A 60,948-nucleotide genomic window follows, 5' to 3' on the forward strand; every position below is an offset into this window, starting at 1 on the left:
TTAGAAATGTTACTTTTGAAGCATAAGAATTCCTAAATGAGGCATTTAGCAGCCAAACTCCCAATAAATAACTATGTGATAAAGATGCAATGGTAATGCACATTGTTACTGTTAATAACCATACACAAATCTTATTTTTCAAAAGCAATCGACCTATAATGAACACAATCACACATATTGATGTAAAGAATGAGACAGAATTCGTAATCAAGTAAGCAGTGTAATAGTTTTCTTGGCATGAAGCTAGGTAGGCCATTACTGCAGTTCCTGCCATGAATGTTTTCAAAGTATTGCAGCTGTGAAACGAATGATGAATAGTGCTATTGGAGTTGTAAGGAATATCTTTTTGCCAAACACCGCCAGGAGGGTTGATTGAACCTTGAAAAGCCACTGTTGCAATAACCGTTGCCGCCAACACCATTGTACCTTGCACTTCTTGAAACCAATCACCTTTGTATTCAAGTTTCGTCTTCAACGAACTTTTCGTTAAGCTTTTGGGCAGTGGTGATGTCGATAACCCATCATAACATGGTTCTTCAATTTTGTTTGGCGATCCCTTCTCATTTGATGTAACACAAGTTTTTTTGTAGTGTTTGTTCCCGAGATAGACAATAAATATTGTACCATCTGCACAGTTTGAATTCAATTTGTTTATATCATAATAAAACTTTTTAATACCTAATTTGTAAGCTAATAAATAGACCAGCTCGATCATCTTGACTATTCTTTGTAACAGCTACAAACCACTGCTAGCATATATTGTCCACTTTGGCTCTGAATGCATCCTCGTCAGCCTCATGGTTTTAAAATGTGTCTTGGTCATGTCAAGGAGTTGAAGAGGTTTATTGGATTCTTAGGCCAACTATGTTGCTTAACATGAGCTTTTGGCTCCAGATTACTCTATTCTGACTACTCGACTCTTTCTTTAGTCTTAGAGTAATAGGGTCTAGACCCTCTTAATCTCACCACAATCCTAAGGTGCTTAGTCTAGTGTACGCATCTTGACCTAAGTCATCTGTAATACCCGAATTTTTAGATAAATAAATAAAAAAATAAAAATAACAACATAGGGGCAAAAGGGTCATTTTGCCCCTACTCTTATCCAAGGGGTCTAGTTGTTTGGGCTCCAAGAAGAAAGAGAGAGAAAAGAAAAGAAAAAGAGAGAGAGTATGGAGAAAGGAGAAGAAGTTAGGGTTTGGGAGAGAGGACGAACAGAGATGACAAATCGCCATTGGAGATCGAATCCAAGGCAAGAAACTTCGAAGCAATACTTCTCTCAGTGCTGGAAAAGGAGTTCGGGTGGTGGAATCCACTCATTCCGGCAAGAAAATCCGAGAACGGACAAAGTAAGGTTCCGAACTTCTTATTTCGATTTTATCTAGATGTGAGGAGTTTCATGAGCGTTAGATCTGGAGTTTTTGAGGTATGTGACTAAAATAAGATTCTCACAGGTTTCTTGAAGTTCTTGGACGAGAATCGGACGAAAATCAGAGTTTAGTCTGCCTTCGGGTAGAGCGATCGAAAATAGAAAATGTTAGTTTTTCTGTATATTTGGACGGCCTTAACTCATCCTGTGTTCAAGAACAGAATAAAGGAAAAATATATTGTAGAAGTAGAATATGAGATCTACAATTTGCGTGTAGGAACTTTGTTGATATGGATTACGGATTGAAAGATAAGAAAATCGGAAGAAAATAGATCGAAAACGCCAAAAACTCACGTTTCTGGAAAATTTGGAAAAACGCAGGAGGAGAGAGGGGAGGCCTTGCCACCACGCGTCGGCCAGCGTTTGGAGGAGCGCGGCAGGACCGACGAGTGACACGTGGCGACCGCGGGTTGGGGAGGCGTGCCCCACTGGCTAGTCGACACGCATCAGGGCGCGGATTTGGGTCAACCCGAGTCCGATCCGGCGCTCCGCACGCGACTCGAGAACACTGAACCAAATCGGCTGCTGGCCCGCGACTGTGCGGGAAGCCGTGCGTGGACACGCGCGCGTAGAAAGCCGCACGTAAAACACCCTCCAGGGCGCGTGCAGGCGCGTGTAGGCGCGTGGTTGATCTTTTTCCCTCCGTTCGACCTCCGTTTGCTTGTTTTTCGCACCGATCAACTCTGATCCTATTTTTATGTGAATTAGGACCTATCAAGGAAATTTCAGAATTTTTGGAACCTTTTCCGGCAAATAATTCGAGCTTGGTAAGGCCCGCGTCAACCAAGTAAGTAGCCATTTGGATTTCCACGAGCAGTACTTGTAGGAACCGCTAGGAACAAGCATGCATGCTACCACCTATGAAATTAGCTAGCCCGATTTAGCGTGTTATTATAGAAACTGCGAATATAAGATGATTATCGAAAGCTAGATACAAAATGTGTATTAAATCTGTTTTGATTGAGACTTTGATAATGTATGTATGCATGAGGAGGTTGGGAAACTTGTGAAATCTGCGCTCCGGGTAAAGATGGACGTTATCTTCCCGTTGAGCATGTTTGATAATTTTGCATGAACTGCTGCGTGTAAACTCTATTGTATGATGATTGCTTGTATTATCTTTCTTGATGAATAGGAAGAAATGATGAGCTTAGATTAGGATGCTTATGGCTAAATAAGCTAGACGAGACCCTAGATTGGGGGACCTCTAGAATACCGTGCAATTAGACCCGCGAAATGATTACCGGCGGAACCAGAACCCAGAATTCCAAACCCGATAGGTTTGTGACACCAGGCACGAGAATCCTAGAGAAACATGAATCTAAGTCTAAGGCACCAAGTTCCACCCTAGAAAGAATAATAGGTCACCACGGTAACTGTAGGTAGCCCGCTAGAGTTGAGCAGTGAAGATAGTGTCATCAGAACCTCCACTTCCCTCTCTCCTCCGATACCATACCGTCGAGATAGAGCTCCGGTACGGTGATCGTTGAGCTTTGCAGATCCGGATAGGGAAGTATGACAGGTGCCCAGACCTAGTGGTGATAGCTAAGGGGTCTTCTGAACAGGACTCCTGGGTCGTAGAAACCCGTCCCTGAGCGGGGGACGTGGAGCCACTTAGGATGACTCAGTAGCTGACCGGCATATAGGGGGTCACACCCCGTTTTGTGGGTGTATGGTCCCGTGTGAGGGTCGTCAGTTAACCTCCACCGATGATGTTCAGAGAGAGAGTCACGTATTCAGATCCAGCCATACGATCCCGTTAGATTTGCTTATGAGGTCGCGCCTCACCTTAGGACACTGATAATTTCAGTGCATAAGATGGGCAAGCCTTTTATGATACAGAAAAGAGAGTTGTAGCTTAGATCACTCTCCTTAGAAACCCGAGAAAGACCGTGGTTACCTACCAAGATAAGGATGCGAAAAGAGCCTACAAGTAGGCTGCTTACTGAGTATATTTTTATACTCACCCCTTTCTCCCCTTTTTTTTCAGGTACCATTTGATACGGGGAGGTGTTCGAGAGCTGTGCAGTCACAGAGGGGTGTCGTTCCGGAGCGTCAGTCCCTGGTCGGCTTTTAGAGTCCTTTGTCCGTTTTCACATTTAGAGTCTTTTGTATTTTTCTTCATAATTGTATTTTCCATTTGAAATATTTGATTTTAATTTTGTATTTCATTTTTACATTTGCAATTTCCTTTGTAATATTTTCAAAACAAACCTTCTTTCTCTTTTGTTTTAATTGAATGGTATTTTTATCCTTTTACTTTGCTTTTCTTTTTTTTTTATTTTCTTTTTGTTTGTTTTCGATTTCGTCCTTTTAGTCACGATTTCGATTCTTCGAAGCCTCGAAAATTGGGTCGTGACATCATCGCATAACCAACCTAACTCTTAGACTCTAGTTTTGTGTAGATAAACACGCTAGATAGGGAGAACACACTATCAAACACCTGCAGCTAACACATACTGTATCATGCACAATACATGCAAACAAGCTCAACAGGAAGATAATATCTATAAATAAACCTCGAGAACAGATCACAATAGCTAATCTTGTTTTCTAACAAATTAGAGTGGCGTAGCGGAAGCAGGGTGGGGCCATAACCCATAGGTCCTAGGATCAAAACTTGGCTTTGATTGAGGAGATAGATTTTAAAATTAATTGAAGTGCATACAAATCAATGCTAACATATATTATCTACTTTGGCCCGTTATGCATCGTCGTCAGCCTCAATGTGTCTTGGTCATGTCATGTCTAGGAGTTGAAGAGGTTTATTGGATTGTTGGATCGGGCTCAAATGGAAGATAATATCCATAAATCAACCTTGACCACATATCACAATAGCTCATTCTCTTTTCTAACAAATCAGAGTAGGAAGGGTGGTGGGCCTATCACCCACATGTCCCTAGATCGAAAGACTTCAAAATTTATAAACAAAATAGAAGTTCATTATCAAAATTTTATATTTTAAGAGCATGTAAATATAAATTAATTCATACAAGATTCTTAATCCATCACTCCTAAGCTTTAGTTACGTATGCTAGCCTCACATTTTAAAACGTTGACCATTTTACCTCCCCATTCAATGCCGAGTCTCACTATAAAAAATATCATGTCTATAATGGGATTCGAACCCAAGCCTTTTCGGAACAGTACCTAAAACTGGAAACTTAGACTAGCTTGGTAATCTTGACTATTTTTTTATTTGTAGCATATACGAATTAGTTCTAGCATATATAATCCACTTTGGCCCGTTATGCATCGTCGTCAGCCTCACCGTTTTAAAATGTTTCTTGGTCATGTTTAAGAGTTTGAAGAGGTTTATTGGATTCCTAGGCCATCTACGTTGCTTAACACGAGTTGTTGGCTCCAAGTTACTCTATTCTGAATCCTAGATTCTTTCTTTAGTTTTGGAGTCATAAGGTCAAGACCCTCTTAATGTCACAACGATCCTAAGGTGCTTAGTCTAGTGTAAGCATCTTGACCTAAGTCATCGTATAACCAACCAAACTCTTACACCCCCAGCTTTATGTAGATAAACACGCTTGATAGGGAGAACACACTGTCAAACACCTGGAGCTAATACATACTCTATCATGCACAATACAAGCAAACAAGCTCAACGGGAAGATAATATCCATAAATCACCCTGGAGCCCATATCACAATAGCTCATCCTCCTTTTTAACAAATCTGAATGGTGCAGTGGAAGCGTGATGGGTCCATAACCCATAGGTCCCAAGATTGAAATCTGATTGTGAAAGAGAAAATTATTTTATAATGACATTTAAAATTTGAGAGGAAGAGCGTGTGATATGACTCCTAAGCTTTATAGATTGCCGCCCACCATCGATACATTGCTTATTAAAAATGAGATTCAAACCCATGCCCTTTCAAAAAGCTTTTGGGTCTAGATTACTCTACTCTGACTCCTCGACTCTCTCTTTATTCCTCGAATGTCTAGGAGTTGACGAGGTTCATTGGATTCCTAGGCCAGCTAGGTTGCTTAACACGAGCTTTTGGTTTCAAGTTACTGTATTTTAACTATTCGACTCTTTCTTTAGTCCTCGAGTAATAGGGTCTATTTCCTCTTAACGTAGCCACGATCCTAAGGTGCTTAGTCTAGTGTACGCATCTTGACCTAAGTAATTATATAACCAACCTAACTCTTACATCCTAGCTCTGTGTAGATAAACACGCTAGATAGGGAAGCGAAGCGTGGTGGGCCCATAACTCACAGGTCCCTATTTTGAAACCTAGCTCTGATAGAGAAGAAAGACTAAAAAATGATACAATGACATTTGTTGCAAAACAAGGATCATTAACTCTCAAACAAGTACCTTAGACCTGCTCGGCCTATTTATTAACTTTGGCCCGTTATAGGTTTATTGCATTCATAGCTACACGAGCTTTCGATTCTAGGTTACTCTTTTGACTCCTCAACTCTTTCTTTAGTTCAATCCATTTCGTTATAAATCAACCTGGAGCACAGATCACAACAGCCCATCCTCCTTTCTAACAAATCAGAGTGGCGTAGCGGAAGCGTGGTGGGCCCATAACCCATAGGTCCCAGGATCGAAACCTGGCGCTGATAGAGAAGAAAGACTAAAAAATGATACATATTGACCGTCCTTGCAACACAAGGATCATTAACTCTCAAACAAGTACCTAGACTTGCTTGGCCTATTTATTCGCTTTGCCCCGTTATGGGTTCTATTGCATTCCTAGCTACACGAGCTTTTGATTCCAGGACTCCTCATTGACCGTCCTTGCAACACAAGGATCATTAACTCTCAAACAAGTACCTTAGACTTGCTTGGCCTATTTATTCGCTTTGCCCCGTTATGGGTTCTATTGCATTCCTAGCTACACGAGCTTTTGATTCCAGGACTCCTCAACTCTTTTTTCTTACAAATTAGAGTGGTGCAGAAGATTGGTGGGCCCATAACCCAGGTCTCACGAAAACTTTGCTCACTTTAATATTGATAGATAAAACAGTTTACATACAAAATTAGTTGATACATTCTTAATTCATGACTCATGACTCCTAAGCTTTATAGATCGCCGCCCACCGCTACATTGCTCACTACATATGCAAGCCTCACATTTTAAAATGTTTTGCATTGCTCACTACATATGCAAGCCTCACATTTTAAAATGTTTTGCATTATATCTCTCTAATCTTTGCCGGTTCTTACAGTAAAGAATATCATATCAAGAATGGGATTTGAACCCATGCCCTTTTGGACCAGTACCTAAAACTGGCGCCTTAGACCAACTCGACCATCTTGACTTTTATTTTTTTGTAACAAATACAAATCGCTGCTAGCATATATTATCCACTTTTAGGTACTGATGCATCGTCGTCAGTCTCACGGTTTTAAATGCAACTTGATCATGTCTAGGAGTTGAAGAGGTTTATTGGATTCCTAGGCCAGCTAGGTTGCTTCACACAAGATTTTGGCTCCAGGTCACTCTATTCTGACTACTCGTCTCTTTCTCTAGTTTTGGACTCGTAGGGTCTAGACCCTCTTAATGTCGCCACGATCCTAAGGTGTTTAGTCTAGTGTACGCATCTTGATCTAAGTCATCGTATAACCAACCTAACTCTTACACCCTAGCTCTGTGCAGATAAACAAGCTAGATAGGGAGAACACACTGTCAAACACCAGGAGCTAACACATACTATATCATGCACAATACAAGCAAACAAGCTCAATGGCAAGATAACATCCTTAAATCACCCTGGAGCACAGATCGCAATAGCTCATCCTCCTTTCTAACAAATCAAAGTGTCGCAGCGGAAGCGTGGTGGGCCTATAACCCACATGTCCTCAGATTGAAACCTGGCTAACACCGAAGAAAGACTTCAAAATTGATAGACAAAATTTGACACTTCAAAATTGATAGACAAAATTTGACTACTAACCTTTTCAAAAGACATCTATCTGAAAATATATATTATATTAGATAGGGCGGCGTTCCCAACCCCTTTTATCTAACGAAATAAAAATGTTCCCCACCCCTTCCCCTATTTCTAGTCTAAATTGAAATGCTTCACTTACGGGTAAGATAGTAAGATATTTGTTGTCTATCCCGAGAATTAAAAATCGGAAAAAAAATACTATGAACAATGAAGAACAATGCAATGACATAAGAAGTTTGTGGAGGAAGAACCTTGAATACAAAGGTGATTAGCTTCAAGAAGTGCAAGGTACAATGATGTTGGTAGCAACTGTGATCACAACCGTGGTTTTTCAAGGTGCAATCAACCCTCCTGGCGGTGTTTGGCAACAAGACATTCCTTTCAACTCAAATATCATTATTCATCATTCTTTTCATAGTAGCAATACTTTGAAAACATTCATAGCGGGCATTGCAGTAATGGCCTACCCAACTTCATGCCAAGGAAATTATTACACCGCTTATTTGGTTACAAATTCTATCTCATTCTTTGCATCGGTATGTGTGATTATGTTTATTATAGGTCGATTGCCTTTGAAAAAATAGGATTTGTTCGTGGTTATTAACAGTAACCATGTGTGTTGCTATTGCCTCCTTATCACATAGTTACATACTCGGAGTTTGGCTCGTAAATGCCTCATTTAGGAATTCGTATGCTTTAGAATTAACGTTTACAATAGCATGGTACATTTTGTTAGCAACGGTGGGAGTGGTTTCTCTTCGTTGTATTGTTATTCATTTCCTTCTTTTGGTGGTGAAGCTTCTCGTGTAGGCAGTAAAAAGGTTGTATCTTTGGCTTTGTGGCATTTAGAGAGATCCGATTACTTCAACCACAACTTAAATAAAGATCGATGGCTATACAAAAATTAGGTTAAGTTGTTTGTTTTATCTTATATTTCGGACATGGATTATTTGTCGTGGTGTGTTTATTCACTATGAGGAAACGTATTTTATGTATGTTATCTTATTTAAATGTTTGTGGTGTAAAATAACTCGAATGGGATTTGCGATAAGTAAGAATTTTTTTTGGATCTTTGAGGCGAGCACGACCCAATTTTTTAGGCTTCGAGTAATCAAATCGCGATAAAAAGAAAAAAATGAAAATGAATAAAATAAAACAAACAATTAACTATAAAATTGTGCGCGATTTAATATAAAACATTAGATATTGTTCTAGTTATTACAAATGGAGAATGGGTGCAAGAAAACCAATACAAACGACAACTCGAAAGAAATATAAAATAACATTGACGCCATGGGTCGACACCCCTCTATGATAGTACAACTATCTAGCACCTCTCCACCTTGATTGGTACCTAAAAAAGAAAGGAGAAAATGGGTGAGTATAAAACACTTAGTAAGTAGTCTACCTGTAAGCTCTCATCGGATCCTTAACCTAATATGTATCCACAGGCTTGTCGTAGGGTTCTAAGAAGTTTGCCACTGGTTCAGGTATTCCCTGAATGTTACATCACACCACAGTGGTGTCTAACATGAGCTAATCTATTTGTGTAGTCCCTTGTCTCCTCTTAGAGTAAGTTTCCTCCACACAGAATAGTAGCTCCATAATATACTACTATGTAGTATCTCATCTACTCTCAGGCAGGTTGTTCTACACACAATAATATATCCTCAATCAACTACCTATGTAGTCCCTCATCCACTCTCAAGCTGGGTTATCATACAATCGATAGTGATTTCTCATGTTATCTACTTATATAGTCCCTCGTCCCTCTCTAGGTAGGTTATCGTACATACAATAGCAATTCATAATGTCACCCACTTATGTAGTCCCTTGTCCTCTCTCAGGTGGGTAATCATACATACAGTTGTAGCTCCTTATATCATTTACTCTCGTAGTACCTCGTCCCCTATCAAGGCCGATTATGCTCTACAACTAATAGTGCGTCTTCAGGTTGTTAGGGCATGTTATATTCTACACATAGTGACTCTCCAAATAGTTTCGTTCGCGTTACTATCAATCTTATGTGTTCTCCTTGTTCACCTTGGTGCCCAATGGATATATTAGGTCCTAGGACGTCTAGGTGGATTAGGTCACAACAAACATTTTCAAGTCGCTCGAAGGTAGCATCTCGTGGCTAAGCCAAATCTTAAGGTACACCTAGGTCTCTAATTTCCACTCACGATCCTACGGTGGTCAATGTACTGAAAATGTATTAACCTAAGATGTTGCATAACCACTCTTGTTCTACTGCTCTCCTGACTCTATTCATGCACACCTAGGTTCTACTGCTCTATTGATCACCTAGTGCATAGAAATCATGATCTAAACGTCCATGTCGTTTACTAAGGGGATAATCCTATCGATCAAGTAAGCATAGGTAATTCATACATACATTTACCTGAATCTAGCATTCAATTTAATCCTATAGCTCAAACATGCTCTAACACGTGGAGCACAAATCCCAAAATTTTCGGTCCTTCATTCTGGTGCACCAGAAAGCATTTAATAGACATGCATTCTCATAATGGGCATTTATGTAATTTTTCTTCACAAACATGCACACCTATTCAGATTTTGCTCATTTAAATTCTAAAAATGCATATTCTAACCACCTAAGTTAAGATAAGCTGCATGCTAGAAGGTCTAGCCCTAATGATTCCTACCTGTATTACTTGGCTACAATTCAATTAGGATTAGTATAAAAGTTTGGACAAAAATCAATCGAACAGAGGTTGAACAGATAAAAAAAGACATTGCACAAGCAACTCACGCGCCTCACGCGCGGGTGTCACATGCCTTCAGGGGCTGAGAAGATGTGCCTCAAGGACGCCACGTGTTAGCGGCTGATTGGTAGGCTCGAATTAGACAATCAATCCTGCGGCAAATGAATTTTCCTTGGTTTTTCCTCTGTTGAGACATGGGTCGATCAAGCGAGTAAGGTATGCAGTACAAGTTGGCTTGCTACGCATCACCTCTGCGTCCAGCTGCATTGCTCCACCCGCAATGTACCACGTGTCGACTTGTGTGTTAGCCGGGACTCTCCATGTATTGAGCGACACACGTCCTACCTTGTTTCGCTTGCACAATCACGATTTCAAGATTCTGATGAGTTTTCTAACTTTTTAAATTTTTATATCTTTTCCTAAAAAATCTATCAATATTTGATTTCTTCTCGAAGTTCTAGAGTTATATTCCATTACATGAAGATATTTCTCTTGAAATTTTTAATCAAATATACGCAAAGTTATTCAAGATCAAAGTTGCCTAAAATCAACTCTCTTACCGTTCTTGGAGGCATCCCAAAACTCCTACTTCCAACGTGATTGGACTTCGAATTCCTTCACAATAAGTGTGCGAAATTACTTCAAGATGACATACTAAAATTACAGAGGCAATTTCCTTAATATGCACACGAATTTTGAGAAGAATTTAGACCTAAAAACTCATACAACTCATATTTGTTCTTTCTAGGTTCGTGGCGAAATCGAACAAATCTAGAACCCCAAATGTAGCCCTTTGCCTACTTTGAGTTTATTGTGAAGGACTCTAATCAAGTCAGCCTTCTCTCGCCTAATCGAACAATTTTTTTTTTCCTTTTGTTTTTGCATGTGATTAGTCTAGGGCCTCCTCAAACCCTTAAAAAATAGTATGATTGGCAGCAAATATTGTCCGTTGGCACACCGTCGAGTGTCTGGCTCTGATACCATTTATAGTAGCTCAAACCCACTGCCATCAGATCTAGTCTGCTTTGACACATTACGTATAGCCGTTAGTCTCATGGTTTTAAAATGTGTCTGCTAGGAAGAGGTTTCCACACCTTGTAAAAAATGTTTCATTCCCCTGTTCAATCGACATGAGATCTCACATAAAAATACTATTTATTAGACATTAATACAATACATAGTTAGATTGTATGATCTTCACCCTCACAATTGTTCAAATATATAAGTTTTTTTTTTCTTTGTTAAATGATATTCATTTTAGTTATTAAGAAGTTTAAATTAAATGTTTTTAGCTTATAAAGGATTTAACTAAGAAAAAAAACATAAATCTAAAAAAGCCACTTGCACGCAACCCGTCACAATTGTCTTTTCTTGGCAGCACATTTGGCGATTGTGCGGCACTCACTCTCATCACTGAGTGAATCAAGCCAACTTCGGATCACGTTACCTACAGTTGGGCAACATATATTCAAGCGGGGTTCTGATTTAAAAATAAGATTTTAGAAAACTTAGGAGAGAGGTTTTGGAAAAAGAGTTTTGAAAGCAAGAATGAGAAAGAGAGAGATTGAGAGTAGTATTATATAGCATGTAAGCAAAAGACAACAACAACGGTTTAAACCGTATAGTACATTTTGAAGCATTTCATGTTTACCACGAGTAGCCATGATTTCGCCAAAACGTCATACTCTTAAAGAAACAAGAAAGAAATAATATAACATGAAAGCAGTAAAAGATAGCGGAAAAGTAGTACAAGGCAAGGGTTTCGGCGTGTAACGGGCATGCGGTCATAGGCAACATGCCTCTGACAAGCAAGACCGTGACACAACGCGCAGATTGAAAGTCTAATTTATAACATGACCTCTAATAATAATAATACATAATCAATGTTCTACACAAAATGGATAAAATAATGCTAGGAAACATTCTCTCATTGAATTTCTTATTTTCTTAGACCTTTACAAAGTCTAATCTAGATTTAAATATTCTAAAGTAGAACATATTAATTACAATTCAATTGATTATGCAACGAATATGAACATAATTATAAAAATATACTTGCATGCAAAATGTGATTAATTTATAATATGATATTTAATATTAATTATACATAACCCATATAATACTCAAAATGGATAGAATAATGTTTAGAAAAACTATTTCTCGTTGATTTTTCATTTTCATGATTTTTTCAAAGTCTCTTATATGTATGGAGAGGAAACCTTTAGAATTCAACCATGGTTGAAATTTAGAATTAAAAATAAATATTAAACCATGGTTGTAGTTAGTTAGTTAGTTAATTAATTAAAAAAAAATGGATTTCGTCACAATAATTTGACGTGACATCTTTCTCTTCTTTGATTATATTAATTTCGTTGCAATTACTTAGATTTTAATTAAAAGTTAAACATCAAGATTTTTTCCGAGTTTAGGAATATATGTTTTGGATAAAAAATTAATTGTATAAAAAACATTCTCTATCTGTTTACCCCAATCCATGAAGCTAGTATTTGATGAGTTACGAAAAAAGTAGCTATACGTCAAGGAGAGATGTGACTTTGCAAGAATATGCATCACCTTCCTCGAGCACGTCATCAGGTGTGGAGAAATCAAAATGGATAGTGATAAGATTAATACTATCGAGGATTGAAGAGTCCCCACTTTAGTGACCGAACGATCCTTTTTGGGATTAGCAAACTACTATAGGTACTTCGTTGAAGGGTTTTCACAATAATCCCCCATTAACAGAACTTTTGAACAAGAACCAATCTTGGTTGTGGTCAAACGAGTGTCAAAAGAACTTCAAAGATCTAAAGACAACCATGACGAGGGGTCTTGTCCTTGGTTTGACAAACGTCTCTAAGCCTTTTGAAGTATTGATGGATGCATCTGACTTTGTCCTCCTTTTCGAGGAACGCCACCGTATCGCCTATGAAAGCAAAAAGCTCAATAATGCAGAAAGAAAATACACTTTCTCCGGAAAAGAAATGTTTGTCGTCGTCTATTGTCTTAGAGTCTGGAGGCAATATCTCTTGGGATCCAACTTCGTAGTGAGAACAGACAACAGTGTCATTTGCCACTTCTTCGATCAATGATCAATCGAAGTTGACGTCATAGCAAGCTCGGTAGCAAGAATTATTAAATGAGTTCGACGAATTATTAAATGAGTTCGACTTCAAGTTCGAACATAAAATAGGAAAGAGTAACCAAGCAGCCGACGCGTTGAGTCGAAAGGACGAACATGTGGCCCAGAGAATGCTAACCCACATTCAGCCAAGTAAGATTAGTGGGTTGATGCGCAACATCACAAGGGAACACCTATAACAAAGCTATTGTTGATCCTAGCCAAAAGGGTTAGAAAAGTCAGAAGACTTGTACGGAGCATTCGAGAATTCCAAGTCCAATGGAAAAATATTCCTATAGATGAAATTAGTTGGGAACGCACCAAAGATCTGAACTCTGCCGCGATCCACATTGAAGATTTCAAACATAGACGCTTGATAAGGACGTCAACCATTTAGGTGGGGGAGGATGTCATTGTCATGCTTGTCTAGGACGTGTTGCCATATTATTTTACTATTGTATTTTTGTGTTTGTATTATCCGATGAAATCATGTCAAGTTTTCTAGAACCTATTCTTAGAATGTCAAGTTTTCTAGAACCTATTCTTAGAAAGAAAGGGCTTTCTAGAACCTATTCTTGGAAGGAAAGGGCCTGTATAACATCATGGCCAGAGTATAAATGTTATATGATACAAGTCAAACCATAAATGTCATATACTCACGATCCTAACCTGCTCAGGCTACTAGAGGCATCCTGATCTTGGTAATGGTCTAGCCAACCTAACTCTAACACCCTAGCTCTGTGTAGATAAACATGCTCCACAGGGAGAACACATAGTCAAATACTTGGAGCTAACAAATACTATATCATCCACAATACCTGGAGCTAACAAATATTGTATAAACATGAGTGCATTTGAATTCCATTCCTCGAAGTTGCTCCAAGTATCGCCAGTAGTTGTTTCCTATTAGAAAGTTCATCTCGTTTTGTTAATAACTCAAATTTTTTATTGCCTTAAACAATATAGATTTTAGCTTTGGGATGGTTTGAGACAGTGGAATTTGATGAAATCCCCTGTATCGAGCCAAGAACCCACATTCTGAGCCATTAGAACCGCTGAAGCCGAGCCGAATCAACTTAGTTGCGTAAGTCGAAGGAGACATTGATTGTAGAAGCGACATGTTTCGCTAGTGGGAGGTGACACATGTGCAGGTAGCCATTCTTTTCTCTCTTGCAGGTTGATATGTGAGGAGCGTGTGAAGGTTTTGACGTGTTGTGGGCATCAGGGGAAATCGTGTACAAGGAGGGTGTGAAAATTCCGACGCCTCGCTGGAATTCTCCTACCTTTTCTGGCAACCGAGTATTTTTTTTTTCTGTGATCTTTACCGTAAATAACTAAATAACTATGTAGAGTAAATAACTTCACATATATATAGTAAACTAAACCATATTATTCTTTTTTTTGGTATTCTTCTTAAATTGTAATTATTGAATTTTTTGTACTCCCTCTAAGTGATCATATTAGAAGTCATCAATATAAACTTCTAGCGGTCGTGGAGTTACCATCTCAATTTTGCCACATATATTTCTCTTTTCATTTTTTCTCTTGTTTTTCATGTTATTCATCTAGATCGAGTGTGCAAGTTGTTGATTCTAACCACTAGTATCCATTGAAAAATCAAAGAAACATAATGACAAATTTGAAGATGATAATAATTTTGAGAATTTAGTCGAAGATATTAGGGATACTCTAATCCTTTGTTATGCATTTCATGTTTTAAATTTATTTCATTATCGTTTTCAATTCCACTTCTAAATTACTTTTCGAACACGTAAGACCATAACGGTTTTTCGACTATGAAGTATGTTTATGTTGAAAGTTTATTGTTTAAACAATGATGTTTTAAGAGTTATATTCTGCACATGAGCTTTTAGATTAAGATGATAATAGCGATTTTAGATAGCTGAAAACTACGGTCATTACATAAATTCTTGTGATTTTTCTAAACATTTTGTTCCTTTACCTCATCTTGAACTCCCGTCTCTACGGCTCTCAATAAAATTCCACAATATAAAATTTTAAAAGAAAAGGGGGAGAGTTAATCATAGTTGAGTGTGATACAATGTACAACCCGGAAACACAAAATTATTGGATATTTCATTCACTTTGGTGTATTTTCTCTGTTTTTCCTTCTCTCAAGACTTATGGTTATTTTATAGGACAAACATTTGAATAAGATAACATATACAAGGTATTTTCCCAATTGTAAATACACAAACCACCACAAATAATCCATATCCAAAATATTTACCCTTTTAACCCTTTCAAAATAAAAGATTTAACTTTTCTACTGGTTTAAAAAAGGAAGGGAATTATAATACAACAAACAAAAATCACTCCCACGGTTGCAAGCAAAATGTACCATACTATTGTAAAGGTTAATTTTAAAGTATAAGAATTCCTATATGAAACGTTTACCAGCCAAACTCACCAAGTAGCTTTGTGATAAGGATGCAATGGCAATGCACATAGTTACTGTTAACATCCATGCACAAATCCTATTTTTCAAAGGCAATCGACCTATGATGAACATAATCACACATATTGATGCAAAGAATGAGATAGAATTTGTAATCAAGTAACCAATGTAACAAGTTCTTTGGTCTAAAGTTAGGTAGGCCATTACTGCAGTTCCTGCTATGAATGTTTTCAAAGTATTGATACTATGAAATAAACAATGAATAGTGATATTGGAGTTGAAAGGAATGTCTTGTTAACAAACACCGCCAGGAGGGTTGATTGCACCTTGAAAAGCCACCGTTGCAATCACCGTTGCTACCAACATCATTGTATCTTGCACTTCTTGAAGCCAATCACCTTTGTATTCAAGGTTTTTCGTCTACAAACTTCTTATAAACTTTTTGAGTGTTGGTGATGTCGATAACTTTTTATCGCATTGTTCTTCAATTCTGCTTGGTGATCCCTTCTCATTTGAGGCAACACAGTTGTTCGCAGTGTTTGTTCCTGTTTTTTTTTTCTCGGGATAAACAATAAATATTGTACTATTTGCACAATTTGAATTCAATTTTGTTTATATCATAATAGTGTTGAAGATTGCTAATTTAGGGAATGATCGTGCGTTTATAAGTAAGGAATATATCTCCATTGGTATGAGGCCTTTTGTGGAAGCACAAAGCAAAGTCATTGGAGCTTGACGAATGATGTAGTTTGTTCGAGGACTCTAGAGAAGGAGTCGAGTCTCGATTAAGGGGAGACTGTTCGAGGGCTTCATAGGCCTTAAGGGAAGCTTTATAGTGTACTTCGTTCGATGTGAGAATTTTTAGGAGAAAGACCTATTTGAGCTCCCGATAATAATTTTCAGTTTCATAAATTTTCAGTTTCATAAAATAATCATACAGGAACTTAGTTTTTTTCAACGAACCAATTCAATTATAATAACATACCTCAATTCGTCTTAACATCATAGAAAAAAAATTTCTTCAACCACCCAATTCAATTATAATAGCATACCTCAATTCGTCTTAACATCATAGAAAAATTTAAAATGGTATTTTCATTCTCATCGCCTTTGTTGAGGAATCCATAATCTTGTGGATCTTCAATTGTTGTGATCAACAACTTAAGAGCTTCCAAATGGTTGTGTTTTATGCATAAATGAAGAACATTTTGACCATTGTGAAGCTTCCTCCAAAGAGATTGTGGCCTCCCATTGATTAACAGTTGAATGATATCAATTCGCCTATTAATCACTGCATGGTGGAGAGGAATCAACCCATTCAAATCACGAACCATGCAAGTGCTTGTGTTCTTCTCTAGCAAAGCTTGAACAATCTCGACCGTTCCATTTTCTGAAGCCAAGTGTAGAGGTGTCCTTTACACGACACCAACTTCCCGAGTAAGTTCAGGATTGAGATCTAAAAGAAATCGAGTGAATTCAAGGTGGCAATACAAAACTAAGACATGCAATGGACTCTCAACGTTGGATGAAGAGATTAGAACTCTTTGAACGATATTTGGGTCGACTCGAATTAGTGTCTTACAGCTTTGAATGGACCCAATGTCTAATGCTTCATATAGCTTTCTTTTGTTTCTTCAATTGAGGAAATGGCTAATCTAAGTTTGTTGTTTTCACCATTTGCCTCCATTATTGATTCTCTAACTTACTCCCAAATGGGGTTTTCACATAGAATTTTTAAGATTTTGTTGATTATTTATTTATTTATTTTTGATAGATGGTGAGGCTTCCAACTAAGTTCAAGTTACCTTTTGAATTTTCAAAATAGTCCAATTATTGCCCTCATTTCTTAGAAAACAAAAATTATTATTTGTACTTTTGCTCGAGAGGGACACCAAAGTGTCACCATCCTAGTTTAAGTGGATGGGATGCAAACCGAAGGAAATTTCTTTGTTGAATTATGGATAGATGTATATATCATTATTTATTTCACTTAATTTTGTTGGGAAGCTATTGTTTCTCATCGGTAAGGATAATGCCTCTCGTGTTTGTGATTAAGTTAAATTATACTACACTTGTTAAATTTAGAGATAGATTTTTGTAGAACAGTTTCATTTTTACCTTTAAATTTGTTTCAAAATAGTTCTTCGGTCAACATTTTCGTTATAATTAAAAACAAAAAGTGATGTGATAATGTTGGGTTATAGAGTCGGTTAACTATTTATAATAAAAATATGACAGAGATAAATATTTATATATAATAGGTGGTTATACTGTTAAAGTTATATATTGTAAACTGAAACCATATATAACTCTTCGGTAGTGCTTTCATAAATGTCTGAAGGTGGATCTGTTGCTGATCATATAAATGAGTTCAACATGACTGTAAGTCAATTGAGTTTGGTGGAAATTAATTTCGATGATGAAATTGAAGCACTGATTTTGATGTCATCTTTACCCGAGTCATGGGATACTGTTGTTACCGCGACCAGCAGTTCTTGAGGATCTGAGAAACTGAAGTTCGATGAAATCCGAGATGTAGTTCTCAACGAAAGTATTCGCAAACGAGAAATTGAGGATTCTTCTCGTAGTGCTCTCAGTATTTGACCAAAAGGGAAGAAGTAGATCGAAGGGCCCAAAAAAATATCGATCAAAAACAAAGAACCGTGAAAATTTTCCAAATAGACCAAACGTGGTGTGTTGGAGTTGTGGAGAAAAAGGATCACTTTCGGACAAATTTTACAATACCAGAGAGGAAGCAAAATCACAAATCGAAGGAGGAGAATAATTCTATAAATTCAGCGGAAGATATTGAAAATGCTCTAATCCTTAGCGTGAATAGTCCAATTGAATCCTAGATTTTGGATTCAGACGCATCTTTTAATTCGTCTCCAAATAAATAGCTGTTTTCAAATTTCATGTCTTGAAATTTTGAGAAGGTGTATCTCGTCGACAACAAAGATTTGGTGATTGAAGGAAAATGAGATGAAAGCATACAAACTTCAGCAGGAAATTAGTGGACATTAAGGAATGTCAGATATATTCGTGGTCTGAAGAAGAACATGATCTCTATTGGTCAGTTGGATAGCACAGGTTATGCAACTAAGTTTGGAAACAATTCGTGGAAGATTATGAAGGGTGCCATGGTGGTAGCACGTTACATAAAACATGGAACCCTATACACCATGCAAGGTGTATAAACATGGTTGCTGTTGTTGAGAGTGCTTTCAACTCGAGTCTATGACACAATAGACTTGGACATATGAGCGTCAAAGGAATGAAGATGCTGACTATAAAAGAAGTTTTAGAAGACTTAAAATTTGTTCATACGGGTCTTTATGAGAGATTCGTTATGGACAAATAAAAACGAGTTAGCTTCACAAAGGTTGCTAGAGAACTAAAGAAAGTACGATTGGAAATAGTCTATACAAACGTTTGGGGACCATCTCCAGTTTCATCACTTCGTGAATCAAAGTTCTACGTCACCTTCATCGATGATTTCAGTAGGAAGGTATGAGTTTATTTCCTGAAACACAAGTCAGATGTGTTTGCCACCTTCAAGATGTGGTAAGCTGAAGTTGAAAATCAGACCGGCTTGAATATCAAATGCTTGAGGTCTGTCTTTTTTGTCAAGATATATTATTCGACGTCTAAAAAATCAGGTCGTGACTTCTCATATCATGCGTAATTTCTATGGTTTACCTTTTTTCCAAGCTTTCTAACATATTATGCGTAATTCACGATTATTTACTGTTTAAGGTTCGAACTCTTTTCTTTTTTTAATTTCTTTATTTAACCCTACCAACATGTGGGCAAAAACCAGTTTTGTTAAGAACTTCAGAAAATGAACCGCAAAGGGAACCCAAAACGGTTGTTCGTTCACTTTGGGGTATTTCATTTCTATTTTTACTTGTTCTCCAACACTTCAACAAACATTTAAATAAAATAACATACACAAAATATGTTTTCCTTATTATGAATACACACACCACCACAAATAAAACATATCCAAATACAAGATGAAACACACAATATAACCTAAGTTTTGTGTAGCCCTTGATCTTTATCTGAGTTGTGGTTGAGGCCATTGTGTCTCTCTTAAAGTCAAAGATTTGATTTTTTGTATGGACCAAGCGAGAAGCTTCACCACCAAAGTAACAAAAGGAATAACAATACAACAAAGAAAAACCACTCCTAGCATTGCTAACAAGATGTGCCATGCTGTTACAAATGTTACTCTTGGAGCATAAGAATTCTTAAATGAGGCATTTAGCAGCCAAACTCCGAGTAAATAACTATGTGATAAGGATGCAATGGCAATGCACATGGTTACTGTTAATAACCATGCACAAATCCTATTTTTCAAAGGCAATCGACCTATTATGAACATAATCACACATACTGATGCAAAGAATGAGATAGAATTCGTAATCAAGTAAGCTGTGTAATAATTTCCTTGGCATGAAGCTGGGTAGGCCATTACGGCAGTTCCTGCCATGAAAGTTTTCAAAGTATTGCTACTATGAAATGAACGATGAATAGTGCTATTGGAGTTATAAGGAATATCTTCTTGCCAAACACCGCCGGGAGGGTTGATTGCACCTTGAAAAGCCACTGTTGCAATAACCGTTGCCACCAACATCATTGTACCTTGCACTTCTTGAAACCAATCACCTTTGTATTCAAGTTTCGACTTCAATGAACTTGTCATTAAGTTTTTGGGCGGTGGTGATGTCAATAACCCATCATAACATGGTTCTTCAATTCTGGTTGGCGATCCCTTCTCATTTGATGCAGAATAGTTGTTTGTAGTGTTTGTTCTCATTTTTATTCCCTTGATAGACAATAAATATTGTACAATCTGCACAATTTTAATTCAATTTGTTTATATCATAATAGAACTTTTCGATACCTATGTTGTAAGTTAATAAACCTGAGCTAGTTGAACAAGTTAATAATTTATATAGTAACTTTAGGGGAATTGTTAGTAGAATTAGTACAACAGGCTAGTAACTTATGGAGTAACTTAGGAGAATTGTTTGTAGACTTAGTAGAATAAGAAAGTATCTATAAGAGAATTGGTACTAGTTGCTAAATTGTGGACAAGTTTTGTGGCGGTGGACAAGCTTTGTGCTTTAATTAGTAAGAATTGTTAAGGCTCTTAACTTGAGGAGAAAGTTTATGAAACTCTCCCCTGTAAATAATACTCATGAGAAGTATGTTTTTTTCACAACAACATAAAACAAGAGAGAATTGAAAAGCTAAATGCTTCAGATTACTTTGTTCCAAAAAGATCTCTCACCTCAAGTTTTTCCTTTACCTCTTTTACTTGTTTCAACATATCTCAATCGTGAGTTAAATCCAACATTTGGTATCAAAACAAGAATGCCGAAATTTTTTTTGTCACTATAGAAAGTCACTGGAGAAGAAGTGACAACGATAAAGAGAGAAAAGGAGGGGAATGTAACACTCTAGTACCCGTTACTCACGAAGAGTAACTACGTAGCATGGTCAATCTAGATGCATGTCAACTTACATGCACAAGGCATGTGGAACGTCATCGAGCATGGTGATGTTGAGGAGCGTAAGGACAGGATGACTCTTTTTGCCATCTACCAAGTGGTCCCGTAGGACGTTCTTCTCATGTTGGCATCGAAGAACTCGACAAAGGTAGCGTGGGAGACGTTGCAAACAATGCATGTGGGCTTGGAACGTGTCAAGGAAGCAAAGACGCAAACCTTGAAGAGTGAGTTTGAGGCTAAACACATGAAGGATGGTGAGTCAATAGATGACTTTGCCATGAAGTTGACAACGATCGTCAGCAGCATCCGTTTATTAGGCGACATGGTGGAGGAGATCTCTGTCGTCAAGAAGTTCCTTCGAGCTGTTCCCCCAAGATTCAAGCAAATTTTTACCGCCATTGAGCAGTTCGGCGACCTCAATAACATGTCAATTGAGGAGGTCGTTGGTCGTCTTAAGGTCCATGAGGAGAGATTCGTGACTATGAAGACAAAGAGGAGGAAAAATACCTTTTACTCATACATGAGAAGTGGCTCGCACGGATGAAAAAGAATGATGCGACTGGCTCTTCTTTTTCAAGTACGAGGGGATGTGGCAACTATAACAAGGAAAATAAAGGTCATAGACATGGGCGCGGACATGGTCGTGGACATTGTGGCAAAGGAGTCCGTGACAATACCTCACAAACCCATGACAATGTTGTTGGGAGGGAGTCCCACATTGGCTAATTTAGGGAATGATCATAGGTTTATAAGTAAGGAACACGTCTCCCTTGGTATGAGGCCTTTTGGGGAAGCCTAAAGCAAAACCATGAGAGCTTATGCTCAAAGTGGACAATATCGTAACATTATGGAGAGTCATGGTTCCTAACAGGGTATCAGAGTCATGCCCTAAACTTAGCCATGTCGATAGAATCCTCAAATGTCAAACAAAGAATTGTGAGCCTCGAATGTGTAGTCAAAAGTGACTAAAGTGTCGAACAAAGGGTGTACTTTGTTCGAGGGCTCCAAGAGAAGGAGTCGAGCTTCAATTAAGGGAAGCTGTTCAAGGGCTCCATAAGTCTTAGGGGAGGCTCTATGGTATACTTTGTTCGAGGAGAGGTTTTGGGAGGGAGTCCACATTGGTTAATCTAGGGAATGATCATTGGTTTATAAGTAAAGAATACATCTCCATTGGTACGAGACCTTTTGAGGAAGCCCAAAGCAAAGTCGCGAGAGATTTTGCTCAAAGTGAACAATATCATACCATTGTGGAGAGTCGTGGTTCCTAACAAATGGCAACCTCTAGAAGGACAAGAGTATGATCAAGTGTTACTCTTGTGGAAAATATGCACACTATGCAGTAGAGTGTCGCAAGAAGAAGCAAGATGAGGAGGCAAACCTCACACTCACGCAAGATCAAGAGCCCGCACTAATGTTGGCTATGCCCAACTTGTTGATGCTCAACGAAGAAAAGATTATGGTGAACCTTCTCACAAAAGGAGAAGATTGAGTGGAGACAAACATGTGGTACCTTGACAACCAAGTAAGCAACCACATGAGGGAGATCGAACAAAGTTCAAGGAGTTTGATGAGAAGCTCATTGGAATCGTGAAGTTTGGCGATGGATCAATTGTACCGATACAAGGCAAAAGATCCATCTTTTTCCCGTGCAAGAATGCCGACCAACATTTACATCCAAGGTATACTATATCCCAAACTTGAAGAGTAACATTACCAGTCTTGGTCAGATGATGGAAGAAGAAAGTAGAGTGGAGTTAGCTGACTTGTTCCTCAAAATGATCGACAAAAATGGAACCTTGTTGATGAAGGTAAAACAGTCGCATAACCGACTGTATAAGATACCATTGGAGACCAGTCAACCCACCTCCCTATTGACGACATTTGCAGACCCAACTTGGCTATTGCATGCAAGACATGGGCATGTGAACTTTCAGATGCTTAAAACTACGGGGCTACCAAAATCATACATCTGAACAAGCTATGAGAAAGTTTCCTAGTCTCCAAACAAACAAGATTGTCGTTCCCAGCTCAAACAAGTTTCTGTGCTGAGCGACCCCTACAACTGGTTCATGCAAATTTGTGTGGCCCAATCACTTCATCATCGATTGCTGGTAAGAAGTATTTTCTCTTACTTGTTGACGATTATAGTCGTTGAATGTGGGTTTACATGCTCAAAGAAAAAGGAGAGTGGATGCGGGTGTACATGCTCAAAGAAAAAGGAGAGACATTATGTGTGTTCAAGAAGTTCAAAAGACTCGTTGAAAATGAGACTAATCACAAGTTGAAAACCTTGTGCACCGATCGTGATGCCGAGTTCCCATCTAAGAACATCTCAGAGTTTTGCGAAGAGGAAGGTATCAAGTGTCAACTCATAGCATCGTACATTCTACAACAAAACGTTGTGGTCAAACAAAGAAACTGCACAATACTGAACACTACAAGAAGCTTACTCAAGAGCATGCAAGTCCCGACGATCTTTTGAGGTGAGGCAATACGACATACGGTTTATCTTCTAAACCATTTACCGACAAAGGCGTTGGACACTCACACCCCCTATAAAGCATGGTCGACAAGACACCTCACTTCGAGTAACTAAGAGTCTTCGGTTGTACATCACTTGTTAAGACGGCAAAACCATATATCAAAAAACTTGATGATAGACGCCAAAAGATTGTGCATTTTGACATAGAGGATGGGACCAAGGCACACAGGCTGTATTATCCGCAACATAAGAAAATTCATGAAAGTAGAGATGTCATATTCAAAGAAGATAAGAAGTGGAATTAGTGCAGTGTTGGCGATAACAAGCAGACTATTACAAAGTTCACTAGTCTTGAAGAAGAGGGAGAATCAACGAACCAAGAAAGTGCTCCTATAGCAACACCAACAAGTCCACACATGTCATCACCAGTGACACCGAAAGATGTGATAGACTCTCTAGAGCAAGAGAGCTCAGGCGAGAGTACAAGAGGATCCAAAATAGAGGATGGACCAAAGAATTTTCATTCTCTTGCCGAAATGTATGCGGATACACTTGAAGAAGAATTGGATCCCGATGAGTTAGTGTTGCTATCGGCTGAGGAGCTGACAACCTACTGTGAGGCAGCAACTGAGATAATGTGGCAAGAGGTCATGCAAAAAGAGCTTGAAGCCATTGAGAAGAAGAATATGTGGGCACTAACTAACTAACCGTCCAGACACAAGCCCATCGACTTGAAGTGGGTGTTTTAGTTGAAGAAGAATAGTGAATGAAATGTCATCAAGCATAAAGCAAGACTCGTGGTGAAGGGATACGTGCAACGACAAGGAGTTGATTTTGAGGAGGTTTTCGCGCCTATGACTAGACTGGACACTGTAAGGTTGATTCTTACCCTTGCAGCTCAACACGGGTGAGAGGTCAATCACTTGGATGTTAAATCAGCATTCTTAAATGATGACCTCTAAGAAGACGTGTATGTTGCCCAACCTGAAGGGTGCATCATAAAAGCCGAAGAACAAAAAGTGTACAAGTTGTCAAAGGCCCTCTATGATTTACCGTAAGCATCGAGGGCGTGGAATATACGTCTGGACAAGAGCTTAAATAGTCTAAACTTCACGAAGTTCTCGCAAGAACAAGCAGTGTATACAAGAAACAATAGGACTGAAATACTCATAGTTGGCGTGTATGTTGTTGACCTGATCGTCACTGATACAAGTGTGGAAGAGGTCAAAGAGTTTAAGGAGCAAATGATGAAAGAATTTGAGATGACTGATCTCGGATTACTCACGTACTACCTTGGTATTGAAATGGACCAAAGAAAAGATTGCATCATGCTGCTAAAGCAATTGACCTATGTTATAAAGTTGTTGCAACAATTTAAGATAGCAGAGTGTCACTCGACTAAATATCTCATGGAAGCAAAGTTACAACTCGTGAAAGATGTTGAAGGAAACTTAGTGAATTCCACTGAGTATAGGCGTGTCATCAAAAGTCTAAGGTACTTGACTCATACTCGTCCGGACCTTTCATATGTTGTTGGAATAATGAGTAGATACATGGAAAAGCCCACTATGATGCATCATCAAGCGGTTAAGCACATTCTCCATTATGTGAAGGGAACCACAAACTACAGAATGAAGTATCAAAGAGGGCGAGGTCCTGAAGAACTAGTCAATTTTACCGATAGTGATTTAGCTGGAGACATTGACGATAGAAAAAGCATTGCAGGAATGATGTTTTATCTAAAAGGAAATTTGATCTCTTGGCAATCTCAGAAGCAGCAAACTGTGTCATTATCTTCCTGTGAGGCCAAGTTCATGGCAACAACTGTTGTGTCGTGCCAAGCATTATTGTTGAGAAATTTTTTAAGAGAAGTGACTGGAAGTGAACTAAAGTCAGTAACTCTCTACATCGACAAAAAATCTTCAATTGCACTCATGAAGAATCTGATATTTCACGAACGCAACAAACACATTGACACTCGCTTCCACGTCATCTGTGAGTGTTTTGAGAAGAGACAAATCATTTTGGATTTCGTATCCAATAGAGAGCAAAGTGCAGATATTCTAAATAAAGCCCTAGCAAGGGTTAAGTTTGCAGAGATGCCGGAAATGCTTGGAGTGAAGAACCTCAAACAAAATCAAGTTTACGGAGGAGATTGTGAGCTAATAAATTTGTGCTAGTTGAACAAATTACTAACTTATGGAGTAAACTTAGGAGAATTTTTAGTAGACTTACTAGAATAAGTTACTCAACTTATGGAGGAACTGTAGAATAATTGGGAGTAGTTGCCAAATTGTGGACCAAGTTCCGTGGCTGTGAACCAAGCTTTGTGCTTTAATTAGGAAGAATTGTTAATGGTTCTTAACTTGAGGAGAACGTTTATGAAGCAAGTTAGTGCTTTCTCCACTATAAATACTCGGGAGAAGTACGTTTTTTTTTTCAGAACAACACAATAACAAAAGAGAATTGAAAAGCTAAATGCTTAAGATTACTTTGTTCCAAAAGCTCTCTCTCCTCAAGTTTTTCCTCTGTCTCTCGTATTTGTTTCGACATATCTAAATAGTAGGTCAAATCCAACATATTTAATCTCCTAAATAATAAATTTTTCAGTTTTTTTAAATAATCTAATAATCAAATAAGAACTTAGTTTTTCTTCAACCAACCAATTCAATTATAAGAACATACCTCAATTCGTCTTAACATCATAGACAAATTCAAAATCGTATTTTCATTCTAATCGGCTTCGTTGAGGAATCCATAATGTTGTTGATCTTCAATCATTGTGATCAACAACTTAAGAGCTTCCAAGTGGTTGTGCATTACGCATAAATGAAGAACAGTTTGACCATTGTGAAGCTTCATCCAAAGAGATTGTGGCCTCGCATTGATCAACAGTGGCATGATATCAATTCTTCCATTAATCACTGCATGGTGGAGAGGAATCAACCCATTCAAATCACGAACCATGCAACTGCTTGTGTTCTTCTCCAACAAAGCTTGAACGATCTCGATCGTTCCATTTTCAGAAGCTAAGTGGAGAGGTGTCCTTTGCAGGGCATCAACTTCCCCAGCAATACTGGAAGACGGTATGATTTGTTGATGAGTTTCCTCCATTATTGATTCTCTTACTTCCAAATAGGATTTTCACCTTGAATTTATAAGCCAACGTTGGAAAATATTATGTTTTATTTATATAATTTTGTAGATTATTTATTTATTTTTAATAGAAGGTGGGGCTTCCAATTAAGTTAAAGTTGACCTTTTGAATTTTTAAAATAGCCTAGTTGTTATTTACACTTCAACTCGAGAGTGACACCAAAATGTCACCATCATAGCTTAAAAAAGATGTATATAAATTACTAAATTCAAGAACTAAGGACCACTACAAAAAAAAAAAAAAAAAAAAAAAAAAAGTTAAATGTGATATTGTTCTTCAACATTCAACCGTCTGTCTTTTGTCGTGGAGGTTAGGATCGCACAACAATACACACACTCGATCTAGATGAACATAAAGAACAAGATAGAGAAAATGAAAGGGTCTGTCTTTTGTCGTGGATGTTAGGATCGCACAACAATACACACACTCGATCTAGATGAACATAAAGAACAAGATAGAGAAAATGAAAGGAGAATACTGGTTAAAGGGTTTGTATTGATGACTTCACGTATGTACAATAAGAGAGAATACAGATAACACAGAAAGTACTTCTTTTCAAAGCTATGTTATATATATGGTTCAGCTTACTATATATAACTTTATCAGATATAACCATAACCATCTACTATATATAACCATCTACTATATATAAGTATCTATTATATATCTTTTAGTATAACACACTTTTTACTAGCGACAACTTACTTTATATGTCATTTACTATATATGTCATTTACTATATATTGCTTTACTATGTTTAACCCTATGCTATAAATAAACAAGTTCCATAACCTAATAGTGGTATGAGTCTTGGAGTTGATTGATACCCTTGATGCATGCCAAAGGTGTTACTTGTTAAGTTATAGAACCTTATGTTTACCTATAATTTACTCAATGGCTATATACACTAAATGGTCGTGTATAGTAAATTGTTATGTATAGTAAATAACTATGTATAGCAAATTAAACCATATATATATTCAACCAGGTAGTGCTTTGAAAATGTACCCTTTATATTCTCTATATTCTCTATAACTATAACTGTACATACTATAAGTCATCAACATAAATTTCTAGTAATTTTCTCTCTCTAGTTCTTCATGTTCTTCATCTAGGTCGAGTATGTGAGTTGTGTGATCTTAACAATTGGTACTAGACAAAAAACCAAAGAAGAAGCAGAATCATAAATTCAGGATGATAATGATTTTGTAATTTCAACAAAAGATATTTGGGATGCTCCTAGTCCTTAGTGTGGATAGCTCGGTTGACTAGATTCTGGGGCATCTTTTTCACTCGTCTCCAAGTAAGAAACTATTCCAAAATTTCAAATCTAAAAATTTCGAGAAACTGTATCTTGATGTAAAAAAGTCTTAGATGTTGAAGGGAAAGGAGATGTCTGCATACAACTCTAGCACAAAATTAGTAGACATTGAAGGATGTTAGATATACTTCTAGTCTCATGAATAATTTGGTCTCAATTGATCAATTGGACATCAGGGTTATGCAGCTAAGTTTGAAAAGAATTCATGGAAAATTATGAAGAGTGCTATGGTGGTAGCACGTGACACAAAATCTAGAACCTTAAACACCAATGACAGGTGTATAAGCATGATTGTTGTTGTCGAAAGTGCTTCCAGTTCAAGTTTATGACACAATAAATTTAGACATATAAGTGCTAAAGGAATGAGGATATGAGTGAGAAAGGAGCTTTCGAGGATCTGAAATTTGTTGATATGGGTCCTTATGAGATTTTGTTTATTACTGTAACGTGTATTGTGGATAAGTAGTATTTTTTAAAAATAATTTACGATAGCTAGACAATTCGACCCGAAATTAGAAGGTTGGGGGTTGTGAACTCTATTTGGATTACTTGTCACCAACCCAACCAACTCGAAACTTCAAGTTGTTCAAAATATTTTTTCGATCCATCCTGACCCAGCAGTGTACACCCCTAATGTCATGGTCATGCTTGTCCAAGGCATGTCGCCCATGGTCGTATGCCCATAACACGCCAAAACCCTTGGCTTGTACTACTTTACTGCCTTCTTTTACCGCTTTCATGTTGTATTATTTCTTTCTTGTTTTTTTTTAAGAGTATGATGTTTAGGCGAAGTTATGGCTACGCCTAGTAGACATGAAATGCCTCAAAATGTACTATAGAGGGATGCGACTAGTTGTCAAATTCTCCCTACCCGAAAATTTATACACTGTTTAAGCCGTTGTTGTCGTCTTTTTGCTTGCATGCTATATAACACAAAACTCTTTTTCCAAAACCTCTCTCCCCGCTTTCTAAAATTTTCTCTTGAAATCAGGACTCGAGGTTTGTATACACGTTGCCCAACCGTAGGCAACGTGATCTGAAGTTGGCTTGACTCACTCAGTGCTGAGACTGAGTGCCGCACAATCGTCAAATCCGCTGCCTAGAAACCACAACTGTGACACCTAACCTACCCTAATCCCTAAAAAATGAAACAAAGAATCTGAAAATTCAAAGGGCAAAAGAGTAAAATCCAATGGACAAAAGATTAGGAAGTACGGCGTGTTTGTAGTACATTTAAGGAAACAAAGGCACCAAATTTGAACTGGAAATTGGGCCGTTGGTCGACCCGGCCCAAAGTTTTTATTGGGCCTTGAAGATCCGAACGAGCCCAAATCAGTTCCCGACCTTTCGGTCCTTTCTCCTTCTCCGAACTCCCGTCGTCGTTACGAACCCCAATTCCCAAATTCCCCGAAAACATTTTCTCCTCCAGAGCAAAAATTGTCGAGAAATTAGAAGCAAAAAGCAGAAAGAAATTCTGAATTTCTCTTGGCAGTGCGGGGGGTTTTTCAGATGAAGGACCCGTTGGAGCGGACCAAAGTAGTGATTAGGCACTTGCCCCCTTCTCTTCCTCACTCAGATCTCTTCCACAATATTGATGATCGATTCGCTGGTCGCTACAATTGGTGTTACTATCGTCCTGGAAAGACCAGGTTCGCCCCTTTTCTTCTTCTTCTTCTTCTTCTTTTCCTCTAATTCCAGCTTTCAAACGAAAAATTAGTCCTATAAACTGGGTTTTCAGTTATATGTTGTTATATGTTGTTATATGTCGTCTTGGATTTTCAGAAATCTGGAGGTTGAATGAGTAGGGCCATGCGCGAAGTGGGTATCTCTTGGATTGTGTTCTTATGTGCTTTACGCTCTTTTTCCCCCCTTAGGTGGGCTATTGGGGAGGGTTGGTGATTAGAATAATGTAGGAGACTTTTTTCTCCCCTCCAATTTCATGCCCAAATGTGTATGATTATGATTCTGGAAACGAAATCCAGCAATCGTTCTAGAGTTCGTGTGTTTTTTTTGGTTAGAATCGGCTAAGTTCTTACTTTCTCATGTTGTGTACTTTCTCTTGGTTTCTAAAGCTCACAATACTGAAGGTTTTTTACTCATTCAGAGGTTTCTTCTGAAATAATTTTGCAGTCAGAAGGACCAGAGATATGCTCGAGCTTACATAGATTTTACGAGACCTGAAGATGTTTTTGAGTTTGCGGAGTTTTTTGATGGGCATGTTTTCGTTAATGAGAAGGGTAAAGCCGATAGCTTGTTCTTTTTCCTTTATTGAACTTATGAGTAGCTTCTTGTTTCTTGTGGGTTTGGTGGGTGATTCATTGAAACCTTACCCATTTCTTAGAAGTGGGAGATAACGAATTTATGAATGATTCCATTGCTTAATGTTGATTGATATGCTTACAGATTGCTCCCTTTGAGGTTTTCTGATGTGCATTACCCATTTCTAAGAACTGTTTAATGCTTGGATCATGTTTCCCTCCATATGTTTGAAGTCTCGATTGAAGTTAACTTATTTAGTCAAATAATTACAGGTGCTCAGTTTAAGGCTGTAGTTGAATATGCACCTTCACAGCGTGTTCCCAGATCATCGACCAAAAAGGATGGTCGTGAGGGGACTATATACAAAGGTAATGATCGGTTAGTGAGAAGACGGAGAGTATGTGGTTGATCTTGTTTTATATTGGTTATTATGTAAGTGTAAATTGTCTTTTCTCGATGAAGCAGATCCGGATTATTTGGAGTTTCTCAAACTTATTGCAAAGCCTGCTGAGCATCTTCCAAGTGCTGAAATACAGTTAGAAAGAAAAGAAGCAGAGCAATCTGGTTTGTTATTATGTTCACTGACTGACGTATTGACATTACTCGCATTTGTATATGTTTATAATGTAAAATAGGGTGCCGAAAAGTTGCTGAATACTCATTATGTTACTTTGCTATGAGCTTCCATAGAGATACTATTCACTTTAAATTCAGATAATTCTTGAAGTTTTATATTTCTACTTTTGTTTGCAGGTGCTGCGAAAGAAACTCCGATCGTTACCCCTCTCATGGAGTTTGTTCGCCAGAAACGAGCAGTTGAGAGCGGAACGCAGGTGAGATTGCTGTATTCTTAATACATGGTCCTGTGTGCTATATTTTAATCATTCAGAGAAAATGAAACCACTTTCTTTATTTTTTGTACTTCAGAAGGTGTTGGTTCTGTCCGTGTAGAGATTATTATTTATACATTCACTTTAACATTAAGTTGAGATTCCTTCGTTGGAACTTGTCTGCTACTTGTGTAATGATTTCAGTATCTTTTCCTTTCGTATTGGTTAATACCATGCATTATGTGAATCCAAATGCTCTTACGATGGTTTTCTATGTGAGCTTAAAGATTTGTATTCCTCTTCTAATTTATAATATACCAATTCCTCATTATCTCATGTAAAAATTTTTGGTTCAATAGGGATCTTCAGTACCTCGGAAGGTTAAAAGAGGTGGGGGAGCTTCCTCTAGAAAGCCTGAGTCGAATTCCATGAAGCGAGGAATGGAGAAGAAGAAGGCATGTGCTACTTCTTCCAAGTTTTATTTTTCAAACTTTATAAAATTCATAAGTGTTAGTTTGCTAGTGTCTCCACTATTTTCCCCCTATTGTCTTTGGGAAAATAAGCTTTCTTTCCTCATGTTAGATCCAAGGATGGGAAGCAGAATGTTTTTAACTAACAAAATGAAGAAAAATGCCTAAAAAGGATAATTACAAAAGTCCTTACTTACATTTGCTTGAAGAGACACGTTAAACCTAGCAAAGGACCGAATCTCCTCACGAAACGTTAAAGATTCTCATATTACTCTCCAGCCATCCATAAAATGACAAAATCTAATGAAATATTTTAATATTGCACGCCTTGATCACAGAAGACCACAATCTTTATTACAAACCAAGCAACTCTTAAGGCCTCAACCAAAATTGGAAATCAAGGTAGCAAACTACCATCTCCCAAATGCTCCCCTTCTAAGAATGCGTTGGTACAGCCTCAACACAAAGGAAGTTTGCCTCTGTATTTCATCTATAGTGTTAACTCCCTAATGCAAGTCCTTACTCCTAGTCCTGCAGCTCTAGAAACTTGACCTTCTTGGAAATTTGTACTTTCGACAGTGAGGTGAAGCAGAAACTAATGATATCAATGGTTTTGACTGCAGAAACCAACCTTAAGTTTCTAATGTTGTTGGTGGGGATAGTTTAAATTTTTAATTTTTGCCTAACTGTGGTGTAAACTGTATCATGCTAGACCGCGTCAAGGTTATGATCAGTGAACGTAGAAATTAAGGCTTTAGTTTTTTGCCCCCTACATTTCATACACTTGCTTAAAGGATACCCTTTTTCTGTGAACAACTTGTTTCTATATTTTTTGTCTGAAGACTTTAGTTCTGTTATACATGCAGTATATTTTAAAGGAAAGTGTGAAGAACACAAATCGCAGAGACAAGTCAAATTTCATTTTGGTACCCAGGCGAGAGGATCAGTTAGCTACCTCAGGTGGAATTGGAATTTCTGATGTTGGTACAGGTATTTCTATTTAGACTTCTTTGTGGTCAGCGATATCATTTCTGTCATTTTTTGTTTTGTTCTAAGTAATTGATCCGATATTTATTGTTAGGCTGTTGAAAAATACTATCTTGTTTCACGTCATTGAGGAGCAAGGGAACACGAGACTATTTGATTTAGATCTGAACACTTTATGCACTACTCCGCTGCTAGATTTTTTTTTTCTTCTGTGAAGAGTTCCCATAACCATTTTATATTTTTCCCATTTCAAATTACCCTGAGCCGAGTAGTAATGTTCTTGAAAATTTCATTTTTCACTTGATTAATAATTATTTTCTTGTTTCTTTCTGGGATTTTGTCATATTGTGCTGTTGCAGATTGCAGGATTGTAATATGTGAACATGCATTATTAAGTTACCTTAAACACTTGTAAGTGATATATTTGAGGGATGGTAGGGGGCACCTTTGTGATGTTGTATCAAATTTTGTCCATCAGGAAAAGGAAAAAATAAAACAAGGTCGTCCATTAGATAGTGCACATTGTCTGAAATTTTGAATAATGTTCTTTCCCTGCACTGGACTTCGCTACACATTTATTTCTTTTAATTTATCAATATGCTCTACATGATTATAATGAACTTGCAGTCTAGAATTTGAAGCCTCTGTTTCATATGTATCTGTAACAGCTGACTCTGGAAAGAAAAAAATTCTGCTTCTTAAGGGGAAAGAGCGAGATATATCTCATGTACGTTTCTTTAGTCCTCTCAACTAATTATTCATTTCCAACTTTGTTACTCTCTTTAGAATTATTAACTTCTGTGTATCAATTGTCACTCAAGGTTAATTTTGGAGGGCACTCTCTTGCCTCAAATTTTGACACTTGCTTATCTATTTCTTGGATAATGATACCTTTGCAGGTTTCTGATGGCATGCTACAGTTGCAGAGCGCGACATCTTCTGGGACTTCTCCTGCTAGTGCATCAAAACATAATCAGAGGCGTGAGGCTAGTGGAAGCATGATCAGAAGCATTCTTTTAAATAATGAATCACGTCATGGACAGACTTCATCAGGAGCTCCATCTCATCAAAAAATTCAGATCCTGAACTCAGACAATGGGAAGCGACTACCTCGTTCCATTAATGCTCGATCTGGGTCTAATGATATGTCCAGTAATGAACCAAATCCATCTGGTTTGGAAGGGGATGGAAAAAGGCCTTCAGATGGTAAACCTAGTAAGAAGGAACTTCATGGCCTGGGTAGTCTTAGCGAGAAGCAAGAAAAACGAATAAGAAACAAAGATAGACCTGATCGTGGTGTGTGGGCGCCACGTAGTCGTTCAGATGCTTCAGTCTCACAACTTGAGGAATCCTCTGTTGCACAATCTAGCCATTTGCTTTCTGACTCAGTTGAAGGTAGTACTATTATAATCCTTTGGAGATGAAGAGGCTACTTGCATATACATAACAACCATATTATTGAAGTATCGGACCTTGTTCATTGTGTCAAATCATACTGCTTGATATGAGCTAAATGATTTATACAGACTCTGTTCCACATGAGAAATTATAACCCAATATGTATTTTATGCATTTACAGCATACCGTGGGGAAATGAAAGAAGATATTCATGTAAGCAGGACTGGGGATGTTACAACTACTGTGAGTGGACGTAACAGTTCAGTGGAAAATGGTTGTACTTCCTCACGAACGCTTCTTACGTTCACTTATTTTAGGAAGCTTTAAAAGTACTTTCTGCTTTTCGTTAATCTAAAACGTGTTGTGCTTTCTTTAGGTTCTGTTAGACATGGTGGACGTCGTGGGGCTGGGCATGTCATGAAGGATGATGGGTCATTGAACCCAAATGAAGGGAAGCCGTCCAAAAGAGGCGTTGCCAGTGGTCACGAGGTTCGTTTCTGCATCCATGCTAGTGACTGTATCTCTCGTGTCACATGATCACTTCTTTTTCAGAAACTCATTATTTTTTATGCCTATGCAGAAACAAGTATGGGTTCAGAAGTCATCTTCAGGTTCTTAACATATTTAAATCATGTGAGTCCTTTGCATATTAGCAATTTTTTATCTCCTTTATGATACGAACAAGACTGTTTTAAGAGGTTTTTGTCCCCTGAGATGTCCAACCGAACGACAAAGCAGAGTCTAAATTAACTAAAGATTCTGGTTTAAAGTAACCATAGCACATGTTTGAATCCATCCATCGTGCCAACATTTTGCTAATATAATTAAGAGGTTATTGCTTATATTGCGTAGATTCCTCACATCGCCTTCCTCACTGCTGCCATGCATTCTCCTTGAATTCATCTGATATCTGCATATAATTAACATATTGGCTGGATTTTGTGTGCTGTTTTATTTATTGTTCTCTATTGGATCGTGACGATGTGTATGCTATCGAACAGATAATGGCATCCAGACAGGACTATGGTTCCTCAAACTTCCAGGGGGAATATCTCCATTCTGAGGACTTAATGCACATCCTCAGAAGGCATCATCATGTAAAATGGAGATATGCCCTGGAAGCAGTTGGTAACAGTAATAGGTTTCATGAACTGGATTGCAAGATGCAATTGTTTCGTATACGGGTGGTTACAAAACACAGAAGTGTTCTCTGGTTGAAGACCGAATATGCGTTCTATGGATTTCTGGTTTTACAAAATCGAAGTTTCTTTGGTTGAAGACCAAATATGGTTTGTGGATTTTGGTTTGGTATGATCTGATTTTTTTGCCCAAACATACCAAGTGTGATACTGCTTCACCTGGAGGAACGTGCTGGTATATACATACGTGGCTTGCGTGACACGAGATCAAAGCCAAGAGGGAGATTCATTCTAACTTTCCCTTTGCTTGATGTTTTGGTCATAATGCTATGTTTCTTTTCCCTTAGGAGCTTGAAGTATAGAAAGTACCTAGTAGTACTCTGCTTACCATAATCTCACTGGGGGTGGTTAGTACACAATTGTACTTGATTCTTTGCGTGGGGCTGTGAATCAGAATCATCAAACTTAATACTCTTTCATGTCGTATATGAAAAATGTGATGGATGATTATGATATATGTGTTTCTATCGACTAATATATCACTTTTATTTACTTCCCTTTGTGTTTGTTTGGTCATTTCTGGATAAGAACCTCGTGTTCTTTGCTTTCTGATATTAATTCATAGCACAAATCCATGATTTTATTATGCCCTGTGATCTTTTTTGGTTCTGCTATATATAAATAAATAACTTACAAAATCAAATCAAGGGAACAAAAAAGCTTTGTTTTGTTCTTTCTATGAGACAGATTGAGAGTGAGAAGCCTAGAGTTTATGGTATTTGAGCAATTTCCAGGAGGATCTTGTGGAGTGATTGTGGCTTAGAGAAAAAAGGGCAATGATCACTGCCTTTGATCTTGAAAACTCTTTCAGGTGGGTTTTCCCTGACCAGCTTTTCTTGTATATCAGGTGAGAGTGCGTGATCATCGAGCGTTTGAACGAAGAATCGACGCCCGGTTCCGTAGCTTTCAGGGGACAGTGAGAGTTTCTCCATGACTGGACCCAGTGGGAAGGGTCTCATTGAAACCATTGCCAAAGCCACATCCTGCATTCCCACCAACCATATTGCTCTTTAGCTCATCTTCATATATATTTACACAACTCAGAAGCATAAAACAAACTTCAACAAGCAAGTTTTCTATGGAGAAGCTTGGTTGCTAGTACTCTAAAGTAGAAGAAACTATTATGAGTAGGATCCTAAATCAAACTCGGAGTTCACGAACATCATCTAGCTCTGATATTTCACTAGTACTCTAAAGCATAAGAAACTACAAGTGCATACGAAAGGATCTTGAACATCATCTAGCTTTGATACTTCACTAGTATTCTGAGAGGATTCTAATCCAAACTTGGAGCTCATGAACATTACCTAGCTATGATACTTCACTAGTACTTTAAAAGCAAAAGAAACTACGAGTGTATACGAAAGAATCCCAAACCAAACTCAGAGCTCATTAACATCACCTAGCTCTTCAGAGCTCATTAACATCACCTAGCTCTGATACTTCACTGGTTAACATCACCTAGCTCTGATACTTCACTGGTACTGTATACGAAAGGATCCTAAACCAAATTCGGAGCTCATGAACAGCACCTAACTCTAATACTTCACTAGTACTCCAAGGCAAGAGAAACTACAAATGTATATGAAAGGATCATAAACCAAACTCGAAGCTCACGAACATCACCTATCTCTGTTACTTCACTAGTACTCTAAAGCATAGGAAACTACCAATAGGATCCTAAACTAAACTCGGAGCTCATGAACATCATCTAGCTCTGATACTTTACTAGTATTCTAAAGTAGAAGAAACTACGAATGTATACAAAAGGATCCTAAACCAAACTTGGAGCTCATCAACATCACCCAGCTCTGATACTTCATCGGTACTCTAAAGCATAAGAAACTACGAATGTATACAAAAGGATCCTAAATCAAACTCGATTTAAAGCCAAGGTGAGAAAAGTACCTTGGTAGGAGATTGATTGAAGTACAACCCCTTCATTTGCTCTTTCTCAAACATGAATCCTGTAGGCTGTTCATCTTTTCCATTCCCATAGATCAAAAACTTCGAGCCTTTCATAAAAATCTCTTCAGATCCAAGCTGCAAATCAGTTTATATCATCAGCATGAACAACAGAGAGTTTCTGAAACTCCAAGAAAAGCAACGTTCCATAGTTAATCAAATACCTCTTCCATGAACACATCAAAAGGTCTCTGCCCATCACCCACCATCGTTGCACAAATGTAAACTGCTTTCGATACTTTGTTTGAGAAATGTTCTAAAGCATAAGAAACACAAGCACCTCCACTACTGTGCCCAACTAGAACAACCTTCAAAACACCAAGTTTTGTTAGCTTTAATTAGCAGAATGAGCGGGTAAAGTACTCTGTTAGAAGGCCTTGTAGCTCTGATACTTCACTAATACCTTTTCGTTGTCAGGAAGGCCTTGTAGATACTCAATCAATGGCTTTGAGTACTCAACTAGAGTATCCACCTTGTTTGTATCTGTTAGATCAATACCAGAGCCTTTGAGATCAATGGCTATTGGAGACAATCCGACTTCCTCCAGTAGAGAGATTGTTTTGTACCAACACCAAGCTCCAAACCCTTCACCATGAACTAAAACAAATTTCTTTTCCTTTACGTTTTCAAGAAAATCTAGTGCCTGCAAAATGATATGAACTGGTGAGATGATTAGTGATAAAGTAGCAGAATCTGATAACAGGTAGATATTTCTAAGCCTCACCTGCAGATTTGCTTCACCTGAAGTCACCTCTGCTCTCGAATCTCTCTTGCTCTGATTCTAAGAGGAAGAAAAGAAAATTGTGTTAATGCAATAGATCTTTCATTTCTTCAAATGGAACGAACAGAGATAGAATCAGACCGATTCCCTAAATGCTTTTTTGGGTATTCCTCAATGTTCCGGCTATTCACAGAACGTAAGGAGCAAATGAATAATCATCCGCTTCCGGAAGAAATTCACGGGAATCCTATAAAATCCATTCGTTCTCTTTTCTCTAACAGATGGTTAGAATTTCATATGGGTTCGAATCAAACCATAGCTCACAAGGTCTAAACTCATTAAGATCCTACTCATTGATTACACTTCATAGTTCTTCCTTTATTACTCTCTATTCATGGATTTGGTAGACTTTTCATAATTTACATCACATGGTAGATTCTGACATCTATAATTAAGCACCAGAGATCATTCATTCTCAAAAAGAACAGAGTAATGATAGCCAGAAAGGGTCAACCATAAAGGAAAAAGAAACTATTTAAAGCTGAAAAGTAGACTCACAAAGATTATAAAATATGAACAATTCTAAAAGGCAATCCGCCATGAAATCAAACAGAGCTTAATCATGATAACCCACTTTTCTTGATCCAAATATAAACAAACAAACAAACAAACAAAATGAAGACCCACCTGCTTCCCATTACAGAATGGATCGGATAGATTATGTCTTCGAGAACTTGTCGACCCAATTCTTTTCGAAGTGGATCCATCAAACCTCTGAGACAATTGAAGCTGTTGCAGAGCCAACGAGAGTGCTTGCTTCTGCAAAAACTCTTCCTCGCTCTGCAACTTCCTCTGCGACCCACCCATTCTCTTGCTTCTTGATCCAATCTCTTTCACATCCTTCTTTGACTTGCAAATCAGGCTGTTACCCATTATTCAGAACCTGATTCTGAACAAAACCCAGAATTTTTTTCGACTCAAAACGATAAGAAATCGAAGAAATCTCATGAAAAACGAAGGTTAAGGCGAGGAATTAGGGGTTGTGTTCATCGCGGTATTGTCAAGAGTTTAGTAAGCGGGAGTGGGTGAGAGTAAGAAAGGAAGAAAAGGGTCGTGCGGCGGAGTTGAGGCTTCCAACCTTGCAAGACTTTTAATGATGAATCCGTGTGTTAAGAATGAGAACTGAAGGAAAGTGACAGAGATCGGAATATAGGACTTTCAATCCCACTTCTGTTTTTTTATTTTTAACATGGAATCAGAGCAGAAGAAGAGGAAGAACCAAAGAAAAGTGACTAAGATTAGAATAGAGACACAGGAGAAGACGGAGAACAGAAGAAGAGTGACAGATATCAAAATGGAGGACTTTCAATCCCGCTTCTATTTCTCATTCTTAACATGGTATCAGAGCAAAAGAAGAGAACAGTAGAAAAGTGGCAAAGATCGGAATAGAGTAGATCGGAATAGAGTACTTTCAATCTCACCTTTGTTTCTCATTCTTAACATAGTATCAGAGCATAAGAGGAAGAAGAACAGGAAAAAAAAGTAAAGACTTTCAATCTCGCTTCTGTTTCTCATTCTTAAAATGGTATCAGAGCAAGAGAAGAGGAAGAAAAGTGACAGAGATCAGAATAGAGGATTTTCAATTCCACTTTTGTTTCTCATTATTTAACCCGAGTGAAATATGAACAAAAACAGTTCATGTTTACAAATAGCCTCATGATATTTATGACAAATCGATTTGACTCGAGAATGATAGATAATTTTGGAAAGAGTTTGAAAATGGGGAAGGTTTTGAAAACAGAAAATTTGTAGTTGAAAAACTTGATGGAGAATTAAAAAGGGTGATAATGGAAGAAAGGTTGTCTACTTTTTAAAGCAAAGCAGCATTTTCAATCAATTCTCATTGATTTTGGCGGTTGCTGTGGAAACGAACAATACACCAAATTTATTACTCAACATTTCATTTTCTAGTGCTTCCAAGCTAGGTGATTTTTTTTTTTTATCGAATCGAGTCAACCCGATCAACTGAAAATAGGGTTATAATCCAATATGGAAATTCTAGTCAACTGAATCTAAGAACTTTCTTAAACGCTTTAGATATATAGACCTCTGGTTCACAAATGCTAAAATCTCCGACTCAAATTAGTTTCGTTCCAAACGATTGGAATTTTCGAGAATTTGGTTAACAACTTTATTGAATAATAAGATCTTTAGTGCTAAATGTCTAAAAACCTCAAAATGATAAGTAATCACCATTTCCAATGTCGGGATCTTAGCCATGTCAATAGAATACTCAAATGTCGAACAAAGGACTCCAAAAGAAAAGGTCGAAGGCATAGTAAAAAATGACTAAGACTCCAAAAGAAAAAGGAGTCGAGCCTCGATTAAGGGGATGCGTACTTTGTTCGAGGGGAGGTGTTGGATGAAAGTCCCATATTGACTAATTTAGGGAATAATCATCCGTTTATAAATCAATGAATACTATTTCTATTGGTACGAGGCTTTTTGAGGATTACTAAAAACCTAAAAAATAATAAAACTTTTTAAAATTCAAATCACTCCACCCCTAAAATTAATAACAGAAGCTCAAATAGCTCAAATAGTTCTAAGCATGCAACTTGGGCACTGTGGGTAGAGTAACCCGTTCATCCACATTACCAGAGTAACCAGTTCATCCACACCACTTTGGTGGTAATTGCTCGTGTGCATAATGGTGTTCCTTTTCACACTTGAAGGGAGTGAGTTTTCATCTCACCTGTGTTTATGTCCGACAGGATAAACCATTCGTATTCTGTTGTTTTCTTTCTATATTTCACCATTCCTTTTGTGACAGGTGAGCTTATGACGAACAGTCGTGTGGGGGGTACGTTTGGGGATTATTCGTGGTTCATTGGGTGTCTTAAAACGAGAGGTGGGGTTCAGTTTGTCTTCACTGGTTTGCATTCGTTGGAAGATTACGATGACCATTCGATCTCTCTCTTTGTTACTCGTGATTCCTCTCTTGTAGGTGTGTGTTGTGAGGGGCGACTAAGTGTGATTTCATTTGGTGTACCCCTAGTGTCTGGGAGGGAACGTGGGTTGCGAGCACGAGAATTCCAGCGCTCTTACCCGTCACTTATTAATATTTGATATTTTGTTTAGGTTACTTGGTCACTAGTCCAATTAACTCAAAATTTCCAAAAGATTTGTTATATCTGACCCGAGTATATTTCAACCGTTCAAATAATTTCATAATTTCATTTTTGTTCTTCCATTTATAACAACTACCTATTTATTACACCACGTGTTTAAGTAATTGGCGTGGCTTAAAGAAAATTATGGTGTCCCTCATTAATGTCCTCCAACTCCTATCCATTAAGGATCCTTAGGGCCACAATGAATGGCAATTGGAGGCATATCACACCAATCATGCCCACAATTATTTCAGGTGCCACCACTAGGTTTTTGAGCCAAGTTGTTTATATCTTGTTCGCCTTTCGTACGTATAAAGGTTTGCTCGAGTTGGATTGAACTATGAATTTATTTAAGTTAGGTTGTGTTTGTTAGAACACGACTCTCACAATGGTATGATATTGTCTACTTTGACCATAAGCTCTCATGGTTTTGCTTTGGGCCTCATACCAATGGAGATAGTATTTCTTGATTATAAACCCATGATCATTCCCTAAATTAGTCGATGTGGGACTTTCATCCAACACCTCCCCTCGAACAAAGTACACCTCGCCTTAATCGAGGCTCGACTCCTTTTCTTTTGGAGTCTTAGTCATTTTTACTATGTCTTCGACTTTTTCTTTTGGAGTTCTTTGTTCGACATTTGAGGATTCTATTGACGTGGTTAAGTGTAAGGCATGGCTCTGATACCATATAAGAATGAGAAACAGAAGTGAGATTGAAAGTCTTTAAATAAATGAAAATTTTATGGGTTGGATTGTTTCTTGAGCTTACTGAACTCATTTGAATTTTGTGAACTTTATAAAATATATTTTTACTTACGATCAATTATATATATATTCAATTTTATAATTATTTTTTTATTGTTTATTCTCAACATCTCTTACAAATAATTTTTAATTATTTGAAAGGCAATGGTTCAAAATAGAGTCAAATTGAGTGGTAAGCTTAATTAAAGATTTGAAAATAAATATACACATGTTTTACGGATTAACATTTTATTTTTACTAACTCAAATAAAATAATTACGGTGGTTTTAGTTGAAAAATTTACCACTAAAATAATTGAGTTGATTTTAAAAAATGTATAGTATATTACATAATTTTTTATTGAAATGATATATTCAATAATGTATGGTGGGGACGATACCAAGTATATACTTGCAAACAACTAAATATATCCGAGCGTGTAGGTGATATAATTCATAATGGGTTGGAATAGTTATGAAATGACGTGTAAATCAAATATTTACACTCTTTACAACAACAAAGGGAATTGAATAGTATAAGTGGGTAAGGTCTTTAATTCAAAGGATCTCTCTTAGGTTGTTCTTTCTACTTCATTTATTTGTTTCAGTATGTTTTGATCGTGGGACATATCTAACATTTGGTATCAAAGCTAGGATGTTGAAATAAATGTTGTCACCGCATAAATTCATCGGAGGAGATATGACGACGATAAAGAGCAGAAAGGAGGGGAATGTAACACTCTAGTATCCATTACTCACGAAGAGTAACTGTGCAGCATGGTCGACAAAGATGTGTGTTAACTTACACACACAAGGTGTATGGGATGTCATCGAGTATGGTGAATTTGAGGAGCGTGAGGAAAGGATGACTCTTGCCTCCATGGACCAATCTCGGAGGACGTCCTTATCATGTTAGCAGAGAAGGACTCAAAAAAGCAGTGTGAGAGACGCTGCAAACAATGCATGTGGGTGTGGAACGTGTCAAGAAAGCAAAGGTGCATACTTTGAAAAGTGAGTTTGAGATTATCCGCGTGAAGGATAGTGAGTCAGTTGATGCCATCGTTAGCAACATTTGTTCGTTAGGTGACGAGGTGGAGGAGATCTTTGTCGTCCAAAAGTTCCTTCGAGCTGTCCCCCTGAGATTCATGTAGATTGTTGTCGCTATTGGGCTGTTCGACAGCCTTTATAATATGTCGATTGAGGAGGTCATTGGTCGTCTCAAAGTTCATGAGGCGAGACTTTGTTGCTACGATGACAGAGAGGAGGAGAAACATCTCTTATTGACACATGAGGAGTGACTTGCACAGACGAAAAGAAAAGATGCGGCTAAGCAAACCTCACACTCACACATGATCAAGAGTTCACACTAATGTTGGCTGGGAAGATGCCCAACTTGTTGATGCTCAACGAAAAGAAGGTTACGGCAAACCTTCTCACAAAGGAGAAGACCGAGTGTAAACTAACATGTGGTATCTAGACAACGGAGCAAGCAACCACATGATCAAAGATCGAGCAATGTTTAAGGAGTTTGATGAGAAGCTCATTGTTGTGAAGTTTGGCGATGGATCAATTGTACTGATCCAAGGCAAAGGATTCATCTTGTTCCTGTGAAAGAACGACGACCAACGTCTACTGACCAAAGTATATGAGATCCCAAGCTTGTAAAGTAATATTATTCGTCTTGGTCAGATGTTGGAAGAAAGAAACAGAGTGGAGTTAGCTGACTCGTTCCTCAAGATGTTCGATAGAAATGGAGCCTTGTTGATTAAGGTAAAACAATCACCTAATGCCTGTACAAGATACTATTGGAGACCATTCGTCCCACCTCTCTATTGACGACACTCGCAGACCCAGCTTGGTTATGACATGCAAGACTTGGACATGTGAACTTTCAGGTGCTCAAAATGATGAGAGAGAAGAACATGACTACGAGTCTACCCAAAATCATACACCCGAACCAACTTACTTATAGATGATTATAGTCGTTGGATGTGGGCGTGCATGCCTAGAGAAAAAGGAGAGAAATTATGTGTTCAAGAAGTTCAAAAGACTCGTTAAAAATGGGTCTGATCACGAGTTAAGAACCTTGCGCACTGATCGAGGTGACAAGTTCTTATCTCAGAATGTCTCAAATGTTGAGAAATGCTACACATCCAATTCTACCCGACTGGAAATTGAGACTAACTCGATGAAATGATCTTTAATAATAGGTCCATATACGCATGTGATTGCATTTCCTGACCCCACTGACTCCAGTAGTGGGGTCACTTACTAAGTATTTCTTAAAATACTCAAGTCACGTGCTATTATTACTTTTTAGGTAAAGGCAAGATACCTCCGCACGAATGACGACGTCGCGTGATGACCATGAGACTTAATATAGGGTAGAAACATTCATGTTATTTGTAGTCCTTACGTCAAACATGAACATTGTTTTATTTTTATTTATTTTATCTAGGTTTTACGTGAATTGCTTTTCTTTGTAATTATTTTAATGATTTTATTATGAACATGCAAGTTCATGACATTGCTTTCAAATGTTTTAACATATTTATCTGTATTTTTTTAATTAAGTCATGCATGTAGTAACGCCTCTGTTTCAATAGGAAAAATAGGGTCGTTACAAAGGACCTCATGCATTTGTATGTCACATGCATCGAAATAATTTTCTGTCATGATTTATTAAGGATGTGTACACTACAATATTATCTACACCATGATATTACGTGTGCTTCTTTCTCTCTAGGCATTTTTGGCTGCGTGAGTGTACGTTAGCTGAAGGCTAGGTCTAGGGGTACATATAGAAGGCCACCTAGGGGTCCATGCGCGCGTGCATGGACTAAGTGTAGAGGATTACTGACATCCAATTCAACCCGAACTGAAAAGTGAGACCAAAGTCATCATGATGATGAAAGGATAAGTCTCAAATATGATTGTATATGTTTGCATTTCCTAACTCCAATAGTGAGATCCCACAACGGTTGGAAAGGGGAACGAAGCAAAGATTTCCTTGTGTGAAAATCTCTCCCTAGTAGACTCGTTTTAAAATCGTGAGGCTGACAACAATACGTAACGGACCAAAGCAGATATTATCTGCTAGTAGTGGGCTTGAGCTATTACAAATATTATTTTAAATGAATTTATTATGAACGTTTTAACTTCAGTCATCGTTCATGAAATGTTTTCACAGAACTCTCCACACATATTAAACATGTCATGCATGTAGTGACGTCTTTATTCTATTATAAAAAAATAAGACTTCTCCGCACATATTAAACATGTCATGCATCTAGTGGCGTATCTATTCTATTAGAAAAAATAGAGTCAGTCACCGGAAGAGCCCACAGAATGTCATAAATGGAAGTTCCAAATCACTTAAAACAACAAGGTGTAATAACCCAAAATTAGAAGGAAAAAAAAAAAAAAAAAGGTTTGCTTGAGAGGTCGAGGTTGGCCTCCACTATAGATAGGAGGTCCCTCACTTTATTTTTATCATCCCACTAGAATACATTTCGAGAATAGATTTTCTAACAGCAGGTTGATCTGGCACATGTCTGATATGCTTAGACTTTTTTCTTCTAGTTTCAAGTCTTCGAAAGCGTTTAAGGTTAGCATGACTGCCTTCTGACTAGTTAAATTTTTAGAATCAAGTTTAAATTATTTAATGCATAATCAAGCTAGTTAGTTTAAATTATTAGGAGTAATTTTCTTTTATGCATAATTAGGTTTAATTAGAAATTATTTATGCATAATTAGGCTAAGTTAATTTAAATTATTACGAGTAAGTTTTTATGCATAATTAAGTTTAACTAGGAGATTTAAAATTATTTTATGTAAAATTAGCTGACCCAATTTCAATAGTAATTCTAATTTATGATTATTTGACTCCTTGGGTAGAATTAAATTTTAGAAAGTAGCGTAAATAACGCTAGCATCAAGAAGTCGTAGTAGCTTAGGCCTAGGTCAACCAAGTAAGTAGCCTTACTATCGGATCGGTCAAAAGATTTGTCTTATATATGACGACACATGCCTAGTGGTCTTGCACGTGTCATTTATGTTTTATATGTTATGATGTGTTGACTAAAGTATAATGATGATGATGTATGAAATTATGTTGACGTATATGATGATGACGACATAATGATGATGATGTATGTCAATATGATGACGTAAGATTTTATGATGATGAGATAGTTTAGCATGACGTTATTCCTTATCAAGACAACGTACATGTATTGAATGTCATGATGCATTATGACGATGATTTATTTTTCTAAAGACACAACCTTAATTGAAGTTAATGATGATGAGCATATGAAGATTAACACCTACATGTTGCTTAGAGTAATATACGATCAGTGTATAGGGTTGCGTCATGAAGATGATTTAAAGATGAAAACTATTGGTACCTCATGCATTTTGTGTGTACATATACATTAGGATACTTTCCCATTTATGATGATGAGTACGGACGCGTACGTTATAATGATGATGATGATGATCGTGCCTCACATGACACTCAGGGGCCTGCTGACCTCCGGACGTCGCTACAGAAAGCTAGTTCGACTATGATGGGTCCAGGAGGGTGCGAACCGCCAAGAGATCCACACTCACATGTGTGGATCGTGTGTAGGAAAGTACTACACATCCATCTTTGTCCAGACTGGATGCCACTTTTATGATGGTTTTTAATGATAGGTCCCTAGATCATGAGTTGCATGTGTTTACATTTCCTAACACCAATAGTGGGGTAGCTTAGTATTTTTTTTTTTTTTATACTCAAGCCGTGTGCTACTTCTATTTCAGGTAAAAGTAAAACATCATGTACGGCTGACAACCACATCATAATTGGAAACCATGTCACATGTATAGGGTACTTGTACTTATTTTCTTACAATTAGGTTAGAATTAGGGTGTTTTTAATTTTTAACGTTTATTTATTCATTTACTATTTTGTTGTGTCATTTAAAAGACATTTTCGAACACGTAAGTTCATGACAGTGTTTTGATAAAGTTTATGTTTTACAAAAGTTTTAAATACTTAATCCTGTAGATGAGTATAGATGATGACGACGGTAGTGACTCTAGATAAGTACAAATTCAGGATCGTTACAAAAAGAACATATCAAATCGAATGACCTAACAAATCACGTAGCACGATTGACATGAAGGTCGTGCTTGGGTCAAAGATGATAGATAGCAACACATCATGCCACTCATTAGAACTTTTGTCAAGGACTTGATTGGAAATTCTATGGGCCTATAATAAGTGGAACATTGGGTTATATGGATCTAATCTATTATTTTAAATTTTCATTATCTAATTTGAAAAAAGCCCACCATTCCTCAAAATCTAATTTCAAAATATTATCTTTTTAAAAAAACCCACCATACTTGTATCTTTTTATACGCTCGATCATACTTGTATCTTTGTATACACTCGGGTCAAAGAGGGGTACATGAATGAACCAAGACCACATCTGAATGAGAGCGAATCTGAAGATAAGATGATTAAGAAAGGTACAAAATGTTACCTATACCAACAAGGTACTATGTTGCTCAATCATAAAAACTACATAGTTAAGCATGTTTTGTTTGGAGTAATTCTACGTTGGATGATCTCATGTGAACTTTTTTGGGATGTATGTCAGAGAAGACAAAGTATACTATAAGGACTCGTGTTGATCTAAGGGGATAGTCTTTACTCTTAGAAGTGAGGAGAAAGTAATAGGGTCATTAGGTGCCAAATTCGGATTCTAAATCCTGATTCGATTTCTAGGTCCTAGTCTGTAGACTAAGTTGTGCTCAAATTGGTAAAAAAAAAAAAAAAAATGAATGTGACCATGCCGTATGAATTTCTCGTGGATTCTAAATCATGATTCGATTTCTAGGTCCTAGTCTGTAGACTAAGTTGTGCTCAAATTGGTAAAAAAAAAAAAAAATTTAACGTGACCATGCCATAGGAATTTGTCGCAGATTCTAAATCATGATTCGATTTCTGGGTCCTAGTCTATAGACTAAGTTGTGCTCAAATTGGTAAAAAAAAAAAAAAATTAACTGACCATGCCATAGGAATTTGTCGCGGATTCTAAATCATGATTCAATTTCTGGGTCCCAGTTTGTAGACTAAGTTGTGCTCAAATTGGTAAAAAAAAAAAAAAATTAACGTGACCATGCCATAGAAATTTGTCGCGGATTCTAAATCATGATTCGATTTCCGGGTCCTAATCTGTAGACTAAGTTGTGCTCAAATTGGTAAAAAAAAAAAAAATTAACGTGACCATGCCATAGGAATTTGTCGCAGATTCTAAATCATGATTCGATTTCTGGGTCCTAGTGTGTAGACTAAGTTGTGTTCAAATTGGTAAAAAAAAAAATTTAACGTGACCATGCCATAGGAATTTGTCGCTGATTCTAAATCATGATTCGATTTCTGGGTCCTAGTCTGTAGACTAAGTTGTGTTCAAATTGGTTAAAAAAAAAAAAATTAACGTGACCATGCCATAGGAATTTGTCGCCGATTCTAAATCATGATTCGATTTCTGGGTCCTAGTCTGTAGACTAAGTTGTGCTCAAATTGGTTAAAAAAAAAAATTAACATGACCATGCCATAGGAATTTGTCGCGGATTCTAAATCATGATTCGATTTCTGGATCCTAGTCTATAGACTGAGTTGTGCTCAAATTGGTAAAAAAAAAAAAAATGAATGTGACCATGCCGTATGAATTTGTCGCGAATTCTAAATTCTGATTCGATTTCCGGGTCCTAGTCTGTAGACTAAGTTGTGCTCAAATTGGTAAAAAAATTAACGTGACCATATCATAAGAAAATGACGGGACCATCAAGTGCGAAAATTAGATTAGCATGAATTGTTACACTTATTGTACTATAAATTAATAGGGTAGAAAAGTTAGACCAATTTGAACATAACTTATCCGGAAAAAAAGGAAAAAGAAAGAGATTCGGTCTAGAAAGTGGGAAGATAAAAAAGATTAAAATTTAGTTAAATCATATAATGGAATATGAGGAAGATATGGTGATGGCATGCGACAATAGAGAGATGGATATATTAAGATAAGTATTAGGTGAAGCTTGCACACAAACTTCAATTACTTTGCCCATTTTTTTAACCCAAAAAAAGCTTAACCTTCTCTATTTGCAACCTAAGCAATCACAATAACACATTATTTTATTTCATTTCCTTTCTTTTTTCTTTTTTTTTTTAATAAAAACTCGATCAGTCAATTTAACTGTTTCGATTTGGTTGGGTTATGAACTTATTTCGGTTGTGTTGGATTTATTAGATGAACACGACTGTCCAAAATGGTATGATATTGTCTACTTTGAGCATAAGCTCTCATGGCTTTGCTTTGGGCTTCCGATGTGAGAGTTTCATCCAAGACCTCCCCTCAAACAAAGTACACCTCCCCTTAATCGAGACTCGACTCCTTTTCTTTTGGAGCCTTAGTCATTTTTTACTATGCCTTCGACTTTTTCTTTTTGAGTTCTTTGTTCGACATTTGATGATTCTATTGACATGACTAAGTTTAGGGCATGGCTAAGATACCATGTTAGATCAACACGACTCCCCACAATAGTATGATATTGTCCACTTTGAACATAACCTCTAATGGCTTTGTTTTGGGGAGCTTCCCCTAGAAGGCCGCAAACCAATAGAGATAATATTCTTTGATTATAAACCCATGATCATTCCCTAAAGTACCCGATGTGGGACATTCATCCAACACCTCCCCTTGAACAAAGTAACGTCTCCTCTTAATCGAAGCTCGACTCCTTTTCTTTTGGAGTCTTAGTCATTTTTTACTATGCCTTCGAGGCTCACAATACTTTTGTTCGACATTTGAGGATTCTATTGACATGGCTAAGTTTAGGGCATGACTCTGATACCATGTTAGTTGAACACGACTCTCCACAATGGTATGATATTGTCCACTTTGAGCATAACCTCTCATGGCTTTGCTTTGGGCTTCCCCAAAAGACCGCAACCCAATGGAGACAGTATTATCTGATTATAAACCCATGATCATTCTCTAAATTAGCGGATGTGGGACTTTCATCCAACAGGATTCAAATAAATGAAAATTTTATGGATTAAATTGGTTCATGGAAAACCAGATTGGGTTGAATCGAACTCATTTGAATTTTTTGCTAACTTTAAAACATACATTTTTGCTTTTGATACGATTATATACACTATATTTATTTTATTTTTATTTAATTTTATAATTATTTTTTTAAAATATACCGTGTATAAATCTTAATTAAATGTTTGAAAATATATAAATATATATATTTTACCGACTAACTTTTAATTTCATAAAAAACAAGAACTTGAATAAATGACCCGAACAACTCAAACCAACCCAAACCAACTTAATTAAGGTTGTTTGGATTGGGTCGGGACATTTTTTTAGATCCAACCAAATCGTTTTGATTGTAAATTTTTATCTGGTGCGTTGTCGTGAAAGAATAAAATTATATTTTAATAGTTCAAATTTAAACAATTATTTATGAAACGTGGGATTTCGAGACTCGACACGTTAAAATAATTAAAATAATGTGAATTTTAATATATTATTTAATTAGTTGAAATTATTGATGTTATGATAAAAATATAATTAAATAGAGAGAGAGAGAATGTCACAATCTTGAGGAGGAAGAAGGCAAGAAAATTAGGTAGGAAATAACGTGGGAGTGGCGTGGATTAGTTGGACTTCCTTTCACCTCTAAAATCAATATTTATAATTTATTAATTTATTAATTTATTAATTTATTTCAATTAATTGACTATATTCAAACAAAGTTTAAATATTTATGAGATATATTTTTAAATAAAAAGTTCCAAATATTAATATTAAGATTTAATATATGGTCGAGTAATTACTCGTAATGTTTAACATCCTAAGCCCACTGAAGTAGACATTGTCTTCTTTGAGCTTTCCTTTATGGGCTTCCCCTCAACGTTTTTAAAATGCGTCTCGTAAAGAAAGGTTTTGACACTCTTATAAAGAATGTTTTGTTTTTTCTCTCTGACCGATATGAGATCTCACAATTCATTTCCTTTTTGAGCCAGCGTTCTCGCTGACACTCGTTCCCCTCTCTAATCGATATGGGATCTCACAATCCACCCCCTCGGGGCCATTGTCCTCACTGGCACACCGCCACGTATCTGACTCTGATACCATCTGTAACAGCCTAAACCCACCGCTAGCACATATTGTCCTCCTTGGACTTTCCCTTCTGGACTTCACCTCAAGGTTTCTAAAATTTGTGTCTATGCTGACACTCGTTCCCCTCTCTAATCGATATGGAATCTCACAATCCACTTCCTCGAGGACAGCGTCCTCACTAGCACACCGCCCAGTGTCTGACTTTAATACCAACTGTAACATCCTAAGCCCACTGCTAGCACATTTTGTCCTCCTTGGGCTTTCCCTTCCAGAGTTTCCCTCTAGGTTTTTAAAATGTGTTTGCTAGAGAGATGTTTCCACACCCTTATAAAGAATGTTTTGTTCCCTTCTCCAACCGATGTGGGATCTCACAACATGAATAAATCGAGACTACATCCAAATAAGAGTGATCCTCAGGATAGGTTGACTAAGAAAAACTTAAAAGAATTGAAAGTCACATCCTATACTAACAAGGTGCACCTTCCTTTTTGGTGGCTCAATCAAACGAATCGTATATTAGGTAACCTCGTGTTTTCTAAAATGCATGTGAATATGAACAAAACATGTTGGAATGACTCGTGTTGGTTTGTGGGGATAGTCGTAACCTGACCATGTTCAGGACAATCCCGAGGTTATCATGTGTCAAATTCAAATTTCGAATCCCAATCCAAATCCTGGGCATGGATAGTTACATTATCGATATTTAATTTTTGTAAAATTGAGACGTTGACATATTGGTCGACATCCAAATTGTTAATATATGAAATTCATATAAATGTATAGTATATTATATGATTAATATACTTGTATGAACAAATGTGAATGTGAAAGGGGATGGCAAGATAAGGCCAAGCTTTAAGACATTATACTAATAATAATAATGGAGAAAAGGATAGAAACAAGCAAAAAAGTAATTACAAAAAAAAAAAAATAATAATAAAATAAAGATTTTAATGAAAAAGTGGAATAGGTAGTTGATGCTTTTAAGATCATATCCCTACCAACCTTCACCCACCAATATTGCTTCCCTCTCTCTCTCTCTCTCACTAAAACTTTAAATATATTTTTTAATTCAATAATAATTTTGGACTATGTTTAAGAAGAACATCTCTAATTATGAAATCGTTTGTTTAAACGAACCATCGTAACTGTGTGATTAGCTGAAATCAGCCGTGTTCGTATGACTTGATAAATCGATTAACTCAGTCCACTCAACCTAAGACATGAAAATTGGGTTGGGTTAGATTTTTCGGTGAAAAATTGAAATTTTTTTGGTTTGGTTTGGTTTGGTTTAGTTTGATCACGGTGTTCATATGACTTGATAACTCGACCAACTTAAACTACTCGACCCAAATCATGAAAATTGGGTTGGGTTAGATTTTTTTAGTGAAAAACTCAAAGAAAAAAATTCGTTTGGTTTGGTTTGTTGAGATACATTTTTTTTTTATCAAGTCCAACTCGAAAATAGGGTTACAATCTAACCCTACCCTATTCACGTAGTTATAAATGTAATACATATCGTGGATAAGTAGAATTTTTTTGAATCATTAAAAAAATAAACCGTCCAACAACCGAACTCAAGGTTGAGTTATTGTAAGTTGTGAACCCTATTCACGTAGCTAAGATCACGAACCCAACCAACTGAAAAATTCAAACTCGTGTACATTCCTATTCACGTTGCTTAAACCACCAACTCATCCAACTCAAAATTTTCAACCAGTGCACATTCCTTGTTGGAATTGAACCATCGACCTTTAAAATGATGTTAGATATCTTATCTATTGAACTATTTTCAAGTTGATCAGATAATTTCAAGTTTAATTACTAAAAACATCATATTATTAATGAAAATATTAATTTATATATATATATCCAAATTAGTATAATTACAATATATAACTTTAGAGGGTTATTTCAAAGATGAACAAAGTGATATGCATGACTTGGTTTGGGTTTATCCATTCTCAAGTCCTTTTCATATTTCCCTATGCCCATGTTTGGTTGCTCATGTGGAAATAAAAGTTTGGGACTCCCCACATGTGCAACCATGTGTGTATGTTAATTTAATTAATTATTTATTTATATGTATACCTATTATCGTAAGTATGTATATAATTCAATTAAAATATGTATCATATTAAGGTTGAATCTCGGCATATGAATAAAATACAGCTTCTAACGTATAAGATTTAGGTATAAATATAGTTGACATAAGTTAAAGAAATTTATTTATTTTTTTAGACTATGATCTCAATTAATGTAATTTTTCTTCTTAATATATAGATACCTAACTTAGGGATGGGTATGGTTATGTGAATTAATTTAAAATTTATTTGGTTGAATATTAGATGGCTATTATTATTCTTCTTTTTTAAATTAATTTGGTTCCCCCCACCACCCTATCATTATTTGTTTAGCCAAAATTATATTTTAAAAAATACCCTTATTTCATTTAAATTATTTGTGTCTTCGGTGCTTGTCTTAAGGTTTTAAAATACGTCTGCTAGAGAGAAGTTTCTCATGCTTATGAAGAATGTTTTGTTGCCTTCTCCAACCGATATAGTGTGAAAATCCCACAGGTTGGGGACACAATCCCACCTTGGTTGGGGAGGAGAACGAAACACCGTTTATAAGGGTGTGGAAACCTTTTCCTAGCAGACATGTTTTAAAGCCTTGAGGGAAAGTCCGAAAGGGAAAACCCAAAGAGGATAATATTTGCTAGTGGTGAGACTAGACTGTTACAAATGGTATTAGAGCTAGACACTGGACTATGTGCCAGTAAGAACAATGGGCCCTGAAGGGGGTGGATTTGGTGGGGTCCCACGTCAATTGGAGAAAGGAACGAGTGTCCGCGAGGACGCTAGGCCCTGAAGGGGGTGGCTTTGGTGGGGTCCCACATCAATTGGAGAAAGGAACGAGTGTCAGCGAGGACGCTGAGCCCCGAGGGGGTGGATTGTGAGAATCCCACATTGGTTGGGGAGGAGAGTGAAACACCCTTTCTAACGGTTTTCTTAATAAGGGATTTGAAAAAACCCTTAAGAAAAATAGAGGGGTTTTAGGGTTTTTAGAGAGAGAGAAAATAAAAAGATATCTTTTAAATAAGGTTGTCAGAGTCGGACGATATGTCACTTACTGTGAGATCCCACATCGGTTGGGGAGGAGAAATAAAACACTCTTTTACAAGGGTATATAAACCTTGAGCGGAAGATCGAAACGGAAAGCCCAAAGAGGACAATATCTACTAGCGATGGGCTTGCGACGTTATACCCACCTTGTTAGTCAAAGCCAAAATCACTAAATTTTCTAGCTCAATGTTAGTTTGATCCAGCTCGTCGAGGAATTTCTAGCTCGATGTTTGTTTCATCATGCTCGTCGTGGTCAGGAGGTTCGGTTTCGAAGTCGATAGACCACATGGCTTCTTATTCCTTTTATTTTGTTTTTGCCACCTAGGTAGATAGGTAGATAGGTAGGGTAGGGTAGTTTGGAGTGTATGATGTGTCCCCCACCACCCCTAACTCTATCTTACCTTTTAAACTAACCAACTCTTTTCCACTTTTCAATTATTTCTCAATCACTCATTGGGTTACCTAACTCCAAACATATCACATGTTCTTCTCTCTCCTATCTTCCAATCATACTCTCCTCTCTCTCCAAATATGTATTATCTTATGTGTTATGGTCTCGATTTGCGATGTCATCGTCAGTCGTAGAGGGGTTGCCTTTACCTAAAATAGAAGTAGCACGTAGCTTGAGTATTTTAAGAAACACTCAGTAAGTGCCTCCACTATTAGGGTTAGATGCAAATACATACAATCATGAATGGGACCTATCCTTTCAATTTGTATTCCCTTAGGCGACTATCCTAGGCGGTTAGTTGGATATGTATGTACTATTCTACACACGGCTTACACGTGCGAGTATGAGCCCGCCAGTCGATTCGCACACCTCCTGTGTCTCTTTCCTGGTCAGGCTAGCATTCTCTAGAACTATTGTTGGACACCTAGTAGGAATACTGACATTGGTATACTCAGATCTCGACAAGTGGGATTCAACAAATATCAACACGGGATATTAGTGACTTCGACTTGGGTCTACATGTAAATGATCTTACTACTGAAACGCCTTCGGGTTAGGTTGGATGGATTGATTTGTTGTATGAATAACATGTACTTCTAGTATGTAATCCATATATATATGCTATCCATGTTCACGTATTACCCTATAAGACATTTAATGAGTTACATATGTTAAGAATGAATAATATTTCATGTTCACGCATGCATGTCTCATAAGAAAGTTACGTCATGATGTACATTGTAACTATGTACTATAATTTGAAAATATGGAACCTCGTACATGTTATAGTCATGAGTACATAATACTTCTCCAACATGTGTTGTACGAATGTGCACGTATGATACAATACACACTTCTTTCTTTTTTGTTGGTTTTCGACAACGTGACCATGTGCTAGCCCATAGTCAAGCCTAGAGGTACTTATACGAGTCTATCTAGTGGGTTAATGTATGCATACGTGAACCATGTGCAGAGAAATACTACGCATCCAACCTTATCCAGAAAAAAAAAATTAGAGTCTAGAGATCAGCCACTAAAAGTAGGTTGCACCGTGAATCATGATTACATGTGGTTACATTTTTCGACTCTAATAATGAACCGAGACATCTCAATCATACAATATGAACTTAACGCAATATTGTTTTAACCGTAAAACACGAGAGAGAGAAAAGAAAAAGATTCCATAAACGTGAGCAAGGATGGTAAGAAGATCCCATCAAACAATAAAGGAATTGGGTAAGGGACAATTAGATAATGTTTGGTAGGTTTTTGCCTATTCCCACTAATATACATTATTATCATTACAAAATAAAACAAAATTAAATTTTAGCCCTTTGAGCAACCCAAAGGCCTTCTAGAACTCAAACCCCAACTAAAATAGAGTCATTAATTAATTAATACTTTATTCATATATTATAACATATACAATATGGTTCATCATGTGTTGCCATTGCTTGACAACGACAAATCCTTTGTTTTACCCTTCAATTCTTTTTTCATTATGGTTGTATACAAATTAAGTTTGAGAAAACCTAATCCGACCCTTTATCTAGGGTCAGATTAGATTGGTGACTACAGAAATTCGACTCGAGTTCACAATCCAACCCTCTGTTTAGGAATTAGGTTGGATTGGTGACTACAGAAATCCGAGTAGGGTTCACAATCCAACCCTCTATTTACGGGTTAGGTTGGATTGGTGACTACAGACATCGGAGTAGAGTTCAGAATTCAACCCTCTATTTATGGGTTAGGTTGGATTGGAGACTACAGAAATCCAAGTGGAGCTTACAATCCAACCATCCATTTAGGGGTTGAGTTGGATTGGTGACCCGAGTGACCAAAATAGAGTTCACAATCCAACCTAACACAATCTCCTATTTAGGGGTTCCATTGGGTTAGTGACTAGAGAACCCGAAATAGAATTCAAAATTCAACCTAACCCAACCCTCTATTTAGAGGTTGAGTTGGATTGGTGACCAAAGTGACTCGAATAGAGTTCACAATTCAACGTAGGAGTTGGGTTGGGTTGGGTTGGTGACCAAAGAAACTCGAGTAAAGTTTACAATCAAACCTAATCCAACCCTCTATTTAGGGGTTGGGTTAGATGAGTGACGAGAGTGACCCCAGTAGAGTTCACAATCCAACCTAACACAACCCCCTGTTTAGGGGTTTAGTTGGGTGGGTGACGAGAGAAACCTAAATAGAATTCAAAATTCAACCTAACCCAACCCTCTCTTAAGGGGTTGAGTTGGATTGGTGACCAGGTTGACCCAAATAGAATTCACAGTTCAACCTAGGGGTTGGGTTGGGTTGGGTTGGGTTGGGTTGGGTTGGGTTGGTGATCAAAGAAACTCGAGTAAAGTTCACAATCAAACCTAATCCAACCTTCTATTTAGGGGTTGAGTTGGATTGGTGAACAGATGTAACAGCTCGGGGCCACCGCTAATAGATATTATCTGCTTTAGCCCGTTACGTATCATCGTCATTAGTTGGAGAGGGTAACAAAGCATTCCTTATAAGGGTGTAGAAACCTCTTCCTATATGCATTTTTAAACTGTGAGGCTAATGGTAAAACGTAACGAGCTAAAGCGGACAATATCTGCCAGCGATGGGTTTGAAATGTTACACCAGAGTGACTCGAATAGAGTTCACAATCCAACCTAACTCAATACTCTATTTAGGGGTTGAGTTAGGTTGTCGGGTCGTTCTTCTTTTTTTTTTTTCATTATTTTTTTTTAAATCTACTTTTCTAAATACTGCTACATGAATAACTAAAATCTCATAAAACTCAAATATCAAACATTCATAAGTCACAGTGCATCACTAACATTACTTACAAATATCAAATACTTTTAATTTTCATAATAATCTTAAAAATATGGTAGAGTTTGGTTGGGTCAACCCAACCTTTATAGTGTCGGTTGGGTCAACCCGACCTTTATAGTTTTGATTGGGTAGTTCAAGTTAATCGGATTCTCGAGTTCTCGAGTCATATGAATACTACCTTTTTATTAAATGCGCACACATAATCCTACCCACTCCACCAAAATTAAAAACAAATGGGGCAAAATTTCTAAACCCTACCCAATAGATCACTAGAGTAAGTGTTCATACATCGTCACGTGTATGTTCGTAACGATAACTCTTTTAGAATATTAATATCTTGCTTTCACGAACATGAATTAATGGGTGAGAAACTTGAAAATTAAATTTGTATCTTAACATTAAGTCTATGTTTGAAATTAAAGAAGTATTTTTGGTGTATCGATGTTGTTGGACGTTGAATATGATCAAATAAATGTAATATTATTCAAACTAGATGAATGAACGCGACTAAAGTCATGTGCTAATTAACTCCTAATCTCCACCTACTTCGACAACTCTCTCTTCTTATTCAAACCCTAATTTCTTCGACTTGCAAATAAATATTAAAAGAATGAGACCCTTGATCAAAAGTTCTATATATATATATATATATATATATATATATATATATATAAATTACGGGCATAAAATAAAAAATATGTTGATTTGGGTTGGGTATACTATATTTAATTTATAACGGAACCTACCCTTAACCCTTCAATGAAAAAGAAAACATAAAAAGATAAGGCCGGCTATTCCATTTTTTGACAAAAGACCCACCACACTCAAGTTCCATAGTTTTGGGTCCACTATCTCGATCATGATTTTCCTACCCCCAGAGAGAAAAGTCCTTCCTTTTATGGTCGGTTGTGAGTGAGGAGGGATTCGAACCTCCAACATCCAGAGAGAAAAGTCCTTCCTTTTATGGTCGGTTGTGGGTGAGGAGGGATTCAAACCTCCGACATCGTGGTTCGTAGCCACGTGCTCTAATCCTATGAGCTACAGGCCCCACCCCGTCTCCACTGAATCTATTCTCGGGGGTATTCTAAAAAAAGGAACTTTTCCTCTCCCGGTCATATGTGTATGTATATATATTATATATATATATATATATATATATATATATAATTTAAACCAAACAAAAAAACATGGCTTATTGGGTTGGGAATTGACACTTTCCAAGATTACCAAATTCCCTCCACCAATTTTTGTGTTGCAATGGAAGAGAGCCACACAAAATGTCTCTTTTTTTGTTTCTTTTCTTTTTATATTAATTATTAATTCACTTTAAATAATAATAAAATAATAAAAATAAATAAATAAATAAATGTCAATTCAAAATAAGAAGCCAATATTTTAACTTTTAAAATAGAATATTCATTGATATACTTCATAAGAAACTCCCTCATACTAAAATAAAATAAAATAAAAATTTTAATATTTAAATATTATCGTTCACCAATTTATAGCACAGTCTATTTCAAATTTGATGATGTAATCTATTGTCTATATTATTAATTATTTATTTTTTTACGAGAAAAAAAAGTAATTATTTAATTATAAAAATACCTAAAAATTACCATGAAAGTAATTATATCACTTACATCAAACCTCTTTTATTAACCAAGAGGATATTATGCAAATATGGATTTTTTTTACATATTTTCTTTATCAAAATTATTATTATTATTTTTTTATTATTATTATTATTATTTTTGAGTGAATATATAATTTTGTCAATCTACAATATTTATATATCTACCTTACAATAATTTAATTTTACCTAAAAGTGGGAAACACTTACATTTCTCATTATTCTCTCATATCCCACAACCTGTTTGTGAAAATGCGTCTATGAAGAACCCAAAGCACTTGCCCGGATCCCAAACACCCACCCATATGAGCTCTCGCAATTCCGGCAACACTCGCCGCCGCCGCCGCTGTTCTCCGACCCCAATTGCCAGCACAAGCACACCGACCCGAACGACCTTCTATCTCTCAATCTCGACTCCGCCGAGCTCCCCAGAGACCCCCTTGTTGCCTCCGCCTGAAATGGCTGCAACCCAATTGAGAGCTCCAAATTCAACTCTGTCTTCACATGGGCTTCCGCCGTGGATGCTGCCGTAGGCAGTGGCGGCTCCATCTCCGTTGTCGTGCCGCTGCCTTCTTCGTCTACTTCGGACGACTGCACGTTGATTGTTGCTGGCTTCGGAATTGGAAGCTCTGCTGTTGGAACAGAGGAGGAGGAAGATGATGAATTGTTGGGATTCCGGTAAGGCAAACGGGTGGAGACGGCGGTGGGTTCGTTGAGAGGGCGGTGGGTTTGTGGATCAATGCCACGGCTAATGAGTTTCCTCTTGATGTGAGTGTTCCAATAGTTTTTGATTTCATTGTCTGTTCTTCCCGGTAAGCGACCCGCAATCACCGACCATCTAAATTTTCCGAAATTCATAAACAAAAAAAACCCAAATCAGAATTAAATCGAACAAATCTTTAGGAATCACGAATCTCCACAATGACGATATTGTTCATTTTGAGCTGTATTCCTTACTTAAAACTCATGATCATTCCCTAAATTAGTTAATGGGTAACTCCATCCCAACCATTCTCAACAATTTCAATAACAAAAGAACTCAAAATTATGGAAAATTACTGACTTGTTTCCAAGAAGGCTATGGAGTTTGATGATGAGTTCGTCTTCATCTTGAGTGAAATTGCCTCGTTTGAGATCAGGGCGGAGGTAATTGATCCATCGAAGCCTGCAACTTTTTCCACATCGAAGCAACCCTGAAACCCAAATCGAATTAGTGAATGAATGGGGACGAGAGAAAAGGGTATATGATGATGATGATGATGATGGTACCTGCAGCCTTGGGGAGGGTACGCCAACAGCCCTCGCCGTGGAGGCGGATGTAGTCGATGAGGCGTTGATCTTCGTCTTTGGTCCACGCGCCTTTGTTGGTGTGGGCTTTCTCGCAGCACGGGGATCGTCCCATCGCGAACCCGAACCCGAAAGAGGAAGAGGATGAAGAAGAGGAAGAGGGAGTTTGAGTAAGAAGGAAAGGGATATATATTTGGAAGAAGGGAAAGGGCAAAGGGAAGTTATATGTGGCTGTGTGTAACCACTAACCACTTGTCTTTCAATCTATCTTACCAACTTGGTCAAATCCCACAACACTCTCTCTCTCTCTCTTTCTCTTCTTTCATAAAGTGTCCGACTTTTTTGCCTCTCTTTCTCTCTCTTGTTTTTATGGCAATAAAAACCTAAACTTTAACAATCATTAGCTTCCTCGAATCATCAATCGAGTTTAAAAGTTTGAATCTTTCGAACCGGTTTGAAATTGCGTTTCGAAACAGAAAGATGGTTTGTATTTGTATCCATTACTGATGATAATATATATGTAACAGTCTACGTCCACTGCTACTGCTAGTAGATGTTGTCGGTTTTAGTTTGTTATATATCGCTGTTAACCTAAAG

At 37.2% G+C, this 60,948-nt stretch overlaps 3 protein-coding genes and 1 non-coding gene across 5 annotated transcripts; 1 reads left to right on the forward strand and 3 right to left on the reverse strand.

The window, feature by feature from the left end:
• Positions 1-6,631: 6,631 nt before the first annotated feature.
• On the reverse strand, positions 6,632-6,712 carry TRNAL-UAG (transfer RNA leucine (anticodon UAG)). The gene has a single exon. It is a non-coding gene; the product is annotated as a tRNA-Leu (tRNA).
• A 22,754-nt stretch (positions 6,713-29,466) lies between these two features.
• On the forward strand, positions 29,467-35,725 carry LOC111796968 (regulator of nonsense transcripts UPF3). Its single transcript, XM_023679799.2, has 13 exons — positions 29,467-29,739; positions 30,221-30,327; positions 30,622-30,717; positions 30,815-30,913; positions 31,103-31,182; positions 31,539-31,634; positions 32,516-32,639; positions 33,305-33,363; positions 33,536-34,031; positions 34,216-34,308; positions 34,411-34,523; positions 34,615-34,667; positions 35,036-35,725. Exons 1-12 carry the CDS (start codon positions 29,600-29,602, stop codon positions 34,651-34,653), a joined length of 1,542 nt encoding a protein of 513 aa, XP_023535567.2. The 5' UTR covers positions 29,467-29,599; the 3' UTR covers positions 34,654-34,667; positions 35,036-35,725.
• A 70-nt stretch (positions 35,726-35,795) lies between these two features.
• LOC111796969 (putative methylesterase 12, chloroplastic) lies at positions 35,796-39,135 on the reverse strand. Of its 2 annotated transcripts, none has more exons than XM_087124768.1 (6): positions 38,607-39,135; positions 37,923-37,973; positions 37,602-37,841; positions 37,363-37,506; positions 37,142-37,276; positions 35,796-36,216 (listed from the first exon to the last, which is right to left on the reverse strand). In XM_087124768.1, the coding sequence occupies exons 1-6, from the start codon at positions 38,850-38,852 to the stop codon at positions 35,944-35,946; spliced, it is 1,089 nt and encodes a 362-aa protein (XP_086980894.1). In that variant the 5' UTR covers positions 38,853-39,135; the 3' UTR covers positions 35,796-35,943. The 2 variants fall into 2 exon arrangements, with proteins under 2 accessions (XP_086980894.1, XP_023535568.2); XM_023679800.2 differs by having other exon boundaries at positions 37,923-37,979; positions 38,607-39,129.
• A 19,926-nt stretch (positions 39,136-59,061) lies between these two features.
• On the reverse strand, positions 59,062-60,586 carry LOC111796823 (myb-related protein 308). The gene is made up of 3 exons (XM_023679589.2): positions 60,334-60,586; positions 60,128-60,257; positions 59,062-59,902 (listed from the first exon to the last, which is right to left on the reverse strand). The coding sequence occupies exons 1-3, from the start codon at positions 60,464-60,466 to the stop codon at positions 59,323-59,325; spliced, it is 843 nt and encodes a 280-aa protein (XP_023535357.1). The 5' UTR covers positions 60,467-60,586; the 3' UTR covers positions 59,062-59,322.
• Between the last annotated feature and the right edge of the window lie 362 nt (positions 60,587-60,948).

Source organism: Cucurbita pepo, chromosome 6, assembly GCF_057944985.1.
Source record: "Cucurbita pepo subsp. pepo isolate OVF chromosome 6, ASM5794498v1, whole genome shotgun sequence".
NCBI classification, from domain to species: domain Eukaryota; kingdom Viridiplantae; phylum Streptophyta; class Magnoliopsida; order Cucurbitales; family Cucurbitaceae; genus Cucurbita; species Cucurbita pepo.

Bases quoted from the DNA above. Each gene is read 5' to 3' on its own strand.
- LOC111796968 (XM_023679799.2), top strand. From the start codon at position 29,600: ATGAAGGACCCGTTGGAGCGGACCAAAGTAGTGATTAGGCACTTGCCC. The intron at 30,328-30,621 runs GTAAAGCCGATA...AAATAATTACAG, and splicing joins TGTTTTCGTTAATGAGAAGG to GTGCTCAGTTTAAGGCTGTA. The intron at 30,718-30,814 runs GTAATGATCGGT...TCGATGAAGCAG, and splicing joins TGAGGGGACTATATACAAAG to ATCCGGATTATTTGGAGTTT.
- LOC111796969 (XM_023679800.2), bottom strand. From the start codon at position 38,852: ATGGGTAACAGCCTGATTTGCAAGTCAAAGAAGGATGTGAAAGAGATT. The intron at 37,980-38,606 runs GTGGGTCTTCAT...TCTTCCTCTTAG, and splicing joins CATTCTGTAATGGGAAGCAG to AATCAGAGCAAGAGAGATTC. The intron at 37,277-37,362 runs GTATTTGATTAA...ACTGATTTGCAG, and splicing joins TTGATGTGTTCATGGAAGAG to CTTGGATCTGAAGAGATTTT.
- LOC111796823 (XM_023679589.2), bottom strand. From the start codon at position 60,466: ATGGGACGATCCCCGTGCTGCGAGAAAGCCCACACCAACAAAGGCGCG. The intron at 60,258-60,333 runs GTACCATCATCA...TTTGGGTTTCAG, and splicing joins TACCCTCCCCAAGGCTGCAG to GGTTGCTTCGATGTGGAAAA. The intron at 59,903-60,127 runs GTCAGTAATTTT...CGGAAAATTTAG, and splicing joins CATAGCCTTCTTGGAAACAA to ATGGTCGGTGATTGCGGGTC.